The 61,985-nt window shown below is 39.5% G+C and overlaps 2 protein-coding genes and 1 long non-coding RNA gene across 3 annotated transcripts; 1 reads left to right on the top strand and 2 right to left on the bottom strand.

Annotated features, from left to right (window-relative positions):
- Positions 1 to 26,938: 26,938 nt before the first annotated feature.
- LOC145798819 (uncharacterized) lies at positions 26,939 to 35,996 on the bottom strand. The gene is made up of 3 exons (XR_014340506.1): positions 28,798 to 35,996; positions 28,083 to 28,160; positions 26,939 to 27,246 (listed from the first exon to the last, which is right to left on the bottom strand). It is a non-coding gene; the product is annotated as an uncharacterized LOC145798819 (long non-coding RNA).
- A 3,386-nt stretch (positions 35,997 to 39,382) lies between these two features.
- LOC114322534 (putative polyol transporter 4) lies at positions 39,383 to 43,160 on the top strand. Its single transcript, XM_028269876.2, has 2 exons — positions 39,383 to 39,906; positions 41,216 to 43,160. The coding sequence occupies exons 1-2, from the start codon at positions 39,696 to 39,698 to the stop codon at positions 42,577 to 42,579; spliced, it is 1,575 nt and encodes a 524-aa protein (XP_028125677.1). The 5' UTR covers positions 39,383 to 39,695; the 3' UTR covers positions 42,580 to 43,160.
- A 4,240-nt stretch (positions 43,161 to 47,400) lies between these two features.
- Positions 47,401 to 49,323, bottom strand: LOC114322533 (uncharacterized protein At4g19900). Its single transcript, XM_082887866.1, has one exon. It carries the CDS (start codon positions 48,948 to 48,950, stop codon positions 47,595 to 47,597), a length of 1,356 nt encoding a protein of 451 aa, XP_082743992.1. The 5' UTR covers positions 48,951 to 49,323; the 3' UTR covers positions 47,401 to 47,594.
- Between the last annotated feature and the right edge of the window lie 12,662 nt (positions 49,324 to 61,985).

The following is a 61,985-nucleotide window of genomic DNA, read 5'->3' as shown; positions in this document are numbered from 1 at the left end:
ATAAGAGAAAAATGCAGAAAAAAAAAACGAGAGAGGAAGGGAAGCAAAAAACAGAGAGAGAGAGAGGAAAGGACTTTTGGGTGTACTCAAAAAGTTATGGGATTAAATGGTGTCCACATGTTCCACATGGAACCTGTGGGTAATTTCCCCAACTAAGTTCTACCTAAGGCCTCGAGACTTTGGGCAAGGGCTTGGCTCGATCCCAGACGAAACCTAAGGCCCGTTTCTAACCCACCCGTATAATAATGGATTGGACTTGGGCTAAGACTTGGGCTAGAATGAGTAAAAAAATTTCTACATAACATATGGTGGTTTGTTGTACTTTGCAAATAGAAAATTCCTTTCATAAACACCTTGCTACGTATTTTTGTGTCATATTATACATTTTGTTGCAAAAGTTGCATACTTTTGTAGCAGAGTTACGATAATTTATGATTTATAAATAAAGTTACACAATTTTGTAGTAATATTACGTATTTTTGTGATAACATTACACATTTTTTCTAACGAAACATTTTTGAACCACAAAATGTATGACATTATCCAAAAAAATGTATAACATTACAACAAAAAATACATAATTCATTTATGAATCATAAATTATCATAACTCTACTACAAAATTATATAATATTCGTCACAAAAATACATAACATGTACTCGAAAAATACATAACAAAATGCATACAGAATCAAAGGAGTTCTCATGAAATAAATATAATTTGCTTTGTTATTCCAACATTTGAAATTTTGGGAATCCAATAGGTTTTACTAGTCCATATAGTTCAATGTGTGGTTATCCAAACCTATATATATATATATATATATGTGTATAGGAAAATGGAGTTTTAGGGCTTGTTTGGCATAATCTATATAAGTGCACTTATTTGAATCATATCACTTTTTTATTTTTTTATACATTTTTTTGTAAAAAGTCAAAAATATACTTATTTAAAACATCTCAAATACCCCCTTGGTGAGAAACCTTATGGCCACGTTTGTTTGGCGGATTAAGTTGGATGAGATTATGAGTACGGTAGGAGTGAATGAGGAGATTAGTAATGTGGTAGTATTAATTTGAAGATGGAAGATAAAGAGTGCTTGTTTGTAGGAAATACTATGGTATGGGATTAATATATGAAATTACATAAATACCCTCGAACTAACCAATGTTAGAATAATTAGAAAATACATATATATACATATAACAAAAAGATAAAAATGGGAGACAAACCCTGTGGGGGTGTCTTTAACATAAACACCCCAATTTTTCTTTTTCTTTTTCTTCTTTTTTTTTTTTTAACTCAATTGTATGCTGATAATAATTTGACAAAGGGTTGAAGTGGAGGGGGCACTTATGTAATTTCATACCCTCTCCACTAACAATCCGTGGACTAACTTTTGAATCCCACTCTCCCTACAACTATGTTAATCCAACAGCCATATAGGATTACCAATCCTTGCAGACTATCAATCCGGCCAATCATTTGCTAACCAAACATGCTTTTAATTGCTGTAGCTCACTAATAGTCCAATCCAGCCTCTTAGTCAACCAATCAAACATGCCCTATAGGAGTTATAAACCATCATTATAAAATTATTAAATTTTCAATTTACAAAATAGATTAAAAAATAAACTAGTGACTGATATATTTAATCATTATTAATTATTTTAGAAATAATAACTATTCCTTAATTTATGAATTTCAAATGAAAAATTAACAAAATATTTCATAATATCCCTGTCATAATCTCTCTTACCAATTTTTAAAAAATCCTGTCTTCTTACTCTTTCTCTCTCTTTCCTAAACTATCTCTCTGATCTAAAAACCCTAGCTAATGTTATGTGTCTTGCTTACCTCTAAAAAAGTTATAGCATGTAAAAAATACCACACCATTTTTATTATTTTTTTCTAAAGTTATTAAAAGTTGGTCAATATTTTTTTTTTTTTCCTACTCATTATACTTTTATTTTTCAACAGTAGTATTTCTCTATTGGTTTTTTAAAGCACATCACTTTCAATCTTTTTTTGCTTGAAGATAACTGTATGCGCATATATGCATCATATTTAATATACTATAATGATTTATTTAGGAACATTTAAGAGAGAAAAAAAAAAAGTTTATTAGAGAATACTTGTGTTAAAAAAAATTATCCATTGTTAAGAGCTAGCCTAAGACTTAGCCTAAAAAAATTGATTGGCCAAATAATAAAAATATTTGGTAATTATTATTTTAAACTTTATATTTAAATTACATCGTACTCTCTTTGACAGATTGTTTGATTAGATTTGATTTGGAATAGACACTGAAAGTCACATAAAAATAAGATCAAATTGATCTCTATAATAGCATGAATAATTGCTTCATTATATGTTCAATCCTAAGCCCTCGCTCCACTTTTTCTTTTTCTTTTTCTTTTTTTAATTTCTTAAACAAAATTTTATATATTTTTATTTGTAAAAAAAAATTTAAAAAAAATTAATTAGCTTGCTCATCAATAAATAAAATTAAAATAATAAACACTATTTCATAATTTATGAATTTAAAAAAGAGTATCACACAAATATGGAATAAGAAAAACTAAAATCAAGCATTTTTAACTCTATAGAATTCTAACCGTACCTTCATATTTTGCAAACATTAGAACTAGAATGGAGTTGTATAGTAGTTAGTGGAGGTGGTGAATAGCAAATAGTTTGAGTGAAGAATTGATTTAGAAAAGTAATGTGATGAGATTAATTCAAAGTGCGGATCTAACGACATGTATTTATCCCATGTTACTTGAGAGGGCGATTTATGATCTGGAGTTGGGCCGAGGTAGCGACCGAGCAGGTTGAGAGCCCAGCAGCGCATGGGGCCGAGATGATCGACTATTCGCCCAGAGATGGGTTGCCAGAACTTGGGCCGGGCAGAACTTGGGCCGAGTACGTCCCGCCCCAGACCGTAAAGAAGCGGCTCGGCAAGGCAGTGCTCGGTCGGACCGGGATGCTCGGTCCGAGGATAGCCGAAGCTAGACAAGCCGAGTGACCGGCGCCCGGAAAGGCGCGGTCAGCCGAGGTTACCGTTTGACCGGCAGGAAAGCCGACCACAGGGGGTGCTTCGGGCTAGGCTTTGCCGAGATGCCGCCTAGCCCGGTCCTCCTTGCTCTTTGCCAGTTAAGTGCTTGGGTATGAAGCACGTCACGGCGCAGCAACGCATAGAGCAGCTCAGCTGCCGAGCTCCAGCTGTGATGGCGGGCAGTTGAGATTAGGTGATGTTCAGCAAGGTCTATGCTGACAGATGGGATAAGCGGAGCCACGTGTCAGGAGATGACTGGGAGTAGATATGGGGCACAGAGGGTATAAAAGCAGGTCTGCGCCCCCCATACGCGACAGACGAACACATTGTAAGGAAATTCTTACATTCAAACACTCATCCCTCTCTCTCTCTCTCTATCCTAAGGTGTGTGCTAACTTGATCGTCGGAGGGTTTTTCCGGCCACACACCGCCGGGTAGCTCACCCTTATTGGCTCGCAGGTGATCGGACATAAACGAAGCTTGGAAGAAAGGAGTACGGGCTCGCCGGAATATTTGCTCCCCGCACAATTGGCGCCGTCTGTGGGAATCTTGACAGACAAAACCTTGTCTTCTAGGTTCATCTGATCTCCGTCCATGGCGAACAACGACGAGTTTCCGTTGTCTGCCATAGACGGAGCTACCCCAGAGTTCACCCGAAGGAGAGAAGGTCCTCCCGCCATCCATCTAATGGCAGACTTGGGGACGCCCACTAGAGGACAGTCAGTAGACGGGCGGGATAAGCGCGGAAGAAGTCATGGTCATTCGCGGAGTCCAGACGGTCACCGGCGGAGGAGAGACTCACATGCCAGGCGACTGGAAAGTAAGTTGAGAGATCAAGATGCTGTCATCCGGCGAATGGCGGCGGAGATGGAGGATCTCAAGCGGCATGTCAAAGGGAAGGGTGTAGTTGGAGTAGGAGACCACAGTGAGCGCACCCCATCCCGCCGTTCAGGCGGTCAGAGTCAGCGACGTACTCAGTCCATATCCATTACCAGAAGTTACCAGGTTGGTGATTCCGACGCGGGTGCAGAGAAGTCTAGCGCGCAAGACAGCACCTACAAACCCTCACGTCCGGAGACGACGTCGAGGTATTCTTACTCTGCTCAGTCAGAGGATTTGCGGGCAGTTTTAAAGGAGCGGGCCCGCCGGCGCGAAGCACAGAGGATACCTGCGCTCCAGTGGTTATCCTATGGGGTTCACGCCAGTGAGGAGGTCGGAATGCCTCCACCCCGCCAAGCAGTGCCGTTCTTTGAGGATACGGACTTGGCCAGGCTGAGCGCCACCCCTTTTTCCCTGGATATAGAAACAACACCGCTTCCGACAGGCTTCCACCAGCCTAAGTTCACACTTTACGACGGAAAAACCGATCCATATATGCATATGAGCCACTTCCGACAGGTTATGGCCGGACATAGGCGCAATGACGGACTTATGTGCTTAATCTTCCCGTCAAGTTTGGGCGAGCTGGGCTTGAAATGGTTCGAGAGGTTGCCGGAAGGGAGCATACAAAGGTGGCACCAGCTGGCCGAGGCGTTTGTTACACGCTTCAAAACCAACACAAAGACGCCAAAAGAAGTTGATCATCTGTTAAATGTCGAGATGGAACTGAGCGACACACTGAAGGTATACAACTCAAGGTACTGGGAAACCTTCAACGAGATCTTGGACTGCCCGGTCAACCTTGCAATCACACAATACAAGCGTGGTCTCCCGGTCGGACATAGACTGCGGGACTCGCTTACCATGCACCAGCCGACCTCCATGGGCCAGCTCATGCAGCGCATCAATGAGCACATCCGAGTAGAGGATGACGCGTCAGCTTCTACCATGAAGGCCACTCCGGTAGCAACAGACAAGAAGACGGCGGGCAAAGTGCACGCAGTAGGGAGAGAGTCCAGCCGCTCAAGTGACCGAGCAGAGGAATCGGACCGTGGCATGAACCGTAAAAACCGGGGAAGAGGACGTCGGAATGACCGGGATGACTACCCCCGAGACGATGTAGTGGACGCAAACAGAAGGATGAAGGCAAGGACCGGCATAACCACGGTCTTCAAGATTCCAATCTATCGCATACTTAGTGAAATCCGAGACGAGAAGTATGTCCGGTTTCCTGCTAAGTTGGGCGATGGACAAAAGGGCTATAATCCGCGGTACCGTTGTACGTTCCACCGTGAGAGAGGCCACCGGACTGAGGATTGTTTGCCTTTGCGACAACACTTGGAAGAGCTGGTTGCGGCCAGGCATCTAGACCTTTACATTGATGGCGGCGTGAAGCCGAATCAGGCTCCGGTCGATCCCAGGGGACAGGATGACCGAGACGCACCACCACAAGGAGTTGTTAATGTCATCCACGGCATCGTGGAACCGGAGCGAGTTTGCGAACTCAAGGGCATGATAAAAAAGGCAGAGCATATGAGGGAAGTTTTGTCGGTACAGCCTGCCATCAAAAGGGGGAAGATTGAAGAAAAAGACGTGATTAGTTTTACCTCAAGGGATCTAGAGCGTATCCAGACGCCGCATAACGATGCCCTAGTAGTAACACTACGCGTCAAGGACTTTGATGTTAAGCGTATCTTGATCGATCAGGGAAGCTCGGTCGAGATCATGTACTATGATGCATTCAAGCAGCTTAAACTCCGGGAGACCGACTTGGCTCCGACAACTTCGCTACTGGTTGGATTCAACTCGCAGCCAGAGTGGCCTTTAGGAAAGATTATCCTGCCGGTCAAAGCGGGATCCGTTGTCAAACAAGTTGAGTTTTGGGTGCTACAGGTGCCTTCGACGTACAACCTTATCCTTGGAAGGGGATGGTTACACGCCATGCAAGCTGTAGCATCGACTTATCACCAGGTGATGAGATTCCCCTCGGCTATAGGGGCAATCGAGGAGATTTGGGGCGATCAGGTCATGTCCAAGCAGTGCTTCGTGGCGGTCAACGGAAGCCGGGCTGCCAAAGGATTCGCTCAAATGATTGAGGGACCGGAGGACCAGGGTGTCTTGGATGATGTGGGCACCAAGGCCGAAGATAAGGCTGTTGAAGAATTGGTTGAGGTGTGGATTGATACAGAGCAGCCGGACAAGTTCTTCTTGCTCGGTTCAAGTCTCACGGCCATAGAGAGGACCGAGATGATTGAGTTTCTAATGGCGAATATCGAAGTCTTTGCATGGTCGCCTTACGATATGCCTGGCCTCGACCCAAGTTTTATCTGCCATCACCTCAATATCTTCCCTGGAGCAAAGCCGGTCATCCAGCGAACAAGGAGATCGGCGCTGCATCACGCCGAGGTAGTTGCAGAGGAGGTAAAGAACCTGCTTGAGACACGAGCAATTCAGGAAGTGCACTATCCTCGGTGGATTTCCAACACAGTAGTGGTGCCTAAGAAGAACGGAAAGTGGCGGGTTTGTGTCGACTATAAAACAGTCAACCGAACTTGTCCCAAAGACAGCTTCCCTTTGCCGCGCATTGACCAACTAGTGGATTTGACGGTTGGACACAATCGGCTCAGTTTCTTGGATGCGTACCGCGGCTATCACCAGATCGCCATGCATGGACCTGACCGAGAGATCACATCTTTCACGACTCCAAGGGGACTCTTCTGCTACCGAGTCATGTCTTTTGGTTTGAAAAACGCCGTTGCAACCTTTTAGAGGATGATGACCAAAATGTTTGCTCCTTTGCTTGGCCGAACAATGGAAGCTTACATCGATGATATGGTGGTCAAGAGCCAACATGAGGCAAACCATTTGTCCGACTTAGCCGAGATGTTTGCCATTCTAAAGAAGCACAAGCTGCGCTTGAATGCCTCAAAGTGTGCCTTTGGCGTGGGATCCGGAAAATTTTTGGGATTCTTAGTCACGAACCGAGGTATCGAAGCAGACCCTACTCAGATCAGGGTCGTGCAAGAGTTGAAGCAGCCCAGCTCGTCTAAGGACGTGCAGCGTCTGGCCGGGATGGCCGCCGCGCTTAATCGATTTATAAGCCGGTCTTTAGATCGCTGCCGCCCTTTCTTTCAAACATTGAAATCAAAGTTCTCATGGGACGACGAATGTGACCGAGCTTTGGCCGAGCTCAAGGAATATCTGTCTTCTCCGCCACTGTTGGTTACACCAGAGCCGGGTGAGGAACTCTACCTTTACCTTGCCGTCTCCCAGCACGCAGTCAGTGCGGTGCTGGTCCGGGCTGAAGGAATCAAGCACCTCCCAATTTTTTATGTCAGCAAAACTTTGTTACCGGCAGAGTCGAGATACTTGCCGTTGGAGAAGCTTGCTTTAGCCTTGATGATGGCTTCAAGAAAATTGGCGCACTATTTCCACGCCCATACCATTGTCGTACTGACTGAGTTTCCCCTCAAGGCCTTGTTTGAACGGGCGGACTTTTCAGGCCGAATTCTTAAGTGGGCGGTCGAGTTGGGACAGTTTGATGTCAAGTTCCAGCCGCGCACTGCTATAAAAGCCCAGACCTTGGCAGATTTTGTCGCTGAGTTCTCACCTGGCACTCATCCGGTATGCCCGGTCGATATTACCGAGGCAGATGATGAGATGCACGCAAGGCCAACCAAGATACAACCAGTTGGTGGAAATAGCGACGCGGAGTTTGCGCGCACCTATGAAGCACCCCCTGGGATGCCACCCAGTGATGCGATGACGGAGTTGTATATCACCAACCCATCCACTCTGTCCGGTCCTGCATCACCAAGGGGGGAAGCAATTGTACCACACCGCTCCGAACCTGATGATTCGCCTACGGACTTGAGCATTACAGATCGACTTGCTGAGTCCGGTGCCGAATCATCAAGGGGGGAAGAAATGGATCCACACAGCTCAGAACCTACGGCCGACTTCACACCGCAACCTGATGATTCGCCCACGGACTTGAGCATTACAGAACTTGTTGAGTCCGGTGCCGAATCACCAAGGGGCACTGAATTGGAACCGGTCAACATGGAACTCGAAACCGCACGGCCGAGCAGTGGTGATTCCACTACCCTTCGCAACTCTCAGGACCCATCTGATTGCTGGAAGCTTTTTGTAGGGGAAATGTGGAAGCTTTTCGTTGATGGAGCGTCCAACCGCCATGGTGCCGGCCTAGGTATCGTTCTTATCTCGCCGGATGGCCTAACCATTAAACATTCTATCACGCTCGGCTTCCCAGCATCTAACAACGAGGCTGAGTGTGAGGCACTTCTCGCCGGGCTCAAAAGCGCAATTCAAATGAAGGCTACCGAGCTCTTGGTGTACAGTGATTCCCAGCTTGTGGTTAACCAAGTCTCTGGGATTTATGAAGCAAAGGACGACAGGATGGCGAAGTACCAAGCTCTGGTCGGGGAGCATATCTAGCAGTTTGAGGCAATCAGAGTCCAACAGATTAGCCGGGAAGAAAACAGCCGAGCTGATGAATTGGCCGGCCTCGCTTCCATGGTAGATAGTACGTCTCCAAACCCCCTGTTGATTGACTTTCTTCCGCGGCCGAGCATTGAACACGCCAGGCAGACGGATGTACTCTACGCCGCGCTAGGTCCTTCCTGGATGGACCCCTTGATCTTGTTCCTCACAGACCGGACTCTTCCAACGGACAAGAAAGAAGCACACAAAATCCGGGTGAAGTCAGAGCGGTTTTGGCTCTCTCCATCTGGCGCGTTGTATAAGAAGTCCTTCACTGGTCCTTACCTAAAGTGCGTGCACCTGAATAGTGTAGAGGCCTTCTTGTACGAAATTCACGAAGGCATTTGTGGCAGCCACATAGGGGGGAGGTCTTTGGCCTACCGAGCTATTTCACAGGGATACTGGTGGCCGTGCATACAGGCCGACGCACAAAAGTACGTCCGCAAGTGCGAAAAATGCCAGAAATTCGCCCATCAGATCCATCAGCCTGCTAGGGAACTTCTTCCCCTCACCAGTCCTTGGCCCTTCGCCATGTGGGGGCTAGATATAGTGGGGCCACTGCCAACAGCACCGGGCAACCGGAAATTCTTTATTGCGGCCACAGATTACTTCACGAAATGGGTTGAAGCTGAGCCCTTGGCAACCATCAAAGAGAAAGACGTGAAGCGGTTTGTCTGGCAGAACGTGGTCACGCGGTTTGGCGTCCCCAAGATTTTGATCTCTGACAACGGCACCCAGTTTGACGGTCGCCTATTCAGAGGATTTTGTGAAGATCTGAAGATAGAATTCTACAACTCCACCCCGGCTTACCCGCAGTCCAACGGTCAAGCCGAAGCATCGAACAAGACTATACTGGATGGGTTGAAGAAACGGCTGGAGAAGGCAAAGGGAAAATGGGCTGAGGAATTGCCCAGCGTCTTTTGGGCATACCGAACAACCCCGCGGCGATCTACCGGGGAAACTCCATTTGCTTTGGCTTACGGCATGGAGGCGGTCATACCTTTGGAAGTTGGAATGCCCACCCTTAGAAGCGAGAGTTTTCAGCCTGAGCTGAACACCGAGGCTATTGCCTTGGAGCTGGACCTAGTGGAAGAGCGTCGGGAGAAGGCCCTCATCTATGTGGCCGCCTACCAACAAGAGCTCTCAAAGAAGTATAACAAGACGGTGCACCCCAGACCGTTCAAAGTTGGTGACTGGGTTTTGAGGAAGATTATGGGCAACACCCTAGTGCCAGGAGAAGGCAAACTAGGGGCAAATTGGGAAGGACCCTACAAGATCACCGGTCTGGCGGGCAAGGGGGCTTACCACTTGGAGGATCTAGAGGGAAGAGCAATACCCCGGCCATGGAATGCGGCCAACTTGAAACTGTATTATTTTTAAGCTTTTGTTTCCTTTTCTTGTGCAAAAAAATTTTTTGGCTTGCACTACAGAATGTAATTCTTTTTGTCAAATATATAGAAGTAATTTTGCCTTAACACTTGGACTGTTGTTTTAATGTAAAAGACCAAGATGATCTAATCCGGTTGGCAGTGTTGGTGTTTTGTCCAACTTTGGGTTCCCAACCGAGATGATATACTCCGGTTGGAAGAGTTGGTGTTTTATCCAACTTCGGATTCCCAACCGAGATGATGTACTCCGGTTGGAAGAGTTGGTGTTTTGTCCAACTTCGGATTCCCAACCGAGATGATGTACTCCGGTTGGAAGAGTTGGTGTTTTGTCTAACTTTGGATTCCCAACCGAGATGATCTAATCCGGTTGGAAGTGTTGGTGTTTTATCCAACTTCGGATTCCCAACCGAGATGATGTACTCCGGTTGGAAGAGTTGGTGTTTTGTCCAACTTTGGATTCCCAACCGAGATGATCTAATCCGGTTGGAAGTGTTGGTGTTTTGTCCAACTTTGGATTCCCAACCGAGATGATCTAATCCGGTTGGAAGTGTTGATGGTTTGTTCAAACCGGGCTGGTTATTTCGTTTTATAAATTTGTTTTGTTCTGCTGAAGTACTTCGACCGTGTCATGCATTCCGGTCGACAAAATGTTGTTCAAACAATGAGTTATACCGAGATATTTTGCTGAAGATAGAATTGATTACTACCGTGCAAACACTTGGCAAAATTTGAATCTTTATTGACAAGAAAATCATTACATAAGGTGGGGACAGAGCCCGGTTACATCAGAAGTGTTGAAAGCAAAAATACAAAAAAAGAAAAAAGAAAACTAAACTAGGGGGGAGAGATTGGTGAGCTCGTCCTCGCCAGCATCGAGGTTGATGGTTGGACTTGCGTCTTGGGCACCGGGCTCAGCATTGCCGGGCTGCTCTTGCACCTCGGCCTTCTCTGCCTCGGAATCTGTCTCACCGTCTTCATCTTCAAGTCCTTCCTCGGCCTCAGCTTGCAAAGCGCTGAAGACGTCGTTTGCATAAGGCACGAGGTAGACCGATAGTGAAGCTGGAGGCGGGTTGGCAAATACGTCGGTGTCAGATCCCTGGCCGAGGTGTTCGCAGGCGGACTTCCAGCCGGCCTTGAAGTAGATGTCTTGTGTTGCAAAGACTTGCTTTTTGTAGCTCTGCTCGGCCTCGTTAAAACCGGCGTTGTTGGCAGCCCGGCAAGCTTTCTTCTCCGACTTCTTCAGGGTGTCCACCTCGGTCTGGAGCTCATTTTGTTTTTTCTCGGCCGCATTCAACTGACCGAGCAGTCTGTTATTATCAGCATTGGCCATCTCGAGGGAAGCCTAAGCCCGGCCGAGCTCAGCTTGAAGGCTCTCGACCTGGCTAGCTGTGTCGTTGGCCTTTTGCCGAAGCCTGTGGATGCGCTCCAAGACGAGATGTTGTTTTTGAATGGCCTGCAAAAAAAAAAAAAAAAAAAAAAAACAAAGTTGATTAGAAAGGGGACCGAGCAGAAAGGGAACCGAGCAAACACTTGTGAAATTTTCAAAGAAACATAGACTTACCCTGGCCATAGACTTCACCGACAATTTGACCAACCGGGTGTCGGGGACGTGGTCACTGCCGACCACGTCGCTCGGTAGTAGCAGGGCTTTGGACAGATCGAAGGCGAGCAGATGCTCTTTGTCAGCCTTGATCGAAGCCGTTGCCGGGATGTCTTGACCCCGGTGCTTCAAATGTGGACGCCAGACCGGCACTGGGGCGGGGGCGTCAGTTGGATGCTCGGTGGTAAGCTCAGCGACTAGCTCGGCGGACGGGTCTGCCCGAGCTCTTTACCGGCACGTCGGGCGGAGGGTTCTCGGCTGGATTGCCCGGCGGATTGAGAGGCAAGGGCGACCACAGCGCCACTGGATTGACCGGCGATTGGCGAGCGAGTTACTACGCTCGGCATCTCGGCGGATGTGGCGGTGAGCAGGTTCTTGATTCTGCTACGCTTGGGCATTTCTTGTTCCTCGGTCAGGCGAATGAGGGGAACGTCAGGAAGGGAAGGATCTGGAGGAGGCGAAGGAGCGCGGAGGAAGTCAGTTACTTTACTCCGGCGGGGAGCAGAATACCTGTAGGTCGGTGTGTAGCCAAGTAAATCGTTGCAATCTCGGTGAGGATACCGAAGCACGGTCCGAATTGCTTCGACGTTGGGAAATTGATAGTTGGCTTGCAAGGCTTGGATTGCTGCAAGGGGAATAGGAAAACCGGTTAGTTACAAATTAAAGAGTTAAGCTAACCGAGCAAAATTGAGTGGCTTACATGAAGAACCGAAGCCCTTGCTTATAAACCAGCCCGGCACCTCGGCTGTTTCGTAATTGCCCGACACCCAGAAAAAATCGTCGTCGTGCAGATCTTTATCCGGGGTGCCGGTTACAATTTTTTCCTTGCCCGGTCTTATCTTTAAGTAATATGCTAGGCCGTTGCCGGTGTGGCACATTGTGTATTGCCTTAATATCTCGGCTAGACCTAAGTTGGTGCCTAGCCGATTGTTCAATTCGTGAACACCGTTGATAATTCTATAGGTGTTGGTGGACACTTGTGTGGGAGCCAGCCCGGTGCGGCGAAGGAACTCGGTGATAAGAGGGTTGAGCGGGAAACGGAGGCCCCCTTCGACAATGGAGAGCACGGTGAAGGGGCATTGGTCAAGTCTGCCCCAAGGTGTGGTCTCCTCTTCAGCCAGTTCGAGATGAACATCGGCCGGGATGCCGTAATCCTCTCTGAAAGCAGCTAGCGCGGTCGGAGTATCCACTAGAAAGCGGAATTTCCCCATTTGTGGCCGGCTTAGTGTATCCCGGCTGAGGGGTTTGGCACTGGTTATTGGATGCTGCTCGGTCCTGAGAGCCTCAGGAATGACAGCGGTCCCCTTGGACTCTGCAGGAAAATGATGGCAAGTGTTAAGTGTGAGCGCGGTCGCGCAAAATGAGCTGGATTTTAGGTCGGTCATTAAGAGTGCCAAACCACCTCGGTTGTCTATTCTATCTAAGGAGGCCGGTCGCCCAAGCAGACCAGATGTTAGCCCGGTTGAGCGACCAAGTCCTTTTGAGTATCTCGGTTTTTGCTGGGGTTGAGACAAACATGTTATTTGCTCGGTCAGATTGGTTTTTTGGATCAAAAGAAGACAAAGGAGCCCGGTTCGCTCCAGTTCTTCACTGTTCTTCAGGAAGAAGAAGAACACCAAGAACAGTGGAAGGTTTGGGACGGATTCTATGGCCTATGCCCTAAGAGCTACGTTTTTGTGCCCTAATGTGTGTAATTTGAAAGAAAATAGCAACTCCAGAGGGATTGAGTATCTTACCTATGAAGGGTTGGAGGTGTTCTTCCTGGCACGAAGGATGGCAGTCGAATCCGAGAGGAGATAGCTCGAGCTCTAAATAGTCAGGAATAGAAGAAGCAATAGGCAGAAATGGTATAATGGAGGTCTTGTATGTATAGGCAGGAGGGAGTCCGCCCAAATTCAAATTCTGGCAAAAACGGCGGGTTGGCTGCCCGATGACCAATGGCAGCCCGCCACGTGTCCCCATTTATGGCTACGTCAGGACTGAAGCGACGGGTTGAAAAGACGAAGAGCCAACCGAGCTACTTTCGACGAAGAGGATGTCAGCCGAGGAATATAACCGGGCAAGTTTGTAGACAGTTATGTTAACTAGCCCGGTCGAGGTTTGGCATCTTGAAGACCGGAGGAATGTTATCTCGGTCGAAGTGAGTAATCCCAGTTACGCTTTCGCGGACGGAATTAAGGGGCAATTGAGAGGGCGATTTATGATCTGGAGTTGGGCCGAGGTAGCGACCGAGCAGGTTGAGAGCCCAGCAGGGCATGGGGCCGAGATGATCGACTATTCGCCCAGAGATGGGCTGCCAGAACTTGGGCCGGGCAGAACTTGGGCCGAGTACGTCCCGCCCCAGACCGTAAAGAAGCGGCTCGACAAAGCAGTGCTCGGTCGGACCGGGATGCTCGGTCCGAGGATAGCCGAAGCCAGACAAGCCGAGTGACCGGCGCCCGGAAAGGCGCGGTCAGCCGAGGTTACCGTTTGACCGGCAGGAAAGCCGACCACAGGGGGTGTTTCGGGCTAGGCTTCGCCGAGATGCCGCCTAGCCCGGTCCTCCTTACTCTTTGCCAGTTAAGTGCTTGGGTATGAAGCACGGCACGGCGCAGCAACGCATAGAGCAGCTCGGCTGCCGAGCTCCAGCTGTGATGGCGGGCAGTTGAGATTAGGTGATGTTCAGCAAGGTCTATGCTGACAGATGGGATAAGCGGAGCCACGTGTCAGGAGATGACTGGGAGTAGATATGGGGCACAGAGGGTATAAAAGCAGGTCTGCGCCCCCCATACACGATAGACAAACACATTGTAAGGAAATTCTTACATTCAAACACTCCTCCCTTTCTCTCTCTCTCTATCCTAAGGTGTGTGCTAACTTGATCGTCGGAGGGTTTTTCCGGCCACACACCGCCAGGTAGCTCACCCTTATTGGCTCGCAGGTGATCGGACATAAACGGAGCTTGGAAGAAAGGAGTACGGGCTCGCCGGAATATTTGCTCCCGCACATTACTTATCATCAATTTTTTGTTCAGATTTTTTAGACTACTTTTTAAGTTTAATCCAATATTAAAACTCTCAAACTAACTCACACCGGTCATGACCTGATAAATTATGATTTAATTTAAACATAAAGTTTAAATTTATTACAGTATTAACAAATATTTTAACTAATTAATCAAAAAAGAGAAAACTAGCTTCTAGCCCAACTCTAACGCCACAAGGCAATTCTCATTCATTTTTATATAAGAGTTATGATATAAAATAAATTATAATTTTGATACATGAGTAGACAATTTTTAAGCTTTACAAAACATAGAAAAAAATAGTATTTTGACAAATGTAATTTACTATTATCATATGATAAATTAAAATTACGAATTTAGAAGACGAAATGTGTTTATATTTTATTATAAATTTAATTTTGTGATTTATTTTTTAATTTTTACCAATTAAATTATGACATGTATTTTTTTATTAATAACTTCCAACACACAACTAATGACATAAGAATAAAAAATAAAAATAAAGAAACGTCTCATATGTATAACTTTGATAAAAATGAATAATTTTAAAAATCATTATTATTATTTTACATTATTATTTAATTTTAAAAATTATTTTTTGATTATTTATTTATACCCGTGCATAGCACGGGTATTATACTAGTTTAGGTTATAACAAAATGAGTAGTGCTATACAAATAAAATAAATAAATATTTACAATAAAAAATATTTACCCTAAAAAAATTTTTAGAAAAGTTTAAATATTTTAAAAAATAAACCCAAAATAATTTCAGAATGCAACTCAAAACTCAAAATTCTTTTCAAAAAAATTTTAAAACTCATAACCAAACAAGTTTTTTTTTTTTTTGTTTCAAAACTCATTTCAAAAACTCTGGGTGGGTTTGGTTTGTGTTTTGAGATAAATTTTCAAAAAAAAATTAAGAGAGAGAGTTTAGAAATTTATTTTGTCTGTTTTGTTGTATATTTTGAAAATAGTTTTGGAGTTTGGAAGTTTTGAATGATTTGATATTTTGTTGTAGTTGAGTAAATGTATGTAAGAGAAAAAGTAATTGAGAAGGAGAAAGCAGAGAGAAAAAATGATTGATTAATGTGTAGAAGAGAGAAAACGATTTTAGAAATTTTTTTCAAAAAATTTGAACCAAACAAAATTTTGAAAATTTTTCTCAAAAATTTTATCTTGAGATACAAACCAAACAAGCTCTCTATTTTTAAAAGAGTAATGCTACGTGTCATGAAAAAAATATCATGAAAATAATCATGAAAGATTCTTTACCATTAGATTACACATACAAAAAAAATCACGCACTAATCAAAGGAGGAGAAATCTTCATGAAAGATTTCGTGATATTTTTTTTCATGATTTCTAACATTACTCTTTAAAATACAACTCCACACTCAAATCATTATTCTAAAATTAAACCAGATGAAGCAAACCGATTAAAGATTATTTACATAGATAAAGATATGACAATCCACAAAATCTAATTCTAACTACTATAACATTATTTATTTTTTTTAATTCGTTCAGCTTATCATCTCCACGTGACTCTTTTCAATCTGGTTGCACAGCCTGGACTGTCGACGAGGGGGGCAACGCAACGGCGATTTTGGAAATTGATTTGGCATTTGTAGATTCTGAACAAGATCAAAGTGTTTACTTGGGGAGCATGTTTAAATGTTGTACCGACTTGTAATCGTCTATGTCAACGAAGGGTTCCAATCAATGATGGTTGTGTGCTTTGTGATGAAGCAATGGAAATGTTGCTCCACTGCATGAAGGATTGTGTGGTAAGAGTCAATTATTCATCGATTTGCTGTTCACATGTGCCGAGAGGGGGCCAATAAGGATGTTCATGTTTTGGCGGATTTGGGGTGACTCTTTTTGCGGAGTATATAGTAGTCACTGTTATACAGTTAAATGGATCTATTTCGAGACCTATTTCAAGGTCCATTTCAATAATCTGAACCGTTTATATTTTAAAATATATCAAGTAGAACAATTTGCAAAAGATCAAGTTAATCGAATATCGTTTACATTTGTACTTTAAATTACAATTGTTATTTATTTTTGTAAATATAAATATGAGTGGGTGAAAGAGTAAACGGTATCTGATTAACGTGATTTTTTACAAATATATTCTACTTGATGTATTCTAAAATGTAAACAGTTCAAATTATCGAAATGGACCCCAATATGAGCCCATTTGACTACACAACAATGACTGTTGTGTACACCGCACAGCAGCCACTCCAAATCCTATTTTGGCTCATATGGCTGATTGCGTACATGGATTGAGGGTATAGATGGAAGAGGTATCACCTGATCTGACAATAATTATCCGGTCCGAGTGTTCTTAATTTTATCCTTCACCTTTCTAATAAAATAAGATTAATTTTTGTTTATATATCTTAAAGAAAATCTTTATTGCAAAACAGATAAAAGATTAGATCAATCTGATACAGCTGTATTGCAAGATCTCAAGAAAAAATATATAACCTCCATAAAATGAAGGATCCAAGACTCCATAGAAGAGGATAAAAGGCCCATAAGGGAGGGAAATAAACCTTCACATAGGATGAATTATTATATCAACAAACTAAAAATTAAAAAAAAAAAACAAAACAAAACAAATCCAAGTCTCTACCAAACTCTTCCAAAGTTTCACTGCTCCGCAACCTTCAACTTTAAATCTACTAACCCCATTTTTGCTGATCAAAATAGAACATTGAAGTTAAGATAGTAGTAGAGCCGGGAATTCAGTGAATGGTGCAAATTAATGACGACACCGATTTTTTTCTTTCTCACAACAAAAAAATAAACAATAATGCGATATTACTAAACTTAAATACTAAGAGTCTATTTGGATACATGAGAATTTTAAATTAAAGAATTTGAGATTAAATTTTATATAAATATTGGGGAGTAACTATTTTAGTTAGATTGGAAAATTAAAAAAGAAGATAAATTAAAATAGAAATGATATATTTTAGTAGAGAAATTCTATAAAACACACCGCAAAAAAAGTTTTTATCACAAGCCAGAGTTATAATTTTTGTGATTTTTAATTATGACACGTTATAGTGTTAGATATAACTTAGTTATAATTTATTGTGGTTGTTATTTGGACGAATTACACCAATAGTCTCTATAGTTTGGAACTCGTGTCATTTTGGCCCTGACTTTTAATTGTGACACATTTGACTCAAAATTTTAAATCTTGTCCCAAATAAGGACAATTGAAGATACCATTGCTTAATTTTAATGGCAAAATCATCAATTTGATAAAATATAAACTAATTTGACAAAAATAAATGTCAAAAAAATATTTTTGAATTTTTAAAATTATTTTTATCCACCATAGATAAAATTATGTAAAATTAACAAATCTTGTGGACATTTATTTATTTATTTTACCAAATTAATTTTTATTATATGTTTAGATGATGATCATGTATTGAGTTGTTGTTAGGTTTTTAATGTATAATCGATATATTTAATATATGAAATGTTTTTAGTTTTGGATTTTTTGATTTAATTGATTGAGTTAATAATGATATCAACGTTGTCGCCATATTTGACTTTTGGAAAAATAGAAACTAATTTGATAAAAATAAAAACAACCACTCATTACAAGATCATCATGCAAACACATAATAAAAATTAATTTGATAAAATAAATAAATAAATGTCTAAAAGATTTATCGATTTTACATAATTTTATCTTTAATGGGTAGAAATAATTTTTAAAAATTCAAAAATATTTTTTTGACATTTATTTTTGTCAAATTAATTTATATTTTATCAAATTGTCGATTTTACCTTTAAAATTAAGCAATGGTATCTTCAATTGTTCTTATTTGGAACAAGATTCAAAATTAAGGATTAAATGTGTCACAATTGAAAAGTCAGGGACCAAAGTGACACAAGCTCAAACTATAGGGATCATTAGTGTAATTCGCCCCTATTATTTTGGTTATAATTGAAAAGATCTTTGGTTATTCATCAAGTAATGGTTAGTTATAATTCATTCAAATATTAATTATGACTTATTATGATTTTTTTTTTTTTTTTTGAAGATGTGTTCCTTTATTATAATTTATGTAGTGGTCATTTTAGTTATGAATGAAAATAATTTGGTTATGACACTTTATAATATCAATACCACAAAGTCATAACTTGCATATGGTACACCTGTTTTGGAGGTTTTGGTTCCTTGTAATTAGAAAGAAAATTTATAATAGAGGGACACTATTACAATTTTAAGAATAGATACTATCATAATTTTACAAAATATATATATATATATATATATGATATAATCTCTCTCTCTATAAATATAGGGGTACTAATATAATTATCAAAAACTTCAGGCAGTATGTGCCCTTGGTCCCACGTTGGCCCCGTTTCTAAGTTGAAGTAGTCGTCTAGCATGAAACAAATGCATTATCTAGCGTTGACTTTTGGACTATGAGAAGATTTGAAATTAAATCTTAAAGTTTTGGGCTCGGAGATAAAAAAGGTAAGGCAGTGATGATCAGACTAGTAAGGCAAATATCATATCTGAGTTAAGAATCAAATATGGAGGAGGATCAAAGAAAAGGAAAGGAGAGGGAGATCGGAGAGGTGGGAAACCATCACCGTCCCTTTCCCTCTAGTAGGAAATTCCAAAGAGAAAAAAATATAACATTGCTTAAGAAATGTTTTCGAAGGAAATAATTTATGTTTGTATTTAAAAGGATTGACTATGGAGTTCCCAGTTGAGAATGTACACGAGTGATCAATTAAGCTAGTCCAATTCATGAAAAAAATATACCAAAATGCATTGTGTGGTTTGAAATGCATTTACCATATCTATATTCTATGAAGCTGATAGTAGTAAAGCAAAAACTCAAACATTTAGGCACATTTTAATGGTTCAATTACTACACATTAAATAGTTAACAATATCTATACATTGAATTTCGATAGCATCTAAAGCAAATTCAAACATTTTGGCACATCTTAATGGTTCAATAAAAACTCAACATTTAGGCACATTTTAATGGTTCAATTACTACATATTAAATAGTTAACCATATCTATACATTGAAATTTTATAGCCTCTAAAGCAAATTCAAACATTTTGGCACGTTTTAATGGTTCAATTACTACATTTTAAATAGTTAACCATATCTATACATTGAATTTTTATAGCCTCTAAAGCAAATTCAAACATTTTGGCACACTTTAATGGTTCAATTACTACATTTTAAATAGTTAACCATATCTATACATTGAATTTTGATAGCATCTAAAGCAAATTCAAACATTTCGGCACTTTGTAATGATTCAATGACACATTAATCAGTGGATTATTTCGGTGGTGCTACATTCTCTAATTAGTATACTAATTAGTATATCAATACTGATTATGACATTATTATAGACCATACTCATTAATCACATTACGAATTCCAAAAACCTTTTAAATTGTACCACATCATCAATTAGTACACTAATTAGTATACCAATTAGTACATATAGCATTATTCTAATTTACAATGTATTTATATCTTCTTTTTATTTGTTTTAAATGCATAGAACACTCCCTTGAACAATCAAGATAAATTTGTTTACAGACTTTTCTTATAAACAAAAATGCTCTGTAGCCTGAAAAACTGAGGCTCGAATGGCTCGAATGGTACGGAAAATATTATCTTACCAGTAAGAGAATAAAAAAAAGTCCTAAAACGATATCGTTTTGAGATTTCAAGCCATTCAAGTCTTTAATTTTTCGAGCTCCGTAGCGGTGTTGTTCTTATAAATTGTAGCGTGCTGCAATAAAATATCGGTATTTAAAATGAACATACTAAAGTCAAATGGTTGAAACAACTCAATTGTCCCATTTTTATAAACTAAATAAATTTGTAATATATATATATATATATATATATCCTTATAACATTACTCCCTCTACCAATATTGAGGGAATTCATTATTAAAAAAAAATAATACTACATGCACTAATTAGTATACTAACTCACCGATAAAAAAAACTAATCCAAACTAACAAAAAGTGATTAACATGCCTTTCGATAAAGTCAAAAGTCAAATTTTTAATCCAAAACTCCAACTAAAATTAATTATACATATTATTAGAAACATAATTATACACATAATTAAATATCAAATAACTATACACTTAATTAATATCTATTTAGTAAATAATATATTTTTTTAAATTATAATGTTGTTATAAAAATTAAGTTACAAATTAGTTTAGTATTAAATTTAAGTTTAATTAAGAGAATATTTTATTTAGGTTGAAAATTAAGTAAACGTTTATCAAAGAAATAGTATTAACAGAGAAGATAAATAAGAGTAAGAAGAAACAAAAAAATAATAAGTTGGTCATTTAATGTTCGTCATTGACGGCAATAACACCATGTTTGGTTCCAAAAAATTGAGTGAACTTTCTAGAAAATTGAATTTTTTTATTTTTTGTATTTTTATATTTTTTGTGAATTTTTTAATATTTTAAGCAAATTTTTTATTTTTTAGATATAATTAAAAAATATAATATTTGTGAATAATATAAAAAAATACAAAAAAAATATATGAAAATTTAATATATTTTCGTATTTAGTTGTATTCAATGAATTGTTTAAAGATTTTTGTTCAATTGTTTTTTTTAATTTTTAAGTATATTAATATTAAGTGAATCTAAAAAAAATTTAAAAATTAATTAAAATATTTAAAAAAATCATTAAAAATATAAAAATACAAATTAAAAACTCAAAAAATTATTTTTGAAAACTGAAAACCAAAATTACAAGGTGTAAAGTCAAAATTTTCAAATAATTTTGAGATTTTGTAAACATGTGTCCACAAAAGCACAGAGGACTTACAAAGTTGTATAATTTATATTACAAATTTTTCATACAAAATGTACAATATTTAAAAAAAAAAATTAGCATATGCACGTTAATAAAAATTCTGTTCAGTTTACTTTTTGAAAATCATTTTTCAATTTTTTTTTTATCTTTAGTGAGTTTAATATATTTTAATTATTTATTTATTTTTAGGTGCACCAAATCTAGATGCATTTTAAATGAAAATATTTGTGAAATTTTTTTCTTAAAAATACTAAATATTTATCACAAATATTTTTATTTTTTAAATGTATTTAAATTAAGTATATCTAAAAAATAATAATAAAAGATATAATAAAAAATACAAAAATTTCAAAACCAAAACAGAGTTCATAATTTTGGTAGGCCAACTATTATTGTATTGCGAATCAATTGGATGATGATGCAAGAGAGATTAGTTATCGAGAACCTTGTATATTACTTTGGGAGACGTTCTTATCAGTCATTTTTCGGATACTTATGGTAAGTTAAGTTTTATATAATTTTTTATAGAGTCTCAAGTCCTATTTAGATAGGAATGTATTCCACAAGATCCTATATAAACGTAATATGACGTGACACTTATATAAACGTAACGTTAAGTGACATCTATATAAACGTAACGTAACGTAACGTGAGTCCTACATAAACGTAACGTAACGTGTCACGTTATGTTTCGCAAACTTAATGAGTTTATATTTTTTTAAATTGAATGTGAAAATGTTGCTAGTTTTATTGGTGTAACGTTACGTTTCATATAAATATGATCTATGGTAACATTCAGTTTCCTAAATTGAATGTTGCCATAAATCATAGGTGTCACGTTACGTTTATGTAGGTGTCACGTTACGTTACTTTATGTGGATATGATCTATGGCAACATTTAAGAAATTAAATATTGCCATAGATCATAAGTGTCACGTTACGTTACGTTTATGTAGATATGATCTATGGTAATATACAATTTCCTATATAGAAAATTATATGTTACCATAGATCATAGGTGTAAGGTTACGTTTATGTAGGTGTCACATTACGTTACGTTTATATAGATATGATTTATGGTAACATTCAATTTCCTATATATGATTTTACTATTATTTATGATATTAACAATTAATATTGAGGGTAAATGTGTTAACAAACTTTTCACAGAACTTATAGGAACATAAGTTTTTTAATATGACCATATGTAGCATAAGTCTCCTTAATAGGACTTATAAATAATTTTTCCTATTACTTTTTGGACATGTTAGATTGATGGTAAATTTAATAATCTTATATTTATTTTAAAATTTTGTTTTAATCTAATGGATAATTAATCAAATAAATTTGTAGGATTATTAGTTATAGAGTAGGGGTGAAATTATATATATTGAGTTGGGAAATAAAATAAAAATACCATTTTACCTTCATATGTTTTTTTATCCAATACAAATCAAACAATAGATAAAGGTATAATTTACCCTACTAATCTAATTGGATAGTGAATACCACACTAATTTGATAGGATTATTAATACATTCACTATTAGTCTTGTGAATCAAACATGGCCTTTAATTATATGCTCCAGTTTTACTCCAAAAAAAAAAATTATTTTTAACTTAGGTCTCGTTTGAAAACAAGTTATTTTAGTAATTTTTTTGACTTTTTATAAAAAAAAATATAAAAAAATATAACAAAAAATATGACAACTTATAATATTTTTTTTGACTTTTTAATTAAAATATTAATCTCCAAACGAGACCTTAGCTTGATTAGTACTAACAGTAGGGTGTTGAACAGCAGAAAAACAAAACAAATGGTGCCGGACGAAAGGGGGCTTGCTTCCGAGATAGTCAACATTTGTACAATTACGTTAAATTCTAGTGGGAATACTTTTTTATTTATTTTTTAATCAGTAGTTCAATCCTGCCTGATTTCTCTCTTTCTCTCTCGGCATTAATTTGTATTATGGGCTGGTTCGAAAACTTAACTATTTTAATTGATTCTTTAATTTTTTTAATTTGGTTTAAAAAATTATATTTAGGATGATAGCTTGTTATTTTTTTAATTGATTTGATAGTTATGAGAAAAAAATAAAATAATTATAATTAGATGTGATATTTTATCTTATTAACTATTTTAGTCTCTTTATCTTTGTTGATTATTTTAACCAAAAATTATCTTCTCTAACACAACGATTCCCACACGCGATGCATAAACAATTTAAATAAATAAAAAAAACAAAATAATTATTATATATTATGTGTCACTTAACTCAAGTGATAAAAATATTCTTTAATAGATTCAAGGTCTAAGGGGTTCGAGTAGCACTTCTCTAAATTTTATTTTATTTTATTTGTTTAGTTTTTAAATAGAGAAATGAGAGACATGTGATATAAGAAAAAACAAGTTTGTTTAGTAATAACCTAAATAAGTATATTTATTTGTTTATTTACTTATTTGGGTCATGCTATAGCTTTATTTTTTTACACATTTTTTTATAAAAAAACTAAAAAATCACTAAATAAGAAAAACCCAAACCACATATGTCTAGTTTTCACTTAATATGATAATTATAAAATAATATATATATATATATATAAAAGATTGACACTTTAAAAATAAAATTAATACATTTGCTATGTCATTTTGAATTTTGAATTATCTAAATTGGAAGTTTGGAACAGAGAGAGGATTTTGATACTTTAGTTCTAAAGTGATAATATTGTATTCCATCTCGTTAAGTAAATTGTTTAACAGGGTTGGATAATTGTTATGAGAGAGATGTTATAATGTGCACTTTCAAAAAGGTATATATATATATATGTTTTTCATAATTTTTTTCACAAAATTTTGTAACTTAAACCTAAAATGTCATAATTTTTCACTAAAAAATGTGATAACAAAATCTCAAAGTATCATAACAAAAATCACAAAATGTCATAACATTATTATTCCTAACTTTATGGTGTACATCATAAATTCACTACTTATAATTTTACTACAAAATGTCATAACACACATCACAAACAATCATAACGTTCATCATAAAAATCATAACTTTTTTTATAACATGCATCATTTAAAAGAATGCACATTGCAAATTTCTCCATTGTTAAGTGACTATTAAGTTTTAAGTGATTTTGTATAATTATTAGGTAAATTATGCTGTTGATCCCTTTAGTTTGAGTGAAGTTACTTTGGTTGTCATAATTTTAATTTGAATAATTTAATTCTTACAATTTTTAATTTTATTGCTACGTGACATTTTCTTCATTTGTCGTTAGAATTTTTAATGGAAATAATTATGTGCAAAATTAAAGTGAAATTTAAAATAAATTATAGAGACTGTCGTTGTAATGAACAGATTACAACAATAACTTAGGTTTTTTTTTTTTAAAAAAAAAAAATTTCACTTTTATCCTTCTAGTTTTATATGTGATTTTTCTTTCCATTTAAAATATTAACGGAGGGATAACATAGCGATAAAAGATAAAAATGTAGAGTTTAAATTCAAACTATGGGCACTAAAGTGACTCTACCAGTCCCTGTAGTTTGAGACTTATGTCACTTTGATCCATGACTTTTCGTTTGTGATACATTTGACCCTGAAATTTAAATCTTATTCCAAATAAGGACAATCAAATATGTTTTCTTTACAAACGTTCCGTTTCAATTCAGGGGCAAAGTCATCATGTAACTTATTTTGTGTTCGTTAACTTATATGTTGTTTGAAATGTAATAACCTTTTTTTTAATGAATAATGCTGAAACTTTTTTAGTTATAAAATTCTGTTTGGTTTGGTTTTTAAAATTTATTTTTAGAAAAATTTTCTAAGAAATTAAGGGATATTTAGAATGATCTAAATAAGTATATATTTTGGATTTTACGAAAAAATATGCAGAAAAATAGATAGGTGATATAACCAAATAAGTACACTTATCTAAATAAGTGCGCGTATATAGGTTTGGCCAAACACCCCAATTAAATTGGTGGAAAAAAAAATTAAAAACACATCATTTTTATATAATTTTATCTTTTGGAAAGGTAGAAATAATTTTTTTCATATTTATTTTCGTTAAATTTTCTATTTTCTTAAAGTCAAATATGGCAACAATTTTGATGTTATTATTAAACTAATTTGTTAAATTAAAAAATTCAAAACTAAAAATATTTCATAAATTAAACATAGCGATTACACATTAAAAGCCTAATAACCATTCAAAAATATTTGTTAATAATAAGCACAGCCATCTATTATATGATAATCATCGAAAAATATTGACAAAAATAGCCACTCATTACATAATCAACATTTAAACACATATTAAAAATTAATTTGGTAAAATAAATAAATAAATATGTAAACGATTTATCATTTTTGTATAATTTTATCTTTGGTGAGTAGAAATAATTTTTAAAAATTAAAAAATAATTTTTTGACATTTATTTTTGTCAAACTAGTTTATATTTTATCAAATTGACGATTTTGCACTTGAAATTGTACAATAGTATCTTCAATTGTCTTTATTTAGAATGGGATTAAAAATTTATAGTCAAATGTATCATAATTGAAAGGTTAAAAATCAAAATAATACAAGTCCCAAATTACAAAAATCGTTAATGTAATTTACCGTTACTTAAATTATAAGGACTAATAATATATTTAATATTTATCCATAATTATTCCATAATTGTTTCATTATAATAGAGTCAGGTATATTTTTGTCACTTTCCAAAGAAAGTTCCTTTAATTTACTCATAAACAAATAAACAAAAGCATCAGCAAGCATGTGCGCCAATCTAATAATAAATTATCTATTTATGTGGTCTAAATGAATAAAAATAATATAGATTAATATGGGTAAGTCCATAAAGGTTATAATCCATTATTTAGGCCCCAATATATAATTCAACCACTAAAGTCCAACGTTGCTGGAACTCAACATGGCATTAAGAACCAATGACATCTAAACACGTGGCAAGAGAAGAACAAACCACATAAGCAGACAAAGATCCTGCAAAGTTATTGCACTGCACATCAGTCATTAATGAAGCCCCTTACAACATTTATTGCGATAACCCTTCCGCGTCGAGGCAGAACGGCCTCACCATGAACAAGGCAAGTTAGAGCATAGACTTTCGGTCAAGATGACAGGTCAGAAGTGACAACGAAATGATTACCAGAGGATATAAGCAGACGTCGAAGACAAGAAAAAGGTTAAGCTTTTCCACCTCTAATCTATCTTTACATTCCATCTCTCTTTCTAACTTGCTCGTCGGAGGGTTCGCTGGGGGACTCCCCGTTCCCCGTTGAACTCTTGTGCATGTTCTACTATGAGCTTGGTACCTCAGACATTGGTTTGGGAAGCGTGGATCATTCCGACCCGTTCTATCTGGAACACGCTGTACTATCAGTTGGCGCCGTCTGTGGGAATCCTTTTGCTTCGCGCGCCAGTTGTACTCATTGTCGCCGGAGACCCTTTCCTAATAACCCTTTCCTACCACCTGTAACGACCCAATCTTGGCAAGGCAAAACCCTGCCAAGAGGGTGCACCTCAAACGCTATAGCACCTTTACACCACAATTCCTGTATAATTCATACATCACATCACCACATCACCAAAAGTGCATAAGACCTTTCGATTGCCTAACATATATGAGATGATCTATTCAAAGACAAAAAGTATTATCATGCTACAAGATAGTTCCCAAGCATTTCCTCCAAAAAAAATATAATACATACTAATCACGAATCCATCAATACATCCAACTTCATAAGCAATATTTACAATCAACCTCCTTCATAAAAAAAAGGTAAGCTTACATCCTAGAATGACCCTAAGCAAAACCTCAACCACAAGATGCCCACCTGTGATCCTTCAAAAAAATTTCTAGTCTTCCAAGTTGAGGCGAGCCACACAAAAGTCTATGAATCTGAAAAAAAAAATTATTTAAAAGAATGAGCTAAAGCCCAATGAGTATACCAATACCATGGAGTTATAAAACTTGCTCCTACCAATAGGGTTCAAAATAAAGATACTAAACATAAGAGCTTAATTGGACTTAAATTTATACAAAATAAAAATAAAAATGATGAAATACAATTTTCATAAAACGTTATCAAGATTTTTCCAAGGAATCTCATAAGGCAGGAAAAAAAAAATACATTTGGATAATGAAAGTAAACAAAAATATAACTTTTCAATACATTAAGATTTCCTGTCCATCATACAATCCACTACATAGCCTTAGGGTCGCGTTACCTCGCGACTTAGGTGGTGACGGTACCGTTACCCAAAACATAATCATAGGAACATAGCTCATGTCATCGTAGCACTTCAATTCTTGTTTCAATGTTTCGGTCCCCAGGACCCTTTATACATACAACGACCCTTATGGTCCTTAAAACATTTCGGTCCCCAGGACCCCAAAGCATTTTGGCCCTTGTGGCCCCAAAGGCTATATTCGGTTATATGATCAATAAAATAAATACCCTCACATAACATTTCACTGTCATTCAATCATCATCATCATAAAATTTGAAAGACTCAACTTAAATAAATTCTCATAAAAAAAAATTAATGCTTCATTATACAAATGAAATCATATCTTTATTAAAACTCAACCCTTGGCCTCAATAAATTTATAGATTTTCTTTTTATACATATATCATGATGAAATGTATCATTCACTTCCTTTAATTCAAAAATTATTTTCAAACTTTGTAATAAAGATAGAGGTAAGGTAATTTCCATGATAAGTATACTCACCTCCAAAAATAGCAAAAGTGTAGATTTGAAACTCTACAAATTAATTTCCAAGAGGTGTAGAGATGCCTTCCTCCAATCCTAACAATTAGTAAATAGGATCTCAAATTAGGAAAAGCTTTCAATAAAAATTACAACATCTACAAAAATGATCCTAAATAAAATTATGCTAAGGAATGGCAAGCTAAAGAACTCCTCCAACTTTAAGTCACCCAAACAAATGACTTATCCAATCTCCATAACACCCATCCTTTGAACATCTTTGAGTTAGTAACTTTTTAAATATCCAAATCAATTTATATGCACAATACCACCATCAATTTACTACAAAAGTCAAAAAATCAACATTTTTGTATAAACTCAACAACTTAAGTAAAATCTCTTCAATCACTTATAAAATTCCTCCATAGAACATAGAGATACCCAATCCACCATTTATCAAATCAATTTCAACATATAAATTCCCTAACACCAAAATTCCCAATTTTTACATCACATTCAAACCCTAGATTAACCCAAAATCTTAATCTCCAAATCAACCATCAAATTGACCATTTTTTTTTTTTTAACATCTAAAACATTCATGGAAACTAATTGAGAGTATAAAAATTCAACAATCAAACCCCAAATCATAATAGATCTAAAACACAAAAATTTCATCATCTCTAACTCAAAATATGTAAAACCTTAAACTAAACTTTTAGAGAAAAATTCTTACCAATTACAAGCCTCTAATCCATCAAGAAAATAAACCCCATGCTTTGATTCTTCAAAAGATTAAGAAAAATCTAGAGTTGGTGCTTCTATTGTGTTATTTTCGGATGGATCTAAGGAGTGGCCGACCGGACCCTTTTTCCGGCGAGATAAGGTGGCCGGAGGTGGTGGAGATGGTGGGTTAAGGTGGTGGTGTAAGGGTGGAGCAAAGGTGTGGTGTTTGGCCTCCAAGAAAGTAAAGGAAAATGAGAGAGAAAGTAGAGAGAAGTTAGAGAATGAAGAATGAAGACAATGAAGAAAAAAAAAATCTGCACTTCTATTTTTTTTTTTTTTTTGTGTTGAAATGTGGTGTTTGGTCACACCTACCATCAAGTTTGGAGTTGGGTTTAGATATCCTAAATGGAGTTTAACATAAGAGTGTGTTTGGCTCTAGATGAAAAGTTGGGAATATTATACCACCTGCGAAGGTGGATGGTCACAACTAGATCCATGGCTTCTCACCACAATGTTGCCGACCACCAAGCCGACCCTCCCAATCCAAACAACCCACCGCAGTATTTTACCAAGCTTACCAACAGCATTAACCGTCTGGCCGAGCAAAACCAAGTTTTGATTAATGTTCTACTCCAAAGAAACCTTCCCATGCCTCCTCCACCACCTCCAGATATCTCACCCAACCAAGAACGAGCCCCGAGCCATACTATCCAGTAGCCCCATCTACCTAACTTGGAAGGCTTGCGACCCTCTCCCCCAGATATGAATCCTCCACCTTAGGTCCCACACCCATCGGCCCCGGCACCCACCTCCAAGGGAGAGGCCAGTGGTGTCCAGTCGCCGTTGCACTCCGGCGGTGACAACGTCCCTTTCTGGGACGCGGAACTCCGAGCCATGAAGCTCCAGCTCCAAGGAGTTATGCAGAACATACCGAATAAACCATCCACCACAACCAACTCACCATTTTTTGCCTCCATCCGGGACAAACCTTTACCTCCTAAGTTTAAAACGCCCACGATCGACTCTTTCGACGGTACAACGGACCCAGTCGATCACTTGGAGACCTATAGAACCCTCATGATCCTCCATGCATTTCTTGATGAAATCTTGTGTCGGGCTTTCCTTGTAACACTCAAGGGATCGGCTCGACTCTGGTTTAGTCAACTGCCAGCAGACTCTGTTTCCACTTTCCAGCACCTCAGTGACTCCTTTCTCAGCCACTTTATTGGTGCCCAGCGCCAACGGCGTCCGGCAACTCAACTCCTCAACATCCGTCAGACGGAGGGATAGTCGCTGCGCAGCTTCGTCACTCGCTTCAACACCGAGGCCTTGCAGGTGGCAGAAAATGATGACAAGGTTATTCTCACGGCTTTCATGGCCGGTCTACGATCATCTGATTTCCTTTTTTCCCTCTCCAAAAACCCCCCGACCTCCATGGCAACCCTACTCTCCAAAGCCCAAAAATACATGAACGCCGAGGATTCCCTAGCTGCCCGACAAGATCCTACAGCCAAAAATCCGACCCCCAGAGAAAAGAGAAAGGACTCAGAAACCAGAAACACCCAGTACACTCACTAAACAAATTAGTATACCGACCGACGGCCCCAAGCTGACCGGTCAGTACCAGCCCAACCGCCCGGCTGGTTCGAACGATACACCCCTCTCAACTCTCCATGGAACAAGTCCTGAACCAGATCCAACAAGATTATTCCCTAAAATGGCCTCAACCGTCATGGTCTTCTTCTAACCAGCGAGACCAGTCCAAATACTGTCGTTTTCATCAGGACCACGCCCATAATACGGAGGAGTGTATTAACCTCAAAGACTAGGTCGAGGGCTTGATACGTTAGGGCCGTCTAAGTCGGCTCACAGTAGCCCGCCCCCTAGCAGAGGTAAAGGACTGAACCTATTAGAAACAACCGCCGGCGCACCCCTCCTTGACAACCCGCACATCCTAGCCAAGGTCATGATCGCCCTCCACAACAACCCCGGGCACAAGATAACCTTGCCCCCCCCATTGGAGAGATCCGAGTTATTGCTGGCGGGCTTGCTTGTGGAGGACCATCCCGCTCGGCTCAGCAGGCAGAACTCAAAAAAATAAGGCAAGGCTCAGACAAAGAAGCTGCCACATTAGACCTCCCTTTTAAACAGCCCAAGCAGTGGATAGAGCCCATCACCTTTACAGAGGCCGACTGCATAGGTATCTGTTACCCCCATGACAACCCCCTCGTAATCTCTGCCCTCCTCTCTAATTACAAATTCAGACGGGTTCTCGTCGATAACGGTAGTTCTTCAGACATCATCTTCCTAAATGCCTTTCGCCAGCTCAAGGTCAGGGAAGAAAGTCTGTCCCCTCTCCAAACCCCATTGGTCGGTTTTACTGGAGATCGGGTGACCTCCATCGGCTTCATCGATCTTCCCATCATAATCGGAGAATACCCACGGTAGACCGCAAAGTTGTTCACCTTCCTCGTTGTCAACTATCCCTCTGCTTACAACATTATCCTCGGCCGCACTGCCCTAAATGCTTTCCAAGCTATTACATCCATTTTCCATCTTGCTGTCAAATTCCCCACCGACCTTAGGGTCGGCACAGTGAGGGGTGAGCAGACAGTGGCCAGGGAATGTTACGTCGCTTCACTTAAAGAGATCAAGCTAAAGGAGGCTATGATCATTGAAGGCCTCAACGTCAGGGACGAGGATGAGCTGGTCAGAGGGGAACCAATGGAAGAGCTTGTCGAGGTCCCCATCGATCCCAGCGACCCGACAAAAACTGCCAAGATTGGCAGCCAACTATCCTCCCAGGCCAAGGCTGACCTTACTGCCCTCTTGATTGAGCACAACGATGTATTTTCCTGGACCCACTCCGACATACCGGGTATTGACCCCTCCTTCATCACCCATCGTCTTAGTATTGAGCCCCATTTTCGACCCTTCCGCCAGAAGCAGTGCATCTTTCACCCGGAGCGCAATACTCTTATCAGTTCTGAAGTAGATAAGCTCCTTGAGGCACAGTTTATCAAAAATGTGGACTACCCCAGGTGGCTGTCAAATGTGGTCCTGGTCCGTAAAAACAACGGTAAATAGCGATTTTGTGTTAACTACTCCGACCTTAACCAAGCTTGCCCCAAATACAGTTATCCCCTTCCTTGCATAGATTTGCTTGTTGACGCCATAACCGGCCATCAAATGCTCAGCTTCATGGATGCCTTCTCTGGGTACAACCAAATTCTGATGCACCCGTCTGACCGGGAACACACCTCCTTCATCACCGATCGGGGAACTTACCATTATTGTGTCATGCCATTTGGATTGAAAAATGCCGGGGCCACATACCAACGGTTGGTTAACGCTGTCTTTCATCATCAGATAGGCCGGAACATGGAAGTATACGTCGATGACATGCTAGTCAAGAGAAAACTCTCCACTGATCATCTGATCGACTTGTGAGAGACTTTTGGCACCCTATGAAAGTATCAAATGAAGCTCAATCCAAAAAAATGCGCCTTCGGCGTAGGATCTGGGAAGTTCTTGGGTTTTATGGTCAGTCAGCGAGGCATCGAAGTTAACCCCAAAAAGATCAAGGCCTTGATAGAAATGCAGTCGCCCAGAATGGTTAAGGAGGTTCAGAGGCTTACTGGCAGAGTCGCCGCCCTCAACCGCTTCATTTCCCGCGTAACGGACAAGTGCCTTCCTTTCTTCAAAGTTCTTCGACAAACTTTCGAGTGGACGACAGAATCCGAAAAGACTTTTTAGCAATTGAAGCAGTGCATGGCCAACCCCCCTACTTTCTCAGGTAATCACAGGTGAACCCTTTTTCCTCTACTTAACCGTATCAAACACCGCAGTCAGTGCAGCACTTATCAGGGAAGACAGCTCTGTCCAACGACTGGTCTACTACATCTGTCGAGCTCTAAGGGGAGCAGAACAGAACTACCCATTGCATGAAAAAATGGCATTAGCCTTGGCCATAGCCTCAAGACGACTCTGACCTTACTTCCAGGCCCACCCCATTGTCGTCCTCACTGACCAACCGCTGAAGAAGATAATGCAACAACCAGAGTTGTCCAGCCGACTTATGCAATGGTCAATCGAGCTCAGCCAATTTGACATCTCCTACCAACCTCGAACGGCGATCAAGGGGCAGGCTGTCACCGACTTCATCCTGGAGTTCACTAATCCCACTCCAACCCCGACCCCGCCGTCTAGGCAACTCAACACTGAAACAGAAGATCCCCACTCTTGGACCCTCAATGTCGACGGATCATCCCGCAAAGAAAGTAGTGGGGCTGGTCTCATCCTCATCGCCCCCGAGGGTGGTTATTTCAAGTGTGCTCTCTGCTTATTGTTCGACGCAAGCAATAATGAGGCCGAATATGAGGCCTTGATAGCAGGCCTTCGTCTAGCGAGAGACATTGGTGTCAGCCATATCCGGGTGTTCAGCGATTCCCAGCTTATTGCCAAACAAATTACGGGCAATTCGATGCCAAGGAAGACACAATGTGGGCTTACAGGGATATTGCACTCCCCTTTGCTCGCCTCTTCAACACTTTCCACATTCAACACATCCCTCGGGCAGAAAACTCCAAGGCAGATGAGGTGGCTTAATTAGCTTCTACAGACCAGTCCGACCTCAATCGTGGTGTCCGCCTCGAGTACTTGGCCCACTCTGCCACTTCCCCAAAACCAGCAGCAAGTCCACTTCCTCCAAAACAAACCTATTCCATGGGCGGCCGACATCTTTCTATTTTTGACAACAGGGGAACTGCCAGACGACAAACAGCAGGCTGCCAAAGTCAAGGCCTGGTCGTCCAACTATATTCTCATCAGCGGCCTTTTGTACAAACGTGGCTTTTCACGCCAATACCTGCGATGCCTCAATCCTACTCAAGCGACCTACGTGATGAGGGAAGTCCATGAGGGTATATGTGGTAATCATTCGGCTGCCAGGTCACTAGCCCACAAAATACTTCGCACCGGTTATTTCTGGCCTACTCTCAATCAAGATACGGTTGACTTCATGCTTAAATGTGATAAGTGCCAACGTTTTGCCAACATCCCTCATGCTCCTCCTACAGAACTGATCGCACTCTGTAGTCCTTACCCATTCGCCAAATGGGGGATCGACTTAGTTATATTGATCAATTGCTTTATCTGCGTGATATTTCAATAACATTCTGCTTGCAGCCTCAGCCAGACTGAGCATGAAGAGCTCAGCCAGACTGAGTTACTTAAAATCTTAGCCAGACTGAGCACGAAGGGCTCAGCCAGACTAAGTTACTTAAAGCCTCAGCCAGACTGAGTTACTGAAAGCCTCAGCTAGACTGAGCGTGAAGGGCTCAGCCAGACTTAGTTGCTTGAAGCCTAAACTAGACTGAGTTAATTATGGCTCAGGCCAAACCGAACACAAAGGAAGAGCTCAGCCAAGGCCATTCTTGCAAATTTATGATTGTGGTATAGTTGCCATACTTAGTCTAATTCCAGGTCCGCCCCACTGCGTCGTGATTGGAAACTTCACATTTTTTAACATTCTCACATTTTAAACTTCACTTTGCATTGTGATTTTCTTACAAGTTAGAGTAGCTCCCTACTTCTCAACCTTTACTATGATTTATACACAAGCCTTGTTTGAGTGATCATTCTCATTCTTTTCAGATCTACAAGAAATAAAGGCAACAGTGTGAAAAATACAACTCATAATTTTATTCATTTACAAACTTACACATAAGTTCACTACAGAAATTACGCAACAAAAAACAAACAAACAACAAAAACAAACATTTTGTTTACAAATTTTTGTTATAATCAATCACTCCTCCTCGCTTGAGGCCAGGTCTTCTTCATCTACCCCCTCATCAAGGGGGGTCTGGGCCACGTCGTCTTCGTCTATTCTAACATTGTTGAAGTCCAAGTCTGGGAACAGCTTTTCTGCTTTATGTTTAAACATCTTCCAACCGCTGTTCCATAACTCAGCCATCTCATGTTTGTAGAAGTCAGACCGCTGGAAGCTTTAGATCACTTCCTCTTCGCTACTACTTTCAACGGTCGTTCCAGACAGGCCAGCCCCCCTATCTCCCTCCCCCGCTTCTCTACCGTCATTGCCGTCCCTCTGGTCGCCTGCTATCAGGCACTCGCGCAGGCCACTACTATCTTCCAGGCGTTCGGCATCAGCTGCCCTGGCGTCGCTTCTAATTTGTTTAGCACATCTTCCACTATTTGGGGGAGAGGTAGCCTCAAACCCCCTCGCAATGCTTCCGCGTACAGGCTGAATTCATCCGGACGCACATTCGACGCATTTTCCTTGGATGCGGGCAACCTTAACCCTATCTTCACAGGAATTTGGTACTTCTTCCTTATTTCCTCCAACTCCTCTACTGTAAGTATGGATCTGTCCGGTTTGGTGTGCCAGTGGTTCGGCTCCACCTGACTAATAGGCCTCACAGCTGCAACCATTGTCCTGGGGCGAGCCCGCACCGCCTGACTTGCTACCTCCCCCTTCCTTCACTCCGTACGATATTGTTTCGCCAAATCCACCGCATCGTTGTTGCCTAACGGATCAACCCTTGCGGTTGCTACTTCCTCTTGGGCCATTTCTCTTGTGTGTCTACGAATGGCTTTGGACGCGGGCACAAGCAAGTTCATAAAATGTTGCAAAGGTGTATCACTCGATACAAAGGAGTTTACTCTTGGAATGTTTTGGTTCTTTGCAAAAAGGTAGGTAAAACAGATAATACCAAAAGCCCAAGGCTGTCCTGTATTCCAAGGGTCACGATTAAATTTTGCCAGCTTGAAAATTTTCAAAAAATTTGCCAAAACTGCCTTTTCAACACCCTATATTAACTTACCCTTTCGTTTCTTGCCCAACGCCTAACCTCCTCCATCGCGGGATTAGGCTACGTGTACGACCACGATCCACTACCTCCTTCTTCTACCCTGTCTTTTCCACTTCAAATCACCATGTGCCCTGCCACTCCTCGAGTACTGCGCACCGCCACTTGCTCCTTCACTCATGATCGATCCTTCCACTCGGTCACCCCTCGTGGTCAGCCTTTCTCATGGTCGATCCTTTCACTCGATCACTCTTCGCGGTCGGCCCTCCTCATGGTCAGTCCCTTCACTCGATTACCCTTCGCGGTCGGCCCTCCTCATGGTCAGTCCCTCAACTCGGTCACCCTTCGCGGTCGGCCCTCCTCATGGTCGGTCCATCCACTCGGTCACCCTTCGTTGTCGGCCCTCCTCATGGTCGGTCCCTCCACTCGGTCACCCTTCGCAGTCGGCCCTCCTCATGGTCGGTCCCTCCACTCGGTCACCCTTCGTTGTCGGCCCTCCTCATGGTCGGTCCCTCCACTCGTTTACCTTTCACGGTCGGCCCTCCTCATGGTCGGTCCGTCCACTCGACCACCCTTCGCGGTCGGCCCTCCTCATGGTCGGTCCGTCCACTTGACCAACCTTCGCAGTCGACCCTCATCATGGTCGGTCCCTTCACTCGACCACTCTTCGCGGTCGGCCCTCATCATGGTCGGTTCCTCCACTAGATTACCCTTCGCCGTCGGCCCACCTCTCGGTCGGTCTACGTCCCGCCGGTCTTTCACAACCATTGCTTTTTTCACTATTCCCTTCATTGGACTAAAGCTGCACTTGGGAATGGGGGACTACTGACATGGGTAAGCCCATAAGGGTTATAGCCTACCATTTAGGGCCCAATACATAATTCAACCACTGCAGCCTAACGTTGTTGGAATTCAACATGACATTAAGAACCAATGACATCTAAACACGTGGCAAGAAAAGGACAAGCCATATAAACAGACAAAGATCCTACAAAGTTATTGCACTGCACATCAGCCATTAATGAAACCTCTTACAGCATTTATTGCGATAACCCCTCCGCGTTGAGGCAGAACGGCCTCACCATGAACAAGGCAAGATAGAGCATAGACTTTCGGCCAAGATGACAGGTCGGAAGGGACAACGAAATAATTACCAGAGGATATAAGTAGACGTCGAAGACAAGAAGAAAGTTAAGCTTTCCCATCTCTAATCTATCTTTACATTCCATCTCTCTTTCTAACTTGCTCGTCGGAGGGTTCGCTGGAGGACTCCCCGTTCCTCGTTGAACTCTTGTGCAGGTTCTACTGTGGGCTTGGTACCTCGGACATTGGTTTGGGAAGCGTGGATCAGTCTGACCCGTCTGGAACACGCTGTACTATCATAGACAAAACACCAAACAACTCTACCATATTGTTTCAAATTTAGAGGGTTAAATGAATTATTTAATTTAAAAAATATATTTAAGATTGATTTACTATGTAAATAAGTCAAGTTTGAATATAATTTTTAATTTATTATAATTTTAATTTAAGTTTGTATAATTTATTACATAGCTCGATAAATATATATATATTATAAAAATTTAAACTACTCAAATTTAATTTATGTACGATTCATTAAAAACTAATTTCACATATTTTGATCATATAAATAAATTAAATTTATCAAACTATTTAAACGATATATTACTCAATTAAATAGCTTGTTTTTAGTCTTATTCTGAGTAGTAGTGTGATGATTTCGATATAAAAGTGCTAAAGGCCAAAAAGAAAAGAGCATAGGTAATTTCAATTCAACAGTATATCCATTTGAGTGAATTGATAGGATGTCGTGGCACACTATTAACTCGATGCTAGAGTAATAGTTAGTGTTTGGTTTTAATTTTTTAAATTTAATTTTTTAAAAATAAGTTTTTTATTTTTTATATTTTTTATTTTTAGTAAATATTTTTAAAATTTGAAGTTTTTTATTTTACTTTTTAAAATTTATCTTACTTAGATGTATCTAAAAAATAAAATATTTATAAAAAAATATTTTAAAAAATTAATAAATACACAAAAATATAAAAAAATGTACTGAATTATCGTATTTTTTTATTTATATTTTATTATTTAGTGAATTTTCTAAATTTTTTTTACAAATATTATATTTTTTAAGTGTATTTATGTTAACTGTATCTAAAAATTAAAAAAATTGTTTAGAATATTAAAAAAAATTAGTGAAAAAAATAAGAAAAATAAAAAATTTCAATTTTCTGAAAAATAAATCTTGAAAATAGAAACCAAACAAGCTAAGTACATTGTTAAACAATAGAGTAATAAAATTTCACTAAAATATTTTAAAAAAAATTATTGGAAGCAAATAAAAATTTGAACAGAAATATATAAAGATTATTTTTTCAAATTATTTATTTTTAATGATTTTAAAAATATTTTTAGTATATTTATCAGATGTATTTTAAAAATACAAAAAATTAATGAAAATATAAAAAAAAAAATCCTCATTTAAAAAATTAAATCAATAAAGAGCACTTATTGGTAATTCGAATTTGAGTTTGTCTGAATTTTGACTTACCGATTATTCGGTTGATCTAGGGGTGTAAAAATGTCCATCGGCCCGTAGACGGTCCGAAACCCGCCAGCGGCCCGATATAGGCCCGCTAGGGCCTGAACCATCGCTTTGAAGCCTGGTTTGATCCATGGGCCCTGACCCGTGACCCAGCCCATCGCCTGCTTAAGGCCTACTTAGGACCTGGCCCGCGCTGAGGCGCAGTGTATTTTTTTGTGAAAAATAATAAACTTTTGGTATAAAAAAATTTTAAAAAAATAGCCAGGCCCGCCCAAGCTCGAGGCTAGCACCAGGCCCACCAAGCCTGCCTGAGGCTTGACCCACTGGCTTGCCCAAGGCCCGAATATCCCTGAGACTGGGCTTAGTTTTTTTGGCCCGTGAGCCGGCCCTGCTCGAATTTTTGGCGGGAGCCCGTGAGGCCCGACATGGGCCGAACCGGGCCAAATTTACACCCTTAGGCTGATCATTCGACAACAAAGTGATAGTCGCAGTCAATAAGGATGACAACCGTAATAGACAAATGTTATATCGATCGTCTGAATAATTATCCGAACAATCAATCGATATGCACAAATTTAAATAATTCAGACAAATCCAAATTCAAAGTAGTAATAGTGGTATTGTTTGGTTTTAGTTTCCAGAAAATACTTTTCAGAAAATTCTATTTTTTTATTTTTCGTATTCTTTTGTTTTCAATAAATTTTTAATATTCTAAGCAATTTTTTTAATTTTTAGACATACTTAACATAAATATACTTAAAAAGTAAAAAATTCACTGGCCTCGTTTGGGAACAGGCTATTTTAGTAACTTTTTGACTTTTTACGAAAAGATGTGCAGAAAAGTAGAGAGGTGATGTGACTAGTTTTAGTTGGCTTTTTGGCTAAAATAGCCACTCCCCAAACGAGGCCTACAAAAAAATACAAAAAAAAAATGAAAATTCAGTATATTTTTTTTTTATTTTTTTATTTTATTAATTTTTTAAATATTTTTTCACAAATATTTTTTCCTATTTAGATATATGTAAATAAAATTCATCTAAAAAAATAAAAAAATTACTTAATTTTTTAAAAATATTCAATAAAAATAAAAAAAATGAAAAATAAAAAATTAAATTTAAAAACAGAAACCAAAATATGCGTAAATTTTTCTCATGCCGAACAATTGGGCAGCTTTCTTCTCAACATTGGTTCAGTCCAGTTATATTAAATTCTAGTTGGACCCAAATTTGCCTTGAATTCACCCCCATTTTCTTCTTTTCTCTTCTCCTCTGTATCAGATCTTCAATTCTACCAATATGCAGACATTCAATTCTACCGGCTTTCTCTCTCCTCTCTCATCGACTCTCTCCCTGTGATCCAAGAGGAGAGAGAAAAAAAAAACCCATTTTGATTCTTGACTTTCTTGGCACTAATTTTTGTTATTCAATTCCATCTGTACATTATATTTACATATTGATATATATATATATATATATACAGAGAGAGATAGAGTGAAAGGGGAGGAGAGAGATGGGTATCCAGGGAAATGGGAAGAGTGGTACCAAGAAATACAGGAGGATGGATTCTGATTTTTGGGAAGGAGAAGAAGAAAAAGAAAAAGAAAAACATAATCTCTCTCGTTTTGATAAGCATCATCAAACAAAAATTACCAAAAACACCAAGAAATATGTTTTTGCATGTGCCATCTTTGCCTCCCTCAACTCTGTTCTTCTTGGATATGGTTGGTGCCACTTTCCCTCTCTCCTCTTGCCTTTTTCTTTTCTTTTCTTCCCCTTCAGCATTTTCTTTTATATTTTCTTTGTCTGAATTTTCTTATCTGGTTGATTTTGGAATTAATGCTATTGATTGTGTTGTAGATAAGTGATAATTTGCGAAAATAGTTTGTATTTTTATTTTTTTTTGGGTTTAAATTCAATTCCATGTTTAAACATACTCGTCTCTACATTAAAAGCTATACAAAACCCATTTTGTTGGTAGGGTCATTCAGTGGTGTAAACAAGCTGAACTGAATCGAGCCTAGTAAAGTATATTTTCCAGTTTTGTTTGAAACTTGTTTTTTCAAAATATTTAAAAATTTTAGAAACTAGTTTTATAAGAGAAAATTATGTGAAAATAATTAGTATTTTTTGACTTTCATTGAGTTTTTACAAAAAATCAACAAAACAAAGCGGTCTTTTAGACATGATTTGTTTACATAATAAGTCGATTTTGAATGAACTTTTAATGTGTCAGATACAAGTTGAACTCGAGTAGTGCATACAAGCTTATTGAGGAGTCGCTTAGTGTATATAAACCTATCGATCTCAAATGAGCTGAAGACAATTCAATCTTGAATAGCTTGGTTTGTTTTATAGCCCTAGACTCGTATGCCACAAATGTAAGTTTGGGGTGTACTAATAAGTACACACTTTTTATATCACCTCTCTATTTTTCTGCACATCTTTTCGTAAAAAGTCAAGAGTGCACTTATTTAGATCATCTCAAATCGTACTTGGTCGTTGTCCCCTTGCATATAAATGTATGCAAATCGATAGTTTTTAGGACTATTCCAAACTGTTTTTTGTTGGTAGTTAAAAAAAAAAAAGTTTTAGTTCATTCAATGCAAAAGTTTAAACCTGCCTTGTTAACTGCATTACAGTCAAAAGAATCCAGATATGGTGTTGCAAACTATGTTCAACTGAATCGCTCTGTCGACAGTTTGGATGAACCATCAAAAAATAAATTCTAGTTCAGTTGTTGGAAGTACCTAAATTTGGAAATTGACAATCCACCTGCTTTTTTGTACTGTAGTATATTTTCATTAGAGATATTCACAGCACACTTTCAATCACTTATGTAATAAGATTTCGTTTTTGTTTTTCAAAACGGTTGATAAACTCTAATCTTGTCATAATCACTTCTAAATTCGCAAATCTGGGCGTTATGAGCTGTTGATATACTTTCAATCATTTTGTAGTTAGATTTCGTTTTTGTTTTTCAACTTTTTGATGAACTCTCTCAGCTTGTGATTATCACTTCTCAATCTGCAGATGTAGGCGTTATGAGCGGTGCAATTCTATTTATTCAAGAGGATTTACACATAAACGAGGTTCAAGAAGAAATCCTTATCGGAATTCTAAGCATAATTTCATTGTTGGGTAGTTTAGCCGGGGGAAAAACATCTGATGCCATAGGTAGAAAATGGACAATGGGTTTTGCAGCCGTTGTGTTTCAAACCGGGGCCGCTATAATGGCTCTTGCTCCATCTTTCACCATATTGATGATAGGCCGGCTCTTGGCTGGGGTTGGGATAGGTTTTGGAGTCATGATCGCACCGATATACATTGCTGAGATTGCGCCAGCTGTCACGAGAGGTTCACTAACTTCCTTCCCTGAGATCTTCATAAACCTTGGAATCCTCCTTGGTTATGTCTCGAATTATGTGTTTTCGGGGCTTCCATCCCATATAAACTGGCGAATCATGCTTGGCGTGGGGATCCTCCCCTCGGTTTTTATCGGGTTTGCGCTTTTTGTCATCCCCGAATCCCCTAGGTGGTTGGTAATGCAAAACCGGATCGAGGAAGCAAGATCGGTGCTTTTAAGAACAAACGAAAGTGAAAAAGAAGTCGAGGATAGATTAGCTGAAATACAGCTAGCCGCGGGCCATGCTAACACTGAGAAGTACGAGGAAAAAGCCGTGTGGCGTGAGTTGTTAAATCCTTCTCCCGGTGTTCGACGAATGCTAATCACCGGCTGTGGAATCCAATGTTTTCAACAAATCACAGGTATTGATGCAACGGTATATTATAGCCCTACGATCTTCAGAGAGGCGGGGATCAAGAATAACACGCAGCTTCTCGCTGCAACTGTTGCTGTTGGATTTACAAAAACTATGTTCATCTTGGTAGCTATATTTCTCATCGACAAAGTGGGTCGAAAGCCATTGCTCTATGTGAGCACAATTGGAATGACTACTTGTTTGTTCGGTCTAGGCCTAACTCTATCTTTACTTGGGGACGGCCAAATTGGTGTAAAATTGGCAATTTTATTGGTATGTGGGAATGTTGCTTTCTTTTCAGTGGGACTAGGCCCAGTTTGTTGGGTCTTGACATCCGAAATCTTCCCTCTCAAGCTACGAGCACAAGCCTCGGCTCTTGGGGCAGTTGGGAGTAGAGTCAGTAGTGGAGTCATCGCCATGTCTTTTCTCTCTGTTTCTCGTGCAATTACAGTGGCGGGAACGTTCTTTGTCTTTGCAGCGATTTCATCTCTCGCTGTCGCTTTTGTTTACACTTGTGTTCCGGAAACAAAAGGAAAGTCTTTGGAGCAAATCGAAATGTTGTTTCAGAACGAGGGACAATGGCGGGGAGGTGAATTGGAGCTTGAAGATACCGAGCACCTAGTGCACAAGCAATGATTATTAGTGAGGATATGTGTTTGTTACCCTATAGGAGGTGAGGTGCTGCTCTGTTTGGTTTTGTTTTTAGAATATGTTTTCTGAAAGAATACTAAAAATTGGGTGATATTTTTGTGCAAAACAGAAAACTACCGAAATGATGAGTGTTTTTGATTTTTTTTTTTTTCCCATTATTTTTTCGCCAAATTAGTTTTTAGTGTTTTCCAGAAAACGTATTCAAAATGAAACCACACAGAAAATGAGGATGTTGCAACTAGAAAATTACGTGGTTTCATACCCATACTTGAACATGTCCAAGGGTTAAAATACATCAATTCCTTTAAGATTCATCTACATTACAAGCCTGCAAAGATTTGAGTTGAAATTATGTGGCTTTCACAAGTAGGAAATAAGATTTTCAGTTTGTATTCGGCTCTCTTCTCTACATGTTTTAGATAAATATTGTAAGATATTTGGAGGCCTATACAGATTGATACTGATCTATAAATTTTGATAAAGTTGTTTTTATTTTTACGCCTGTTCGAGGTTTATGTATTGGACGTGTTTTCTTCTTTTAATTTTTACAGTTTGTTTATTTTTTTGATTGTCGAATCACCTTCTGGACGTATATTTTGATGAAATCTTGTTTTATTTTTATGCCTGTTCGAGGTTTAGTTTATGCAGTAGACGCATTTTCTTCTTTGAATATGTATAATTTGTGTATTTTGATTGCAAAATCGCCCCCTAGATGTAACTTTTGCTGTTTTGTTAATCGCTGTTCATTTAATGTGTTTAGAATACAAAATTTATTCAGTAGTATTTGTAGGCCTATAAATTTTGACAAAATATTGTTTTATTTTTATGCCTTTTTGAGGTTTATGCATTGGACGTTCTTTCTTCTTCGAATTTCTACAATTTGCATTTTTTGATAGCAGAATCGCCCCCTAGACACATATTTGCAGGTATTGTTTCGCTAATCTCTATTCATCTGACATGTTTAGGATATGAGCCCACAACTTGAATGTTTCCAAACTCAACAAATCAAAACAATAAAAACACAGATTTTGGTAAAACAAACATGGAAAAAATGAGTAAATGATCAGGAAGACAACGAAAGCGAAAGCCAATAAACGGCCACATGCACTGGAAAACGACATGATATGAAGGTAAGGACTGCTCATAAAACTCAAAGAAAGTTTTTTTAACTCACTTGAACAATAATTTCTGGTGGTTGATTTCTGTTACTTAGGTTTGTTTTTTTACCAATCCTTCTGTATGAATGGTTATAAATATCACAAGTTCCCTCTAACTGGGCATACAAAAGACAAATAGAAAACATGTTGGTCTTACTATGGACCATGGAGCACATGCCAACCAAAAAAATTTACACCCCTTACTATGGACCATTGAGCAATGATGTTACAAAAGTTCTGTTTGTTTTTTGCTTTTTGTTTTTATTTTCAAGCAAAATGCTGACTTGTTTGGTGAATTGTTTGCGAAAATTGTTATTCACATTTGTTCTAAAAACAATCCACTTTTCAAGAAATATCAAAAAGTTACTTTTAAATTTTCAAAAATTGTAGAGCATCTCCAATGACAAGTTATTTGAGCTGCCATTGTCAAAATTTGACAAGAGTTTTAAAAAATGTTGCTCCAATGGGTTGTTATAACCCCTGCCAAATTTGGCAAATGCCATTTCATCTTGCAAGTTTGGCAGTATTCGGCAACAAGTTTGGCAATTGCCAAACTTGCCACATCATTCAAATAAACAAAATTTGTCTCCAAAATTTTCAACATACCAAATATAGAATCACCAAATTTTCTATTTTCCAAATTTCAGTTTCACCAATTTGAAACAAACAAAATTTTATAAAAAAAAAAATTAAAAAATGAACACAGTGAAGTAAAAAAAATACCTGACAGTGAGAGCGAGAAGAAAGACAGATGATCTTCTTTATGTTCTTTGATACAGATGATTCTACAGATGATACAAATACGTGATCTTCTTTGTGTTCTTTGATACAAATCATACAATGAGAGAAACAGAGGGATGGGGATTGTCGGCAGTGAGAGAGAGAGGTAGAGTGTGGGTTTGTGAGATTTGGAGACATGGATGATCGATTCAAAGGGAACTGGTGATGGATGGAGAAGAGAGAGACGAAGAGCAGAGAGAAGCGGAGGTGGTGGACGGAGAAGAGAGAGACAGAGAGCAGAAAGAGAGACTAGTTATAGACAGAGAAGAGAGACGGAGAGCAGAGAAAGAGACTTTCGATGATGGAAGGAGAAGAGATGATATCTGAGAGAGAGAGAGAGAGAGAGAGAGAGAGAGACGGAGACTGAGACTGAGAGGGAGGAGGTGATGATGAAGCCAAATAGAGAGAGACAAAGACTAAGAGAGAGAGAGAGAGAGAGAAAAGACACATGGACGGTGGTGATGAAACCAAATAGAGCCATTGTGCTCTGTTTGGCTAAAAATAACAAAAATAACAACAAACAGGTGGATCGTGGTGATGAAACCAAATAGAGCCGTTGTGCTCTGTTTGGCTATAAAAAAAAAAAAAAACAAACAAACACTAGTTTGTGTCAAAAATAAATATGTAGTGATATGTTTTTGGGTGGGGTGAATTATATTTAATTTTTTTCCAATTTTTCAATTTTTTTTATTTTTTATATTTGTCTAGTCAGGAATAATATAAATATATAATTTTTTTTACAAACAGTTAAAAAAAGGTCACAAAAGACAAAAATAAACAAAAATAAAATCACAAAAAAAACTATATCCAAACAATACTTACAAATTTAGAGGAAAAATTGATTGAGATTTGTCAAAATAGCAAATGACTTTTGGAGCATCATTACTATAATTTAACAAAATAGTACTATTTATTGTCATAATATAGTAATAACAATGACATTATAGTAACAATGGTTAAAAATACTCTTACTATGTAAAAATAAAAAATGATGAATGACGTAGAAGTGATAGGTATTTTTAAACTTTCCATTGTTTTTTTATCTAAAAATATGAAAGACGAAGACAAGCAAAAAGACAAGAGCGTTGACAAGGGAATAGTACTATTTACTGCCCATCATCTCTTATGCACCATTTTACTGCAATTCTATATGTAAGTGATTCATTTATATGTAACACCATCAAGACGCTTCAATGTATTTTTTGTTTTTTGTTTTTGTAAATTGATTTGAAGGAATGTCTCAAGAATGGTAGTCAGACGAGCCGAGTAGCAAATTTACCTGAAAGTCTCAATGTCGTGTGATCCTGAAAATGTCAATTGTACCGATCTAAATTCACAAAACCGAAAAGATAGAAAAACAAAAAACGAAAGAAAAAGAGTTCCTAGACCTCTCTTTTTACTCTATTTTTGTCAAAATTCTCTTATTTGGGCTTGCAAACATTGATAAAACTGAAAAGGCAAAGAAAGAACTCCTAGACCTCTCTTTTTACTCTATTTTTATCAAATTCTCTCATCTGGGCTTGCAAATATTGACCCTTGGGTCATTTTTTTGTAGTGTCTATGAAATATTTAATGGTCCCCAACTTCAAAAATTCCTCACTTCTTGTAATAATATTTAATGGTCCCAAACTTATTTATTTATGTATTTTTATTTCATTGTAATAATAAATATTGAACATATGAAATTTGCCTGTGAAGAGAATAGATGATCATCCTCGTGACATTCAGCAATAGGTTTATGTTTCAACTAATCTGTGATCATGAATTTCGGATGCCTTAAAACTTCCCAAAACCCATCATGTTCATGGGTAATTGATCAGATATACTCACAAATAAAAAAGTTGAAATTGTGTCTTATCCAAAAGATATTTCACTATCATTCACGAAACATGCATGTTCTACAGAGCCAGCAACTGAAAAATAATGAAGGCGGTTAATTTGTTTTGGTACACTCCTCCCTCATCAAGAAAGCTACGAGTTACCACCAAAGGAGTCAAAAAATCTAGACATCTTATCAACTATAGGGTTATCCGACCCGTAGAAACCGCTCAACCCGATCCGAACCGCATACAAATGGACGGTTTCGAGTGTATAGTAAGGTCGGGTGCGGTTTAGATTAATCCATCATTGCGGGTTGCGAGTTTCACCCACACCCGCAAACACCTGCCTGCACTATACATTTTTTTTTGAAAGATTAATAATTCATTGGTACGTAATGTTTCATGCTGCCGGACTTCAAACTTATTATAGGCAGAACAATAGCATCCTCTTTCATGGACAAGCAAGGAAGGAAAAGTCTTTTAATGACAAGCTTTGCTGGAATGGAAATTTTATAATCAAAACCTTTTTTCTATCTGAAGCACATGACACTGACATACTGTAGTGCAAAGGTTGAGTTGTGGAATTGCCTCAAACAATCGAAAATGTATTTTTGAGTGGGTAGGATAGCAAAGCATGATTTTATTTCTGGCAGCAAAAAGTGAAAATAAAATAAAATAAAATAATTTCAATCCGTAAATCCTATCTGCATAAACTGCAACCTACATGGTGGGCGGTTGCGGATTCAATTTTTCTCAATCCGCAGACATGCGGATTGGTCCAAATCACAAATCAAACCGTCCAAAACTGATCCGCGACCACTCTTAGTTTCCATTTGTATCTGTTGCAAATTCCAATTTGAGTAGAAAAATCTCTTTATTCCTCCGTTCATACTTTGTTTGATACGGAAGCCATCAGCACACGTAAATTAACCGAAACAAAGAGAAGAAAAAAAATGCATAATCGCATATGAAAATGTAATTGTAAATCGAAGCCAACTTCCAAGCATAGTTGCTAATACTTTAAAAAACCAATCACTCTAATTCAAAACTTAAAAACAACAATAAATTTCTCATTACACCATAACGAAATGAGACAAATTGAATAATCATTGTTCTATTTCTAATTCAGATCTTGCAACACATAGTACAACATAAACAGAAGAAATTCTAACTATAGTAATGAGAAGAAATATTCTTTCCATCACTTTTATTTGCACATTTGTAGAATTTGGTTTGTTCATACTTATCCTGTACTTACAACTTTTGAAGCCGTCGCCGAAGAATTGCAAAAAACACAACAATCCAACATTATCCGACTAATAATGCTTCCTTCTTTGATCTTAAGCTTTCGACTATGCTTATTCCAAAGATGCACGGCGTAGCTATGGCTACGAATGTGATTGAGCTTATGATGTAGCCATTTTGAATGAGTCTCATTTCTTGGTCCACGAAACAACCCACGAATCCTACTCCAATCAACCGGGTAAAAAGCCACCGGATTGAGAACATCGAAATCAAATCCAGGCCTTTCTTTCACCCGCGAAACAACCCTTGAAACTAAGTATGGACCATTGTGTCCCCACTTGTTTCCATCGAATGTGAGCGCGAATTCTTGAATAAACTTGTAGAGTAAGGGATGCGATTTGTCGAAGACCAATATAGCATTGTTCAATCGGGTCCAATTTCCCGTTTCAAGGTCAATAGTTTGTGCACCGATAACATTTCTCAGTTTTGCGAAACTCTTGAGAATTATCACATCAGTGTCGATGTAAACGCCTCCGAATTTGTATAACACAGCGAGTCTGATCAAGTTTGAGAGATTTTGACCTAATGAAACCTCTCCAGGATCAACGTTGCCTTTTTTTAATTGATCAAACCAAGTTTCAGCCAAAGTGTTCTTAAACAAGAAATCGAAATCAGGCGAAATTGAAATCAGATGGAACCCTTTATCTAAAAAAGGCCTTAGAATTCGAGTTCCTCTTGTTGAATCCATCGAATTCGATACGATTATCAAGCAACCATTTGGATGGGATTTGAACACACTCTCTATTGAGAACAATTCCCTCTCCCCAAATGAATCAATCGATGAAATCCAAGTCATGAAAAACCGAACCTCACAAGAACTTGAATTGAAAAACTCTTTCACTCTCTTCGAAAACCCGTCTTTCCGAGCCTCCGAACGCAGAATTCCGAACTGGGTTCTGTGTTTTCGCCTTCTTTTTCGCGCGAAAATGATCGAATTGTTCGTGGGAAGAATCGAATTCTGTGATTTTTTAAGGAAATGGAAATGGGTTTTGGGAATAGAAGGTGGGTTTTCTTCCTTGAGTGAGAACAGAACAGTGGAAGATAGCTTGGTCGGAGAAGAATGCCATTTTTTGGTTTCTCCGGCGACTTTTTCAGGCGTGAAGCTGGCGGTTTCCGGCGGAGTTTTGGCGGGAAAAGGGAGTTGTAAACAGAATATGGCGGCGCCATTGTAGACTAAGAGGAGGAGGAGAAGAAGAGAGAGAAGAGCCAAGAGAGAGGTTCTCTGCAAACGGCGAAGAGAGAGAGAGTGGTGGTGGTGGTGGGGATGAGATGATGGGTTGGTGTTATTGTCCATTAATGTTGTTGTTGTTGTTGTTGGTTTTTGGTACTAGAATTTTGAGCAATGAGTGAGAGTTTCATAGTAATTGTTGTGGAAAATGGTGTTTCTCTCTCTAGAAAGAAGAGAGAGAAGAGGAGAGAGATGGAAGGACAACATGGTAATGGAGGAAAGTTGCAAATGAAAATTTTAAAAAAGTGTTTTTACTGTTTTTTCTTTTTGTGTCATGGAAACCAAAGCTCTCTTTATAAAAGGAAGTTTTTTTTTTGTGTTGTGAGCCTCACTTTTGTACTGTGTATATATCACATAATTATGTAAATTAAATATAAATTTACATAGATGAATACAGAGGAACAGCGGAAACAAGATAGAAGATAGATGAATAGATAGAACACACAAGTAAAACGCACACACAAGACAGGAATAAAATGGGTTTAAAAAAATTAATAAAATAAGATATGATATTTAAATTATAATTATTATATTTTTTTTATAAAAATCAAAAAAGTTAAAAAATTTATTCTAAATGAGATTTTTTAATCTAGATTAAAATATATAAAAATTTAAAAGTCAAAAGCTAACTCACTTCTCAAAAAAATGTATAAATCTATTTATGAAAGTGAATTTACATAAATTTATGTTCAACTTACATATTTTTATAAAATTACTTAAATAAATTTGTAAAACGGTGGTATTATGCGCTGTTTGAGAAGAAGTTTTTTTAATTTTTTCATTAAAAGATAAATTGGTTACAAAATCAAAAAAGAAAATAAATTCAAACAAAATATCATATCAAACCCCATAATCATTTCACTTTTTTCTCTCACAAACATCACATCCAACCATAAAAAAACCCAATTATCTTCCCAAATACAAAAACAAAATTCTCAAATAATATTCAACAACTAAAAAAACTTATAAAAAAACCCACTTCCCAAACACCCTCATATACCAATTAGTATACTAACTAGTGTACCAATACTAGTTATCACATTATTATTCACCCTACTCATTAATCATATTACAATTTAAAAAACTTCTTAAATTATGTCACATTATCAATTAGTATATTAGTTAATATATCAATTAATACATATAATATTATTTTTTGTAAAAATTTATGTAATCTTGTGTGGGTAAAAATCTGACCACACTGCCCGTTTAGTGATCAGCGGCTAAGCACCGGTAGAATGGATGGCTCCAGCAACCTGTAACAGAAAAGAAAAGCTCCGGCGGTGGTTCTTCCACCCGGGGGCACTCCGACGATCAAGTCAGTATGATTCTCAAGGATAATCAAGTATTAAACTGAATACTCAAAGTATGAATTACATACCTTAGACCCACGGGGGTGCCTCTCTTTTATAATATTCTCAATCCAAGTCCAACTAGAAGTATGACTTCTATGAACTCCAATCTTAATGCTTACTCTGGACTCTTTAAGAGATAGAGATAAACTCCCTAAGAGCTTTATCTTTATCTTAACTAAGTCCCCTCTTTGCCTTAGGACTCTTGTCCCTTATCTTCGGACTCCGACATCTTCGGAGATGACCTCGGCTTCCCCGAGATTACCTCGGCGTAACTACCAGGGCACGTGGCACCTCGGCTGACACGTCGGCGTTACCATGCCACGTGTTGGTATACGGAAAATATGTCCCCACAACTGCCCCCTAGGTTCTATTACCTCGGCATTCTGAGGTGGTGGAACCTATTCCGAATTTTTTGTCACTTCTTTTCTGGATAATGGCTCAAAAAGACTGTTTTGCCAAGATTATCTTCTTTCAGCCGACGTGTTCTCTTCGGAGAACGAGACTTCGGTCGTACTTCCCTACGCGCATGAGCTGTCATGCATATCTAACTGTTTCCTCCACGTGTTTTAATTTTACTAGAGCGTGTCAAAGACGCGCCTGGAAACTGTCTGTTCGTTCGTCTGCGCCGTCTGACGCGTGCGTTACCCTAGGCGTAATGATTGCCCTAACTTTGCCGCCGTTTCACATTTTTGACAAAACTTTCCTTTTGCCTCTTTCTCTTCTTCACTTTTTCATTCCCTCTTCGTGTTCTTTCTATCTCTGAAAGCACATTCTTCCTTGAATCTGCCATTACTTCAAACTTTCTTCTGGAACTGCTTTTGATCCTTCATTCTTGCAAAAAGCCCTCTTTGTTGTTGCAACTGATTTCTGGGTTCGGCGAACATTGCTTCGGCTTCATTTGTCCTGGTAAGACCCTTTCCTTTAATTCTTCCATTCTTTTCATGCGCTTTTGTCTGTCTGTTTTCCATTGCTGACCTTGTTCGAGGTCTTGGTTTTATTCGTATCTCGAATTCTGTGGCTATATTTTGATCCTCCATGCTTTTTCATCATTCTCTTTGCCACTGTTCTTGATTTTTTCCTGTACCTCTATTGTTTCTGAAAATTATACCTCTGTTCTTGAATCTGAAACTTCGTTTTTGTTTTCTCTTTTTTGTATCTGCCCCAGATCTGTGCCCTCGATCTTTATCTTAATAGTTCGTAGTTTTGGGATTTGTTTGTAAAACCCTTAATCTTTAGGGAAACCTGAAAAACGCCCATCTTCTGGAACATATTTCTCTTAGTTCAGGCCGACATAATGGGTATGTGGAGGCATAGGGTAAATACCCCCACAAGTCTTGAATACTTTAGGCAAGAATTCTCTATCCCAGCCGACGTTCATCTTAAGCTGGCTGGGGAAAATGACACTATCGTGCCTACAGACCATACAATGCCTTTTCCAGTAGTTGCTTTTATCGAATGTGGACTTCGGCTTCCACTCGATCCCCTTTTTCGTCAAGTTCTCCATTTCTATAGACTAAACCCCATGCAACTTACTGTCAATTCCTATAGGGTGATTAACGGTATTATAGCTTTAGCTAGGCAAGAAAACCTCAGAATCACCCTAGCCGACCTTCAATATTGTTATACCATGTGCCCTCTTGATCTGAAGGATAGGGGTTTTGTCTATTACCTTAAGCCGAGATCCACTCAGTACAAGATTATAGCCGACCTTCCAGACTCCAACAAGGGGGCTGGAGATGACTATCTTATTGCCTCTGGAAATTGGGAATTTGGCCCAGATGAAGATGTCCACCTTTACCCTCTTCCTCGAACACTTACAGAGGGCAAGAGTAAGAGCCCTGAGTCAATACTTAGTTGTTTTCATTCAACACTTAAATACTTTTGTTGTTTCTGACGTCTGATTCTTTGCAGATCTTCATCAACCACCGAAAAATTTTCGTCAATCCTTCTTCCCAGGACCAGATCTGAGAACACTTCTTGGTCTTCCAATCCTTAAACGAAAAGCCCCAGTATTATTAAACTTTGTCCCCACATACAAATCTACTTTACCCGACGTCCCTCGACAAAGGAAAAAGAGTCTCTCTCCACCAACAGCCACAACCTTGACTGCTTCTACATCTCGGACAGATCAAGAGTCCACATCTGACCCAGCCGATCTTCCATCAACTTCGGCCCCCTTCTTGATACCAATTCCTGAACGTAAACGCCGACGAAGGCTAGTAAAGACTGCCGAGATGGTTCGTCCGAGGCCTGTCGTCCAAGACCTTCTTGCCGATATTCCAACTGATGCCGAAGCCGCACCGGCGCAATCCATGCTCCCCCCCAAACAAAAGAGAGTAAAAAAGGCTCAGCCTAAGGCCAAGGCTACAGACGCCGAGGCTGAGGATGCTCTGCCGATTTCGAAGCTGGCTGAAAGCAAAAAATCAACTTCTACTTCAACCAAAAGGTCTGCTGAGGGCCAACCCTCAGGATCTACACAAACAAAGAGGCCAAGGTCATCGTCCGCAACGACCTCGGCTTCGAAGAAGCCCGACGTCCCATGGGCCCCTGATCTATCTCTAGAGGACAGGCCTATCATGGCTAGTGAAAGTACTGATGATATCAACGTTGCTGTCGCCCTTAGTACCGCTCTTCTTCTACCGAATGACTTGGAGCGAAATGCCAAGTTCAGTGAATATGAAAACTACGCTCTGATGCTCCAACACTCTGCTCAAGTAAGTATTTATATTTGTATTCATATTTCTTCCTACTTTTTCTTTCTGAGAAAATTTTCTGATACTTCTGTTTCCACTCAGGCTATCCAACATGCCCATTCATTTTCAATGCAATCCTTTGAGAATCGTCAAAGACTGGTTGATATGAAGAGGGAAGCATCTTCAATGAAGAGAGAGATAAGGACTCTTGAAGCAAAAATGAAAAAACTGGAGGATCAGGCCGAGGCTGCAACGAAGAACCAAACCCTAGCTCTTGAAAAGGCCGAAGCTGCTGAAGCTGTTAAAAAGGTAGCTGAAGCTGAGAAAAGGGAGGCCGAAGCTCAGAAGGTCCAAGCGCAGAAAGAACTTCAACAAGCTCTGGCCACCAAGGAGGCCGAAGTCAAAGAGGCCGATGAAAAGGCTTATGCTCAAGGCATGGCCGATGTTGCAGAAGACTACAAACTTCAGGTCAGGCAGGCATGCAATAGGGGATTTTCCCTTGGTTGGATGTCCCTGATAAAGAGGCTTGATCTTCCTGCTGACTCGCCATTGCGTCAAGCCGATGCTATTCCTTTACCATTTCCTCCTCCAAGTCAGACTGAAGATGAATCAGAGACCGAGGTAGAGGCTGAGGCTGAAGACGAAAAAAAAGATGAGGGTGAAGCCTTGGTGAGAAAACCCAAGGGCGCTACTGAGGCCAAGTCCTCTCTTCCAGCAGAGCAAATTTTAGACTTAACTCAAGATGAAGTGGGTGATGAGGCTGAGGAAGTGTCCAAAGAATCTGTTCAAGGGTGTCCATCATCTGACCTCCTTCAGACTGAAAGAAGTCTTGACACAACTTTGGCGGAGATAGATGCCGAAATACAAGCGGAGAAGGTGGCCGAGGAGATTCCAGATGAATCATCCGAAGTTCCAGTTGCTGCTGCTGCCGATGTTCAAGAGTCTTGATTTCCCTTTCGTTTTGTTTTTTTTTTTTTTTTTTTTTTTTTTTTTTTGGATTTTGTTTTTGCTTTCATTTCCTGGACAATGTATATTCCTTCTTATGGCCGATGTGCCTTTTTCAGTATGTAATTGCAACTGTTCTTGCTATGGATATTTCAGTCTTATGATGTTCTGTTGTTTGCTTCTGCGTAGTTCTATACTTAGGAATTTTTGCATGCTTTCTTATTTTGCTTTCTTTGTGTACTCTTCTCGGGGTTACATACCTCGGGTAAAACTGTAGAGCTTTTACTTCGGCAGGATACTGACCTGCAAATCTTGTATAAATTTTGAGAAGCATAAAACATGTACTACTCAATGCATACTTTTGCTATCAAGTTTTCAACAAGTATTTAAATAATATACTTTAGTCTTTGCTTCAACCTGTTAATTTCCTGTATACCTCGGCGGTGATCATACGTCGGCTTAACATAAACTTGTAAATTACTACAAATTTGAACAAGTGTTAAGCATCTTCTCTAGGGTTTAAACAACCCACACATTGCTATGAAAACTCAAGTAATAACCTCGGCCTATCTTTGACTTTGTAAATTGCTACAAATTTCAACAATTGAAGATAGGGAATCAGCTTGATTCCAACTTGTAAATTGCTACAAATTTTAACAAGTGGATCAAGGAATAACATCGGCTTAACTTCAACTTGTAAATTGTTACAAATTTCAACAAGTGAAGATAAGGAATCAGCTTGATTCCAACTTGTAAATTGCTACAAATTTCAACAAGTGGATCAAGGAATAACATCGGCTTAACTTCAACTTGTAAATTGCTACAAATTTCAACAAGTGAAGATAAGGAATCAGCTTGATTCCAACTTGTAAATTGCTACAAATTTCAACAAGTGGATCAAGGAATAACATCGGCTTAACTTCAACTTGTAAATTGCTACAAATTTCAACAAGTGAAGATAAGGAATCAGCTTGATTCCAACTTGTAAATTGCTACAAATTTCAACAAGTGGATCAAGGAATAACATCGGCTTAACTTCAACTTGTAAATTGCTACAAATTTTAACAAGTGAAGATAAGGAATCAGCTTGATTCCAACTTGTAAATTGCTACAAATTTTAACAAGTGGATCAAGGAATAACATCGGCTTAGTTTGCCTGAGTTTGATGTGTCTTCAACAAACATTAATCATACACGTTGAAAGAATTCTGAAAAGACTTTATTGATAATATCGGCCAAACAATGATGTTTATCTAATGATAGAAGAATTTTAAGTTACAAGTATTCCAGGGTCTGGGCAATGCTTTGCCCTCATTGTCTTCAAGCCGATATGCTCCATTGCCCAATACTGAAGTAACTCTGTAGGGTCCTTCCCAGTTCGGGCCAAGCTTGCCTTCCCTGGGATCCTTCTTGTTTCCGACGACTTTTCTTAGGACTAAGTCGCCAACTTGAAAATCCCTTGGATTAACCTTCTTGTTGTAAGCTCTGGCAAGCTGTTGCTGGTATACTGCAAGCTGAATTGCAGCCTTCTCTCTTCGTTCTTCCAGTAAATCCAGGTCTCGGGCTAAGAGTATGTCATTGGTGCCATTCTCTACTCCCTGGGTTCTGATCCCTGGGATGCCGATCTCCAATGGGATGACTGCTTCTGTGCCATAGGCCATGGCAAAAGGGGATTCTCCCGTTGATCTTCTCGGCGTGGTCCGATATGCCCAAAGTACGTTGGGCAGCTCGTCCACCCACTTTTCCTTTGCTGCTTGGAGCCTCTTCTTTATTCCATCCAGGATTACTTTGTTGGACGCCTCTGCTTGCCCATTACTTTGAGGAAAACTTGGAGTTGAGAAATAGTTTTTGATCTTGAATTTCGCACAGAAGTTTTTGATAAGTTTGCTGTCGAACTGTGTTCCGTTGTCGGCAACTATTGCTCTTGGAATCCCAAATCTGGTGATTATGTTTCGCCAAATAAAATTCTTGACATCCACATCTCGGATTTTGGCAAGAGGTTCTGCCTCTATCCATTTTGTGAAGTAGTCCGTTGCTACCAGTAAATATTTTCTTTGCCCAGTTGCCTGGGGAAGTTGTCCCACCAGATCCATGCCCCATTGGGCAAACGGCCAGGGGCTGGATACTGGGTTTAGGTCGGCAGCTGGCTGATGTATCAAAGGTGCAAACCTTTGACATTGCTCACATCTCTTTACATAGGCTTTGGCATCCTTTTGCATGTAGGGCCACCAATACCCCTGGGTAATGGCCCTATGGGCTAACGATCTGCCCCCAGCATGGCTTCCACAAATTCCTTCATGGATCTCATAAAGAAAATCTTCAACCTGCAAAGGGTGTACGCACCTTAAAAGTGGTCCAGTGAAGGACCTTCTGTAGAGATGGCCTTCCGCTGTTAGGCTGAATCTGGCGGATTTCAGCCTAATTTTATGTGCTTCTTTGTGGTCTTCTGGCAGCTTCCCCTCTTTTAGGAACGCAATGATTGCATCCATCCAGCTTGGTCCAAGGCCCACGCACATTGTTTCTTGTTCGGTGCTCTGTTTATCTATACTCGGGGCCGACATGTAGTCGATCATAATTGTCCTTGTTTTTCCAGTTTGAATTGAACTGGCCAGGTTGGCTAATGCGTCGGCGTGGGTGTTGTCATCTCGGCTGACTTGGAGTAATCTGCAGTTCTGAAATAGGGCCACCAGTCGGATGACTTCCTTTGCATATGCCGACATTCTTTCGTCTCTGGCTGCAAATTCTCCTGTTGACTGGTTAACAATTAATTGCGAATCACAAAAAACAATTACCTCGTCTGCCTCTGCTGCTGCTGCTAGCTTTAGTCCTGTAATTAATGCCTCATATTCTGCTTCGTTATTGGAGGCTTTGAACCCCAGTCGGATGGATTGTTCTACAATCTCTCCATCTGGAGATATCAGCAGTACTCCTGCTCCTGCTCCCTGGCGGTTTGAACTTCCATCGACATATAGTCTGAACGAATCGCCGATGTAGATGCTGCATGGTCTGAGCCTTTCTTTCTCTTGCTGTTTTGTCTTTGACTGGGTTTCTTTTTGTTTGTCGGGGTGATGCTCATCTCGGCTCGACGGAGCCTGAGGTGCGATGGCTTCAGGTGTGAGTTCTGCGACGAAGTCGGCCAAAACTTGGCCCTTTATTGCTGTTCTTGGCCTGAATTCTAGGTCAAACTGTCCCAGTGTTACTGCCCATTTTGCTATCCTTCCTGCTAAGTCTCCTTGATGTAATAAGGACTTCAATGGGTGCTCTGTTAGAACCACAATCTTGTGTGCCTGGAAGTAATGGCTTAGTTTCTTTGAGGCCATTACCAAGGCTAGCATTAATTTTTCCAGTGGTAGGTACCTTGTTTCTGCGTTAGCCAAAGTCTTGCTTACATAATAGACAGCTTTCTGCTCCCCTTTTTCCTCTCGGATTAGCACTGCACTGACTACGTGTTCAGAGACTGCTAAGTACAAAAATAATTCTTCTCCTGGAACAGGGTTAGAAAGGACCGGGGTTGTGGTCAGGTACTTTTTCAGATCGGCTAAGGCTGCTTCACATTCTTCGGTCCACAGGAAGTCTGTGGCTTTTATTACCAGGTTAAAGAAGGGTCTGCACTTGTCCGAGCTTCTGCTGATGAATCGGTTCAGGGCTGCGGCCCTTCCAGTGAGCATTTGGACTTGCTTTGCCGATGTTGGGCTCTGTAGCTCCAGGATGGCTTTGATTTGGTCTGGGCTGGCCTCTATGCCCTTTCTTGTTACCAGATAGCCTAGGAATTTACCTGACCCAACTCCGAAGGCACACTTTGCGGCGTTGAGTCGGAGCCGATATCTTTTGAGTATGTCAAAGACCTCTTTTAGGTCGGCAAGATGACCTTTTGACTCTTTGGTCTTTACGACCATGTCATCAATGTAAACTTCTACTGTTTTGCCGATCAGATGTTTAAACATCTTTGTTACTAACCTCTGATAGGTTGCTCCTGCGTTTTTCAGCCCAAAAGGCATTACCTTATAACAGTACAGGCCTTTCGGGGTGATGAACGCGGTCTTCTCCTCATCTGGAGGGTACATAGCAATCTGGTGGTACCCTCTGTATGCGTCTAAAAAACTCATCCTTTCGTGTCCCGAAGTGGCGTCAACCAGTTGGTCGATTTTGGGCAGAGGGAAACTGTCCTTGGGGCAAGCTTTGTTGAGGCTGGTAAAATCCACACAAACCCTCCACTTGCCATTTTTCTTTTTTACTACTACTGTGTTGGACAGCCACGTTGGGTACTGGACTTCTCGGATTGCCCTGGCTTCAAGGAGTTTGTCTACCTCTTCCTCCACTGCTTCGACGTGTAACAACGTCGGCCTTCTGGCTCGTTGAATCACTGGTTTTGCCGATCTGTCGACATTCAGACTGTGGCAAGTGACCTCGGGGTCAATGCCAGGCATTTCATAGGGTGTCCAGGCAAATGCCTCTATGTTTGCCCTTAAAAAATCTTCTAGTTCTTTTTCTTCTTCTTTGGCTAGGCCGGAGCCGAGAAGAAAAAATCGTTCTTCGTCGCCCTCCTGGACGAGGATTTTCTTTAGTGCTTCTTCGCTTTTCTCGGTCGGTTCTTTCCCGACGTCTTCCAGGACTTCCATGTCTCCATCTTCAACTTCTGCTTTCTTTGGCTCCTGTATACTACAGGTGGACTTTATTGCTGCCATGGAGCAATTTTTGGCTTGTAGTTGATCCCCTCTGACTTCTTCAATCCCATGCTCCGTTGGGAACCGGAGTAGTTGATGCAACGTCGAGGGAACTGCCCCCATTGCATGCAACCACGGTCTTCCAAGGATGATGTTGTATGGTGAGGGTGTGTCAATGACCAGGAATTCTGTCCTGATCTTCTTAGTGCCGGCTTGTACCTCTAAGCTTGTTGCACCCAGTGGCCATGTCGGCGTTCCATTAAAGCCGACCATCGGGCCGCTGGATTGCTCTAGGTCATCGGGGTGAAGGCCTAGCTCTCTGTAACATCTGACGTACATGATGTCACAGGAGCTGCCTTGGTCTATTAGGATGCGTTTTACTTGGCATTCCCCAACCTGGAGGGATACTACCAAGGCATCATTATGCGGATGTTGGACCAGTTCTAGGTCGGCTTCGGTAAAGGCTATCATTGGCCCTTGGCATTCTTCTGGCCGATGTCTCTTGTCCCCAACTTGGTGGATATGCTGTAAATGTCTTACCCTCTGGGTTTCTCCTCTGACCTCGTTTTCGTTGACCCTTGAGTGGATCACATTGACCACCCTTGGTTCTCCTGCCTGTGGTCGCTGTGCTGGGGGAGGGGGTGCTGCTGGTGCTTGAGGCAACCTTGCCTGTTCTTCCCTTGTTCTGGCCTCATCGACCAGGTCCCTCAGAAGGCCTTGCCTTACTAGGTCCTCCAAGTGTGCTTTTAAGGCCCTGCAACCTTGAGTTGGATGCCCTCCTTCATTGTGGTAGGCACAACGTCTGCCGACGTTTTTTCCCATGAATTCCCCTGGTGCTCTTTCTGGAGCCCTGAAATATGGTTGATTCCGAATCCGATCCAAGATTTTATGGATGGGGATCCGGAATACCGTGGTTACCGCCTGTTTATTTCTTAATTCTATTTCTTGCCTGGTGAGTCCGTTGTTGACTCGGCCTCGCTTCGGTGAGCCGTTTCCCTTTTCTTGCTTCACTTCTTTGTTTCCCGACGTATCTTCCTCGGCCCTGGCGTATTTCTCAATTCTTGCCATGAGTTCCTCCATGCTTTTTGGCAGTGTTTTTGCCAGGGACTTCCGTAGTGGGCAGTCATCTTTCAGGCCATTTTTGAAAGACACGACTGCTACTTCCTGGTTGCATTCAGGTATTCGGTTGAACACCTCGTAGTACCTCTTCGCATAGGCCCTAAGGCCTTCTTCCTTGGTGATTCTTAGAGCCATCAAAGCATCAACCCTCAGGGGTTGTAGCTTGTTGGTCACGAACCTGGCCACAAACATCTCGGCCAAGCCTTCCCATGTTTTTATACTTCCTTTTGGTAACTTGTGGAACCAATCAGATGCAATTTCCCCAAAGGATGAGGGAAATACCTTGCAGAGCAACGGCTCGTTCCCGCTATATAATGCCATTGAATTTAGGTACAGCCCGACATGAAAGTTTGGATCTGACTTACCATCATAGATTTGGAACCTCGGCATACTGAACCTCTTGGGTGGTTCGAATTTGTCCAGTTCTACCGAGAAGGCTGTCTTCGGTTTTACTGGGGAGTTTACCTCGGCCTCTGCATTTTGCTGCCTCCTTTTGAGGTAGTCCCTTAAGTCTTCTTTGCTCCTTCCTGGAGCTCGGCTGTCTTTTGATTTTAGCCTTTTTGGTATACTGCTCTCGGCCTCGAGGTGGGTCCGTTTGGGTCTTTCTTCATGGGTTGTGTCAAAGTGGAGTACTTGCCCCTGAACATGTCGATGTTCTTTGGGGTCTGGGTTCTTCATGTGTTGCGTCCTTCGGGACTCTTCTTGCCTTGGCCTTTCTCGTCCGACTTCCCTGGAAGACCGGTGAGAATGCCTTCCGCTTCTGGTATGTTGAGGGACCTCGGGGATTGTTTTTCCTCCACCTTTCTTTGTGTTGGTTGCTGGCATCGGTGTATCTTGCAGTGGGTATGGTGGTTGCATAACATTATTCTGCATCATGAAGTTGACGACCGACTGGAGGTCCGCCAACTTGTTTGCTAATTCTTTTACTTCCTCGTCTCTGCGTAGGCACCTGTCCCTCCATACCTGGAGGTTGTCTTCATTGTAGTATTTTCCTTGGTTTGATCTTTTTGTTGTGTCACCTTCCTGGATATCGTCGTTCTCCCTGTGACCCTGGTCACGGGCTTCTGTATTGTGATTGTCTCCTTCGGCGTCAAGGTTAATCGGTCTGCTGCTTCCAGAAGGAGCATCGTCCCCAATGTTTCCTTGCTGTCCGTTACTGGCCATCTATTCTTCCTTCGTTCCTACAGACGGCGCCAAATTGTGTGGGTAAAAATCTGACCACACTGCCCGTTTAGTGATCAGCGGCTAAGCACCGGTAGAATGGATGGCTCCAGCAACCTGTAACAGAAAAGAAAAGCTCCGGCGGTGGTTCTTCCACCCGGGGGCACTCCGACGATCAAGTCAGTATGATTCTCAAGGATAATCAAGTATTAAACTGAATACTCAAAGTATGAATTACATACCTTAGACCCACGGGGGTGCCTCTCTTTTATAATATTCTCAATCCAAGTCCAACTAGAAGTATGACTTCTATGAACTCCAATCTTAATGCTTACTCTGGACTCTTTAAGAGATAGAGATAAACTCCCTAAGAGCTTTATCTTTATCTTAACTAAGTCCCCTCTTTGCCTTAGGACTCTTGTCCCTTATCTTCGGACTCCGACATCTTCGGAGATGACCTCGGCTTCCCCGAGATTACCTCGGCGTAACTACCAGGGCACGTGGCACCTCGGCTGACACGTCGGCGTTACCATGCCACGTGTTGGTATACGGAAAATATGTCCCCACAAATCTTATAATAATATTGTATATGATGTGCATTGCATATCTAATCTCCCAAGGTACTTTTTTCTTTTTTAATGTTTTTAAGAACTTTCATTTCTTTAGTCTCGTGTGTCCATGATTTAAAGAAGGAAAATGCATGAGACGCCCGTGGGGTGCTGTCGTCTCTTCCTATTGGCTAAAATTTGTTTTTTTTTTTTAATTTTTAACCAATGACAACACGCCACGTCACTGGAGTGCCACTGGAGGGTCAAGCATTTTTTTTTTTTTATAAGAATTTATCAAGATTCAAGAGTTTGGTTAGTGTGGGTCTTTAAAGTTTACGTTAAAGGAAGTTAAAAATTATGTCCTCTTTTAAAGTTGGTTAAAAATCAGTTTCGAGCTTTTAATTTATTTTAGGTCATATTATTTTTCACATAACTTACTTATAAAAAGATAAAATAAGTTAAAAAAATTAAAAAAATCAGCTTTTAATCAATTTTTCAAAACACTCTTTCTTTTCTCAAGTGAACTTGAAAAAATTTGAGGAAAAGATAATAGATCGTGTTTTGATGATTTAAATTATTAATTTTATAAGATTTTTTGTGTATACCATTTATGAAAA

Source organism: Camellia sinensis, chromosome 9, assembly GCF_055761805.1.
Source record: "Camellia sinensis isolate YWXY chromosome 9, ASM5576180v1, whole genome shotgun sequence".
Lineage (NCBI taxonomy): Eukaryota > Viridiplantae > Streptophyta > Magnoliopsida > Ericales > Theaceae > Camellia > Camellia sinensis.
Note: the sequence above shows the minus strand (reverse complement) of the source record. Positions and strands in the feature narration are given on the sequence as shown.

Bases quoted from the DNA above. Each gene is read 5' to 3' on its own strand.
- LOC114322534 (XM_028269876.2), top strand. From the start codon at position 39,696: ATGGGTATCCAGGGAAATGGGAAGAGTGGTACCAAGAAATACAGGAGG. The intron at 39,907-41,215 runs GTTGGTGCCACT...CTCAATCTGCAG, and splicing joins CTCTGTTCTTCTTGGATATG to ATGTAGGCGTTATGAGCGGT.
- LOC114322533 (XM_082887866.1), bottom strand. From the start codon at position 48,950: ATGGACAATAACACCAACCCATCATCTCATCCCCACCACCACCACCAC.